At 41.2% G+C, this 65,141-nt stretch overlaps 1 protein-coding gene across 1 annotated transcript; it reads left to right on the forward strand.

Moving 5' to 3' along the window:
- The first annotated feature begins 33,848 nt into the window (after positions 1–33,848).
- On the forward strand, positions 33,849–38,702 carry LOC107761050 (rhodanese-like domain-containing protein 7). Its single transcript, XM_016579220.2, has 5 exons — positions 33,849–34,345; positions 35,307–35,558; positions 35,689–35,787; positions 37,073–37,357; positions 38,162–38,702. The coding sequence occupies exons 1-5, from the start codon at positions 33,953–33,955 to the stop codon at positions 38,537–38,539; spliced, it is 1,407 nt and encodes a 468-aa protein (XP_016434706.2). The 5' UTR covers positions 33,849–33,952; the 3' UTR covers positions 38,540–38,702.
- Positions 38,703–65,141: the final 26,439 nt, after the last annotated feature.

Here is a 65,141-nt window from a genome sequence, read left to right on the forward strand (position 1 = left end):
CCTTGATCTATTACAGACTCTTTATGTACCTTTAGTTTCTAGGAATTTGATTTCTCTTCAAGACTTGATGTTTCTGGATTTGATTTAAAGTTTGGAAATGGATGTTTCAATTTATATAAGAATGCTATTTTCTATGGTTCTGGCTTTCTCAGTGATGGTTTATATAAATTGAAACTCGATATTGGTTTTTCTGAATCCCTTCTTACTGTTCAACATAATGTTGGAATTAAACGCAGTTCACTAGATGAAAGTTCTGCTTACTTGTGGCATAGACGTTTGGGTCATATATCCAAAGAAAGGTTAGAAAGATTAGTAAAAAATGAGATTCTTCCGAATCTGAATTTTACTGATCTTACTATGTGTTTGGATTGCATTAAGGGAAAGCAAACCAAGCATAGTAAGAAAGGTGCCACAAGAAGCACCCAGCTTCTTGAAATTATACACACCGATATTTGTGGACCCTTTGATGTTCCCTCTTTTGGTGGAGAGAAATATTTTATCACTTTTATCGATTATTTTTCACGTTATGGGTACATCTATTTGCTGAAAGAAAAATCTCAAGCAGCAGATGCTCTCAAGGTGTTTGTCAATGAGGTTGAAAGACAATTAGATAAAAAGGTGAAAATCATTAGGTCAGATAGAGGTGGTAAATATTATGGAAAATATAATGAGTCAGGACAATGTCCAAGTCCATTTGCAAAGTTCCTCGAGGAACATGGCATATGTGCACAGTATACTATGCCAGAAACACCTCAACAAAATGGTGTTGCAGAAAGGCGCAATCGAACACTTATGGATATGGTTAGGAGCATGATAAGTAATTCCTCATTACCCAAGTTATTGTGGATGTATGCTCTTAAAATCGATGTATATTTATTAAACAGGGTTCCTAGTAAGTTAGTTCCAAAGACCCCTTTTGAACTGTGGACGGGAAGGAAACCTAGTTTAAGGCACCTGCATGTTTGGGGTTGCGTAGTGGAAGCTAGAGTTTATAATCCACAAGAAAAGAAATTAGATTCTCGAACAGTAAGTGGTTACTTTATTGGTTACCCAGAGAAATCTAAAGGGTATGTGTTTTACTGTCCAAACCATAGTTCAAGAATTGTTGAAATCGGTAATGCAAGATTCATTGAGAATGGTGAAGTTAGTGGGAGTGTTGAAAAACAAAGTGTGGAAATTAAAGAGGTGAGGGTCAATATTCTATTACCCAAAAATGTGCCTACTTCGACACAAATACCAAATATTGTTCCAGTTATTGAAGAACACTTTGACAACACCGAGCAACATTTGGATGAAACACCTCATGAAGAAACTAACTCACAAATATCTGACACAAATGAACCACAAGAAATGCCATTAAGAAAATCTCAAAGAGTTAGAAAATCGGCTATTTCAGATGATTACGTGGTTTATTTGCAGGAGTCAGATTTTGACATTGGTCTTAATAAGGATCCGGTTTCATTTTCACAAGCCATAGAAAGTAATGAGTCTGAAAAATGGATTGATGCCATGAAAGAAGAGTTAAAATCCATAGAATACAATAAAGTCTGGGATCTTGTTGAATTGCCAGAAAGTTCTAAGAGAATCGGGTGTAGATGGGTCTTTAAGACCAAACGCGATTCAAATGGCAATATTGAGAGATACAAAGCCAGACTTGTTGCCAAGGGTTATACTCAGAAAGGAGGCATTGATTATAAAGAGACCTTTTCGCCGGTCTCAAAGAAAGACTCATTAAGAGTTATTATGGCTTTGGTGGCTCATTATGATTTAGAGTTACACCAAATGGATGTGAAAACTGCCTTTCTTAATGGAGACCTCGAAGAAGAAGTTTATATGGACCAACCAGAGGGTTTCGAAACTAAAGAAAAAGGTCAAATGGTGTGTAAACTGAAGAAGTCAATATATGGACTTAAACAAGCCTCACGACAATGGTATATAAAGTTTAATGATACCATAACATCTTTTGGATTTGTGGAAAATACCGTTGATCGGTGTATATACCAAAAGATCAGTGGGAGCAAGTTTATATTTTTAGTCCTATATGTTGATGATATTCTACTTGCTGCTAATGATTTAGGCATATTGTTTGAGACTAAAGATTTTCTCTCTAAGAATTTTGAAATGAAAGATATGGGTGAGGCATCCTATGTGATAGGAATAGAAATATTCCGTGATAGATCACAAGGATTATTGGGATTGTCTCAGAAAGGCTATATCGAAAGAATTCTAGAGAGATTCAACATGAATAATTGTTCAGTAGGAATTGTTCCAATTTAAAAAGGGGACAAATTTAGTCTCATGCAATGCCCTAAGAATGATGTAGAACGAAAGGAAATGGAATCAATTCCTTACTCTTCAATTGTTGGTAGTCTGATGTATGCTTAGACTTGCACAAGACCGGATATTAGTTTTGCGGTCGGAATGCTAGGAAGATATCAGAGTAACCCAGGAATTGATCATTAAAGTTGCAAAGAAAGTTTTGAGGCACCTGAAAGGAACGAAGGATTACATGCTCATGTATAGGAGATCCAAGCATTTGGAAGTTGTTGGATACTCGGATTCAGATTTCGCTGGATGTATTGACACTAGAAAATCCACGTTTGGTTATTTGTTCCAATTAGCTGAAGGAGCAATATCGTGGAAGAGTGCCAAACAGTCAGTCATTGCTACATCCACGATGAAAGCAGAATTTGTGGCATGTTTTGAAGCCACAATTTATGCATTATGGCTGCAAAACTTTATTTCAGGACTTGGGGTTGTCGACACTATTACCAAGCCGCTGAAAATTTACTGTGATAATTCTGCAGCAATATTCTTCTCCAAGAACGATAAGTACTCCAAAAGTGCCAAACATAAGGAATTAAAGTACTTTACCGTCAAGGAGGAAGTTCAGAAACAAAGAGTGTCACTTGAGCATATTAAAACTGATCTAATGATTGCAGATCCATTAACGAAAGGTTTACAGCCAAAGATATTTAAAGAACATGTGCATAGAATGGGTCTTGGCTGTATTTATGACTGATGTATTTATGATGTTTTGACACTCATGTTTCTGATATACATTAATGATTTTCTGTTTCTCATAATGGTGTACACATTATTGTTTTGAGATATTACAGGATAAGTCTCAATGAGATATTATTGTAGACCATAATATTTTATAGCTTATGGACCTGATACGATGAGTTGCTAATGTTGTAGTATATGGAAGGGAGTATGTAGATAAATTATATATAACCGCCATAACACACATTTAGTAGTTTATCGTATTATGGTATTTATGATGGACATTATAGAAGAGATTTGTTTATACGCAACTAATGTTCCTATATTAAATATTAATATTATGTGATTATTGGGCCAAGTGGGAGAATGTAAGTTATTTTCCTATGTATGTGTGGCCCAATAGGTCTAAGGCCCATAATTAATATTTAATTAATTATCAAATCTCATCCGTCCGATTGGTTACTTGATGGACGTACCAGATTAAGTGAGAACCTCTATAAATTGGTTCTCTCCACACCCATTAGGGTTACCGTATTTTCTTTATTCTCTCTTCCATCTCTAAAGGCAGCGGTAACATAAAGTTAGGGCAAGGGGCGAGAAACCAGTTTTTAAATTAACGCTTCCGCTTCAGGTATGTTTTTCTATAACGATTACATGTAAGATTATCATGTTCAAGATCCAGACAGAATTATAATTTATGCTTACACAAGTATTTTGATATGTCAGTTTTTGTCTAGAATAAAGGAAAGATATATAAAACTTACAAGAAAAACCATACGATTCTTCGGAAAAGTAGTCTATTTCAACCAAACATAATGACAGCACGGAAAAAGTTACAATCCTTCAGAGGAATAACACAAAAACATGCAACTTGATCTCATCAGATACGATTAGATGCTTTAAATTGAAAGTTATATAACTTCTTACCTACAAGTTCAAGAGTACTTATGTACATAGTTTGCTAACAGAAGTAGAAATTGCATAGAAGACCTGCCACACCAAATTCTCCATTGAATGTAGAAAAATGGGCATATTAGATATGCATCACAAACAGAGTCCTACTTTTTTGCTTGTCATTTCTTGATTCTTCTTTGTCCTCTTATCTTTTTCTGTTTCTTATAAGCTCTAAGACTTGTGTTTTAACTCAAACACATAACATAATTTTGGGTTGAGGGTGACAAGAAGAAAGAATTCAAGTTTGCAAGCAGGATTCACATTACTTTGTGGAAAATGCGTTTAAATCAAAATGTTCAATGAACTGAGATCACCGTCCATAATGCACCGACCATCATAGAAGATGTAAGATTTCTTGATTGAAAGGTTAAACTTTTTACGAATTTGAACTGTATCCAGAAGAATTCCTTGTTTTTGTCCATTATCAATATCATGATATTTAAACCAAACAGATTGAGACTAATCAAAATGGATTTAAGTTTAACTTTACAGATATTCTGAGTAAAAATTCAATGCACCTATGTAATATGTATAGTATAACAGTTCTACAGAAGAATTATCTAATTGACCTCAACTATTTCGAGATTGAGACGTAATTAATTGACAAAATAAAAAGAATTCAGAAACTACAGTAAATGTGGCTTACCATAATGCTGATGACGTTTGAACAACTGGCATTTTCGATCTTCGTACCGCAGCAGAAGTGACAAAGACTAATCAGAAAAAGTAGTTCTAAGAAAAATAAAAAAATTGATTTTGGGCTATGAAAATTTTCGCATATGGAATAGAACTAAATAGATTTCAAAGGTCATAAAGTTTTGAAAGGAAATTCATGTAAATTGTGGCGGAGTCGGAATTTTCATCAAGGGATGTCAAAATATTATAAGCATTTAAATTTTATTGAATTTAAATCCATAAAATAATTTGGACTATATTAAATTCAAGATATTAGTCCAAATAAATATAGGACTAGTAAATTGGCTAATTATTTAAACCCAATATATATGTGTTGGGCTAGTCCATTTAATTGGACTATAAATTAAATGATAAGCCCACTTCCTTAGCCCAAAGTCCAAATGGCTAGTAGCCCGTTTTAAAGCTCAGGCTCATGCCTTATGTCAAGTGACTGGCAATCCAAGACAAATAAATGAGCCAATGAAATCATGACATGTGTCAAGTGATGTGGCAATCCAAGACAAATAAATGAGCCAATGAAATCATGTCATATGTCAAGTAATGTGGTAATCCAAGCCAAATAAATGAGTCAGTTAAATCATGCCAAGTGTCTGGATGGTCAGTTCAAACGGACCAATCAAATCGCAGAGCCACATCACTCCCTACAACTATAAATAAAGGTCTTCATAAAGCTAGAAGACACCAGAAGTGATAACAAGAAGCAAGTAGAGAGCTTGTGGATCAAACACCGCAGATTTCTCTACAAGCTACAAGTTCAAGCACTCAAGCTACAAGTTCAGATTCAAGTTCAAGTTCAAGATCAAGAATGAAGCCAAATCAAATACCAAGGCGTTCAAGATCAAATTACTTGTTCGTGATCAAACCCAAATTCAAGTTCAAGGAGGAGATTCAAGATCAAGCTTTACAAGCCCTTGAATCAAATCAAAGTCAAGCTCATTAAGATACTTTACATTCTTGAAGAACCAGAGGAATACCATAGAGATTGTAACACTTTCATTTATTGAAATCAAATACTACATTTGTTACGCAATTTTTCAGTCTTGATTATTTATTTTTCTCGATGAAAAAATTTGTTGTTACAAATTTCTGGCACGTCCAGTGGGACACTTCTGCCCTTCATCTCTTCCTCCTGCAAATCGTAACCTACAAGTTTCAAAATTATCTGTTGCGATGGTCGGGTAATTCAAGTCTCCTCTTCAAGTTTCGGCAAACCTACACCCCCGACAAACCTTGAAGTTGGGGGCATTTGTAGATACCGAAATTTTAACGGATCAAGCAAAATCCTAAATTCAATACACAAGACGACTATTGAAATCCTAGGAGTCTATTAGGGTTTCTTGGAGGCTACTCTACCAAAACCCTAACTTGGAGGCTACTCTACCCTAACCCTAGGTCACTTCTATAAAAAGGGTTACGTATTCTCTCAAAGAGGTATCTCAAAAATGGAAATATATCCCATAAATTTACGGGATACTCACAAAGATATCAAAATATGGCCGGATGCTTCTTAACAATCAAATAGTTCAAGAAGCTGGAGATCAAATACAGATCAAATACATCCCAGGAGGTCTGCATCATCCTACATTCGAGAAATACACGGCTTCAACCCTCGAATTATGGAGATAATCAGGAGAGAAGAATCAAGGAAGAAACAGAATTGTACTCACAATTGATTAGTAAAAATATTTTTCTCTTATTTTGTGATTGCAGTTTATTTTTCATATATTGAAAATTAGTTATAAACAACTTGGAACGCCCGGTGGGACCAGTTCTTCCCTTCATCTCTTCCTCCTATAAATCGAAAACTCCAAGTTTCAAAATCATTTGTTGCGATGGTCGAGTACTTCAAGTCTCGTCTTAAAGTTTCGGCAGGCCTATACCTCGATAAATCTTGAAGTAGGGGGCATTTGTAGACATCAAAATTTTAAGGGATCAAGCCAAATCTGTCACGACCCTAAAATCAACCCGGTCGTGATGGCGCCTATCGCGAAACTAAGCCAGCCGGCACAACTCCCGAAATAACCATTAATCAATAAGAATCATTTTTAAGCCTTTTAATTAATCAAATATCCCATAATGTTAGTCTAAATGTACAATGCGGAAATAATATACAAGCCCGACATTAGGGTGTCAACAAGTCACGAGCATCTACTAAGGTCTGAATACAACGAAAAAAAGTCTGAAAGTGCACTGAATACAGTCTAAGGAAAATAAGAGGGAGAAAAGCAGTGTTGCAAACGTCGGGTAGCTACCTTGCTAAACTCCGATGACTCTGCCTCCGAGCAATCAACACCTGCTACCGAATTCCAAAATACCTGAATCTGCACATAAGGTGTAGGGAGTAATATGAGTACTCCAACTTAGTGAGTAATAAAGGTAAATGAAAGCTGAGCAGTAAAAAAACACGTAAACCACGCAAAACGCTACAACAAATACAAGATATTTCCAACACAGTACAGAAATCAATTACTTCATAAATCATGCTCAGTTTAGGTAAAAACCTTTTAAAACAATTTTCAATAGTTTCAAACGAGATATAAAATAGTGAGTAAACATGATAGAAACTTAAACAGCCCTTTGGCAAAATATGTACCATAAACCGCCCCTCGAGTATAATATCAACAGAACCAGCCCCCCGAGCTACCTCACAATCACTCATAATCAGCCCCCCGGGCATAACATAAATCAAGAATTGCCCATCGGGCAATAACAAAGCACACCAATACTATCTAAAGCCACAACACAAGCAACCCGCACACCGATAAGTAACAATCCGAATGTACTTAAATCATGGAAATGACTCGAATGAAAGAGTCGTACCGCAAGCTCACCAATACCACCACAACACAATGCTGAGAACCCATCACACATCGTAGAACCAGAACACACGAGTCTAACCCGCAGGATCGTACCTCCACATAGCTTCGCTCCAATGCGTGACCTCATCCAAACACTGGTCCAACATGAAACACCTCAAGTCACTATGCTCAAATCGGCAACCACGCGCAATTAGATGTCTAGAACCAAAGCAATTATCATAACCATTGCGAAGCAATTGACGTAACATTACACAACCTGAAAGGACACAACCAATACACCATCCGCCGAGCAATACCCAATACTTCTCCCGCTCGAATTCCACTGAGAGACCCTAATAAAACCGCACCATATGTGCTTATAACCAACAATTTCCAATGCCTCGGGAAAGATAACTCATATATCTCCCCAGATCACTAATAAGCTCAATAACAATTGAATCAACATAGCCCTCAACAATACAACTCAGAGTCAACCAAGCCGACTCGATGTAGAACACGCATCCATATTGGCCTACCAATGAATCCCTTATCAAGGAGTTCCTGAAGCTGCTCCTTCAATTCTTTTAACTCCGCCGGTTCCATGCGACGATGCCCGACACCAAATCAATACCGGGATTAACAACTCTGTCTGGCGACATGCCCGGCAGCAGGAAACACATCCAAAAAATCCCTGATCATCGGAACTGAATCAATAGAAGGAGTCTCTACACTGACATCCATCACGAAGGCCACATAAGAAAGACAACCCTTCTTAACCATCCGTTGGGTTTTCAAAATGAAATCACCTTGCTGTGAACATAATTCGTCGAACCTCACCACTCAATCTGTGGCATCCCTAGCATAGCCAATGTCGCCGTCTTAGCGCAACAGCCCAGAATAACACAACACTGAGACAACTAGTCTATACCCAATATAACATCCAAAATCTAACATACCAAGCAACAAAGACCCACTCGAGTCTCCAAACCCCCAATAGTTACCACACCAAACCAATGTACGCAGTCCACAACCACGACCTAACCTGTCTATGAGAACTCCCAGTCTTTAAATCCATATAGCACGTGAATCACCATATCTGATCCCAACTCCACCGTCCGAATACACAACACACCTCTAACACCCAATCATCCCATGATTCTTCTGTGCCCCCAAGCAAACTCGAATATTAGCAGTCGATCCAACAAGAGAGTGCCACAATACTAATGAAGTATCATCAACTCAATCACATTGCCCTTTTTCTGAAATGTATACCTTCATCAAGCTACACCAATTAGTAATATCATTTTCCTAATTATCTGAAGTTGCCCGAGCTGCCTAAGAATTTGTGACCTTCCTTTCAAATTCGAACTGTGACCCTACACATGCAAATCTCACTCCTACACAACATACCGCATATACCATACCATCCTAGGGTAAACATGAGAACTTCATATCCATTCCGAGCCACAAGCAACTACGTACTCAACTAGCTAAGAACTCTCCCATTTGATCCCATCTAGGAGAAAATCATTATACATCCCAATCTCCTCATGCCAGTACAAAATATAAACCTCTAAACCGTGTTAGAAATCATCAAGAACTCTTCGAGTCCCCTTTGCACAAAACCAAACCTGTCAGGACTGAATCCTTCTAACTCAACCAAGCTACGCAAGCCACTAAAACCCAAGAGCATTGCAGTGAAAAACTTGCATTAACTCATTACCTTATAAGCATCCAAAGAAATAATCATATCATTACCATGCCTATCCGGCCTACTACCAAGCCATCCCATCTATCCGAGTTTCCTTCTGATTTACCTTCAACTTGATACTTCGTCTTGCTATAACACCACAATTTCTCAACCCAGACTCAACACACGAGACCCAAGCATAAAACCACACCGTCTAAGGCTCATAAGCCACTGAATACTCTCTTAAATATTCCTAAAAGTACCACATTCAAAATACTTTCTCTGAAAAGACTCCCTGTGAATCTAAAGCCATTACCTTCACCTTCGTGATACTGATGTGTAGAATCCATAATGATATAGAAATACCACGAGTCTTGACACCCTCCAATGCATACCTCAGTTTCTAGCCAAATATACAACTTGAAAATCTCCAATTGTTACATATAACATCTTGAACCCATTAGAACCATTCTTGAGAGTCATCCACTCTGCTCAAACCGTAATTAGACCGATCAAACAGACCGATGACCTGTGCTCCATTAGCACTCCGACACCGCAGAATGTAATCTCACCTTAATACAACCAAGCAACTTCTTGTTCTATGCACCACACATCCTTTACCAATAACAACTCGAGTCATTCTGTGATTCTCATACACCCATAAAACATAACATAACCTGTATTGAAATTTCCTTTACTCTAGCTCTCCTTGGTCTCAACCTCTGTAAGCCATAACTAATTCACCAGTACGCCTCAAACTGGAACCAACATAGCACATAATCGTGTCATCAACTAATCAATAGCAGACTCCCCCACTTGGCTTAAAGTCATAGATCAAAACACACAATAACTCATAATGCATATACTATATTACTGTCATAATACTATAGTGAGATTAAACTCCATACTTCATAAGCTCGTGAAACACAGACCATCTAGTACTTTAAACCTTCTGCAAATTTCATATTCACCCTTATAACAGTCAAGCCCACTCTCTTATGCGACCCAAATTCAAATTGCAACACATATCTTCCACTGGTAACAGAGATCTTCCAATAAATGACATAAAGGATCACGCAAACTTTAGAACAATCCGTAGGAGATAACCCACCTGTTTCGCCTCAAACTAACATCTCTTCATACCTTTCCACTGGCATAAACATACGGATAGTCCTTACTACCCCCAAGCAGACCCCCTTGTCTCGTTCAAATCATATGTACACATCTTATAGTCACATCATACTAATCACGTAGCTATCCAGTCATCACTCCCCCTAATAGGGACACTATCGTACGCACAAATTCAAAAGTACGTGCTTACACAATCAATGCCTTAGTGCTCAAGCTGTAAGCAAAATTTGGCCTCATGTCCTCTAGACTAGCCCAACATCAACACACAGAGATCGCATCTCGCCCCTCGATTAGGGAATCACAAGCCATCGATGCATATCTAATACTGAGCGCTCATGCGCGTATACAAATGCGTGAAAGGAATTCAAGGAGTTACATTTCAAGCTGAATCAAGGACACACGATAAGAATCCAAGAATGTGAAGTTTTTTCCTAAAGGTTCTGCAGTCTTCCGAGGATAAGTACAGACATCTCCGTACCGATCCGCGAGACTCTACTAAACCTGCTCATGACTCGTGAGACCTATGTAACCTAGGCTATGATACCAACTTGTCATGACCCTAAAACCAACCCAATCGTGATGGCTCCTATTACGAAACTAGGCCAGGCAACACAACTCCCGAATTAACCATTAATCAATAAGAATCATTTTAAGACTTTTAATTAATCAAATATCTCATAATGTAAGTCTAAATGAACAGTGCAAAAATAATATACAAGCCCAATATCAGGGTGTCACAAGTCACGAGCATCTACTAAGGTCTGAATACAACGAAAAAAAGTCTGAAAGTGTACTGAATACAGTCTAAGGAAAATTAGAGGGAGAAAAGCAGTGCTGCGAATGTCGGACAGCTACCTTGCTACACTTCGATGACTCTGCCTCCGAGCAATCAACACCCGCTACCAGGATCAGAAATACCTGAATCTGCACACAAGGTGCAGTCAGTAATGTAAGTACTCCAACTCAGTGAGTAATAAAGGTAAATGAAAGCTGAGCAATAAGAAAACACATAAACCACGTCAAAATGCTACAACAAATACAGGATATTTTCAACACCGTACATAAATCATTTACTTCATAAATCATGCTCAGTTTCGATAAAAACCTTTTAAAACAATTTTCAATAGTTTCAAATGAGTGATAAAACAGTGAGTAAACATGATAGAAACGTAAACAGCCCTTCGGCAAAACATGTACCATAAACCGCCCCCCGGGCATAATATCAACAGAACCAGCCCCTCGGGCTACCTCACAATCACTTGTAATCATTCCCTCGGGCATAACATAAATCAAGAACCGCCCCTCGGGCTATATCACATAATACACTGGGTACCCGCGCTCACTAGGGATGTAAAGACTCCGAGAGGGGCCCTTACGGCCCAAACGCTTAAGCCATCTCATGGCATAATCAATAGGCTCTCGACCTCATATCAACCACCTCGTGGCATAACAACTCAGGCCCTCGGCCTTATAATCATAAATCAGTGCAACAATGTTGCGGCATGCAGTTCGATCCCATAATAACCTCACAACACAGGCCATAGGCCCTACTCAATCTTTAAAGGTCACTCGGGCACAATAAAATATAATGCTCAGCCTAAAAATATCATTTAAGATGTCAGAACAGAGTAAACATGGCTGAGTTATGAAATAGTAGAATATAGCATGACTGAGTACAGATATAAAATCAAAACAGTGATGAAAGAGCAGTAAAAATCCCCTAAAGATCCAAAACAGTTGGCACGAAACCCAAATATGGAATTCAACCCAAAACATGATGATAACAAACAGTTTTCAATCAAATACGCAGTAAAAGAGTCATTTGGGATGGACTATGTCTCAATACCCAACAGTACATGACCCCACGCTCGTCATCTAGAGTGTGTGTCACCTCAATATAGCACAACGATGTAAAATTTGGGGGTTCATACCCTCAGGACAACATTTACAATCATTACACACCTCAATCCGGTCCAAACTCTAGCCTGTGATACCTTTGCCTTTCGACTTGCCTCCGAATGCTCCAAATCTAGCCAAAATTAGATTCATACCATCAAAATATGCTAAGGGAACAAAGCCCATTCGAAAATATCCAATTTATACCAAAAATCCCGAAATTGGCCAAACCTGGCCCCCGGGCCCACATCTTGGAATCCGATAAAAATTATATCAATAAAATCCTTACCCTCTCACGAGTCCATACATACCAAGAACATCAAAATCGAACATCATATGCCCATTCAAATTCCCAAAAGAATTCTCAAACTTTTCTTCCATTTTTCCCCAATTTCCACTCTAATTTCTCAAATTAAATGATGCAATTCAAGACTAAATCATGGAATTAAACCAAATATGAGTGAAGAATACTTAACCCAATAGCTCCACTGAAAATCTCCTCAAATTTCACCTTCTCTCGGGCTCTCCAATGGTTTTTGTGATATTGGACTTAAACCCTCGATTTTGAACTTAAACATTCTGCCCAGATTTTTACTTCATCGCGAATGCGGCCTCACTCTCGCGCTCGCGTAGCACAAATTACACTGCCTCTCCACAATACCCTTCACGAACGCGAACGCGATGCTTCGCCAGTCCAGCCCTTTCGCGAACGTGACACTAACCTCGCGAACGCATAGCACCAGGGCCTAGGGTCCAAGTCTGCTTCACCCTTCTATGCGAACGCGAACCATTCCACGCGTTCACGATGCAAAAATAAACTCAACCTTTACGAACGTGGGACCAACATCACAAACGCGAAGGGTAACTGGACTGCCACACTCAACATCTTTTCGTTCGCGCGAGGGTCCTCTCGCGAACACAAAGAGCAAAACTCTGCAACAGTGATCTGAAGAAAACTGTAACTTTCAAAACAAGAATTTAATTCGATTAACCACCCAAAACTCACCTGAAGCCCTCGGGACCTCAACCAAACATACCAACAAATCCCATAACATCATTCAAACCTGTTCCAACCTTCGAAACTGTGACAATCTGGCCAATCATCTCATGAGTTACCGCTCCGTTTCCCCCATTTATACTTCTAATTGCTTTGTATGATGGTTCTATATGTGATCGGGTTGATTGGTTAGTGTTCGGAAAGGATTTGGTAAGGTTTGAGACACTTAGTCTCTTTTAAGAAAGGTTAAGTGGAAAAAGTCAACCGGATGTTGACTTATGTGTTGGAGTGCTCGAATGTGAGTTCTGATGGTTTGGTTAGCTTCGAGAGGTGATTTCGGACTTAGGAGTATGATCGAAATGGGTTTTGGAGGTTTGGAGTAGGTTTAGGCTTGAATCGGCGAAGTTGAGAATTTGGCAATTTCCGGTTGGTAGGCGAGATTTTGATATAGGGGTCGGAATGGAATTTTGAGAGTTGTCGTAGTTCCGTTGGGTCATTTGGGATGTGTGTGCAAATTTTCAAGTCATTCAGATGTGGTTTGGTTGGGTTTTTTATCAAAAGCGGAATTTGGAAAATTTTAGGAAGTTTGACTTGAATCCGATGTGTTTTGGGTGATTTGATGTTGTTTGAAGTGATTTGATGATCGGAACAAGTTTGGATAAGGTATTAGGATATGTTTGTGCTTTTGGTTGAGGTCCCGGGGGCCTCGGGATGATTTCGAATGGTTAACGGAGAAGTTGGATTTTTGTTGCAGCTGCTGAATTTGCTGCTTCTGATATTTTCGCGCCTGCAGATTGGGGACCGCAGGTGCGGGAGACGAGCTGCAGAAGAGGATTTTTGAGGATTTTCCAGGAACCGCAAAGGCTTAGTGCAGAAACGGCAGTGGGATTTTAAGTGAAAGATCGCAGAAGCGGCGGTTTGGTCGCATATGCGGTACTGTAGAAGCGGTTAAAAGATCGCAGATGCGAAAACCCCTGGCCAGAAGGTATATATTGTCTTCTTCGCGAAATTTTGCTAAGTTCATCATTTTTTAAGACTGGAAAGAGGCTAAGGCATAGGGTTTCAAGGAGAATCAAAGGATATCAGTTGGGTAAGTTCCCTAAGCTTATTTATTTGGGTTTAAGGTCATTTTTCCATTGTTTAATCATGGTTTTAGTGGAGATTACGGAAGAAAAATTGGGGATTAGGGCTTGAGTTTAAAAGGCCTTTAAATGAAGATTTGAGGGGTCATTTGGACTCCGATTTCAGTGTTCTTGATATGTATAGACTCGTGGAAGGATAAGGATTCCGTTGATGTAAAAATTATCGAGTTCCGAGACGTGGGCCCAGGGGTCGAGTTTTGATAATTTCGGGATTTGTGCCATTTATTGATTGTTTTCGCTTGGGCTTTGTTCCTTTGGCATATTTTGACGTCCTTGTTCTGAATTTTGGTTAGATTCAATGCGAATGGAGGCCGATTCGAGGGGCAAAGGCGTCGCGGAGTAGTATTTTCACCGGTGTGAGGTAAGTAACCATTGTAAATCTAGAACTGAGGGTACAAACCTCGGTATTTGACTTGTTTTGATAAATGCAGTGACGCACATGCTAGGTGACGAGCGTGTGGGCATGCACCGATCGGGATTGTGACTTGGTCCGTCCCGTAGCGACTATTAAGCCACGTAATTGATTTGGAGCCTTATGATATTTCGTACTTTAGCTATTTATACTATATTATGGATAGTATGCCGTGTTTGGGGCCTTGTGCCTACCTGTTGAGACCTTTAGGGGCATTTTTACTATTTTCCTCACTTTACTTGCTGAAAGGATATCCTCAGTCATGTTTTACCTATTTAAATGTTTAAAACTGGTTTTATCACCCCACTTCTAATTGTGAGGCTTGTTTGGGCTGAGTTCCCTAATTTCTATTGTTGTGCCCGAGTGGCTGTGAGGTTAATGACTGAGTGAGGTTGATAACCTAATAGTGACGATATTATATGTATATATTATGGATCGAGCTGCACGTCGCAATGATACTTATATGGATCGGGCTACACGCCGCAGTGATATATAGATTGGATCGGGCTGCACGCCGCAGCGATATATATATTGGATCGAACTGCGCACCGCAGTGATTTGACGCTTGGGTTGTAGGAGCCCCTCCGGAGTCTGCACACCCCCAGTTAGCGTAGTTGACTATAAATTATGGATCGGGCTGCACGCCGCAGTGGTTACTATGATTTCTATTATTATGAGATATTAAGGAGCCGAGTGCTGAGAGTGAGTACTGAGTGACGAGAGTTGAGGCACAAGTGACTGAAAGGCTGCCCGAGGGGCCATATTCTGAGTGATTCCTTGCCCGATGGTCCTTATTATGATGTTTTCACTGATTTCACTCTCCTTTTAAGTATGCCTCAGTTGGATATATTGCTAAGTATCTGATTTCAAATGTTTTAAACTGGAAATGTTGATTTTATGACAAAACTGATTTTAAACTGTAAAGTTGATCCGTTATTTTGTTAATTATTCAGTTATATGTTTTTGAACTGCTCGTCACTACTTTCAGACCTTATTTACCTTAGTTGCTTACTGAGTTGGCGTACTCACGTTACTCTCTGCACCTTGTGTGCAGATCCAGGTGCCCGAGCAGCCGAGTGAGGGCCTTCAGCTGATTCATCGTTTGCCGGAGATTTTCAAGTAACTGCAGGGCATCCGCAACCCTGTTTTCTCCTCCCTATCTTGTTATTTTTCCGACCTTTTTTAGGCTTGTGATGTAGTAGATGCTCAGACATGTATTAGAGGCTCTAAACTCATGACACCAGATGTTTAGCTGTGTTGTCTTATGTTTTTATTGGATTCCGCATTATTTTAGCCATTTTAAACACTCCTTATGAAAACCGGTATTTAATCCTATGTTGGAAAAATGGTTTTATAAAAAAAATTCGATGTGATTGATGGTTTGGGTTGGCTTGCCTAGTAATGTGATAGGCGCCATCACGACCGGGTATTTGGGGTCGTGACAAGTTGGTATCAGATCCTAGGTTCCATAGGTCTCGCGAGTCATGAGCCGGTTTAGTAGAGTCTCACGGATCGGTACGAAGATGTCTGTATTTATCCTCGAGAGGCTGCAGAACCTTTAGGAAAATCTTCAAATTCTTGAAATTCTTGTCGTGCGAACTTGTTGATCCGAATACTAAACTTCTGTTATTTCATTCTCTCACAGATGGTGAGGACACGTGCTACTGGGCGGGGTGGACGACCACCAGTTCCACAAGTTGGGGCCACCAGAGGCCGAGAACGCGGTCGAGGCCGTGGTAGGGGCAGAGCAGCTAGGGCAGCACCTGCGAATCCACCAGCTTCCCCAGTTCAGGATTAGGTCCTAGCTGTGGACACTACAACAACACCAGCTCAGGCACTAGTTATGCCTATTGTGATTCCAGGCCTTCAGGAGGCTTTAGCTCAGATCTTATCAGTGTGTACCGGTTTGGATCAGGCGGTCTCTGTTACTACGCCTGCAACTACTTCTCAGGCTAGGGAAGGCACCCAGACTTCCGTTGCTCACACACCTGAGCAGGTTGTGCAAGGACTCTAGACACCGGGGGCACCTCCAGCCCAGCGGGTTGCACCAGCTTAGGAGTTTGTGGTACCAGTTATGTCGGACGACGAGCAGCGTCGACTTGAGAGGTTTGGTAGACTCCAGCCTCCAACATTCAGCAGTGTAGAGGGAGAGAATGCCCAAGGTTTCTTGGATAAGTGCCAGAGGAGGCTTCGTATAGCAGGGATTCTAGAGACCAGTGGTGTGGCATTTACCACCTTTCAGTTTTCTAGGGTTGCCTTCACTTGGTGGGAGGCGTATGAGAGGCGTAAGCCTATTGGTGCAGCGCCCCTTATTTGGCAGCAGTTCTCTATTCTCTTCCTGGAGAAGTATGTGCCACAGTCGCGCTGAGAAGAGCTGCACAGGCAGTTTGAGCAGTTGCGTTAGGGGAAGATAACTGTGACGCAGTATGAGATGCGATTCTCCGAGTTAGCCCGACATGCAGCTTGGTTGGTTCTCACAGATTGAGAGAGGATCAGGAGGTTTGTTGATGGCCTCACATACCAGCTTCAGATTCTCATGACTAGAGAGAGGGTGACAGGAGCTACCTTCGAGGAAGTTATTGATATCGCCCGTGATATTGAGTCGGTTCACCTGCAGGAGCGAGAGGAGAGGGGCCAAGAGGCCTCAGGGATCTGGTAGCTTTAGCAGTGCTTCTTCGAGGGGTCAGTTCCAGCAGGGTAGAGGCCATTCATTCAGGCAGGCACATTCAGCTCGCCCAGGTTACCATGGAGCATCATCAGGTGATGGCTTTCACAGTTCTCATCAGGGCCACTCATCACTTAGTGCCCTTCCAGCTCAGAGCTCGTCTCGTGCTCTATCAGTCCAGGGTTCTTCCATGCCAGGTCCTTCTACTGGTCATTCTGGTGCCAGGGGTTCCCTTCAGTCCCCATCTCCAGCACCGGGGAGTTGTTATGAGTGTGGAGAGTTTGGACATATGAGGAGGTAGTGTCCTCGTCTTCATGATGGTCAGTCTCAGTAGAGGGGTCAACCCTCGACTTCTGCTCCAGTTACTTCATCACCTGCCCAGCTAGCTAGGGGTAGAGGTTAGGCAACCAGGGGTCGCCCTAGAGGGGGAGGTCGATCAGGTGGTAGTCATGCTCGTTTCTATGCCCTCTCAGGTAGACTAGATGTTATTATTTCAGATGTCGTGATTCCAGGTATTGTTTCTGTCTACCATAGAGATGCATCTGTATTATTTGATCTTGGTTCCACCTTTTCTTATGTGTCATCCTACTTTGCTCGTTATCTGGATACTCCCCGTGAGTCTCTTGTTTCACCTGTTCATGTATCTACTCCAGTGGGCGATACTGTTGTTGTAGACCATATGTACCGGTTGTGTGTGGTGACTATTGGGGGTCTGGAGACCTGAGTGAATCTTCTGCTATTGTGTATGGTGGATTTTGATATCATTTTGGGCATGGATTGGCTATCTCCGTGTCGTGTTATTCTGAACTGTCATGCTATGACAGTCATATTGGCTATACCGGGTGTGCCACGGATTGAGTGGCGGGGTTTGACTGATTATGTTCCCAGTAGAGTGAACTCATTCTTGAAGGCCCAGCGTATGGTTGGGAAGGGATGTCTTTCGTATCTAGCCTTCGTGAGGGATGTCAGTGTTGAGACTCCCAGTATTGATTCTGTTCTAGTTGTGAGGGATTATCCCGATGTGTTTCCTGCAGACCTGTCGGGCATGCCACCGGACAGGGATATTGATTTTGGTATTGACCTGGTGCCGGTCACTCATCCCATTTCTATTCCACCGTATTGTATGGCACCAGCAGAGTTGAAAGAATTAAAAGAACAACTTCAGGAGCTCCTTGATAAAGGGTTCATTTAGCCTAGTATGTCACCTTGGGGTGCGCTGGTTCTGTTTGTAAAGAAGAAGGATAGCACAATGAGAATGTGCATTTATTATAGGTAATTGAACAAGGTAACAATTAAGAACAAGTATCATTTGCCTCGCATTGATGATTTATTTAAACAGCTTCAGGGAGCGAGAGTGTTCTCCAAGATTGATCTCCATTCAGGTTATCACCAGTTGAAGATCAGGGACTCGGATATTCTTAAGATAGCTTTCAGGACCCGATATGGTCATTATGAGTTCTTGGTGATGTCTTTCGGGCTAACCAATTTCCCAGCAGCGTTCATGCATTTGATGAACAATGTGTTCTGGCCTTATCTTGATATGTTGTCATAGTCTTCATTGATGATATTCTAGTGTATTTGCGTAGTTAGGAGGAGAAAGCGGAGCATTTGAGAGTTGTGTTGCAGAGATTGAGGGAGGAGAAACTTTATGCAAAATTCTCCAAGTGTGAGTTTTGGCTCAGTTCAGTAGTTTTCTTGGGGCACGTGGTGTCCAGCAAGGGTATTTAGGTTGATCCGAAGAAGATAGAGGCGGTCTAGAGTTAGCCCAGACTGTCCTCAGCTACAGAGATTCACAGCTTTCTTGGTTTGGCAGGCTATTATCACCGGTTTGTTCAGGGATTCTCATCTATCGCATCGCCCTTGACCAAGTTGACTCAGAAGGGTGCTTTATTTGTGTGGTCGGACGAGTGTGAGGAGAGCTTTCAAAAGCTCAAGACAGCTTTGATCACAACTCCAGTGCTAGTTTTTCCATCAGCTTTAGGTTCATATACCGTGTATTGTGATGCTTCGAGAGTTGGGATTCGTTGTGTGTTGATGCAGGAGGGTAGAGTTATTGCTTATGCTTCTTGTCAGTTGAAGCCCCATGAGAAGAACTACCACGTTCATGATTTGGAGTTAGCTGTCATAGTTGACGCATTGAAGATTTGGAGGCATTACTTGTATGGCATATCTTGTGAGGTGTTCACTGATTATCGCAGTCTTCAGCATTTGTTCAAGCAAAAGGATATTAATTTGAGGCCGCGAAGATGGTTGGAGTTGCTTAAGGATTATGATATCACTATATTGTACCATCCGGGAAAGGCCAATGTGGTGGCCAATGCTTTGAGCCAAAAGGCAGTGAGTATGGGGAGTTTGGCATATATTCCAGTTGGGAAGAGACCTCTAGTAGTTGATGTTCAGGCCTTGGCCAATCGGTTCGTGAGGTTGGATATTTTGGAGCCCAGTCGGGTATTGGCTTGTGTGGTTTCTCGATCTTTCTTATATGATCGCATCAGAGAGCCCCCGTATGACAATCTGCATTTGCTTGTCCTTAAGGACAGAGTTCACCATGATGATGCTAGAGATGCGACCATTGGTGATGATGGGGTGTTGAGGATGCAGGGCCGGATTTGTGTGCCCAATGTGGATGGGCTTCGGGAGTTGATTCTAGAGGAGGCCCATCACTTGTTGTATTCCATTCATCCGGGTGCCGCAAAGATGTATTAGGATTTGAGGAAGCACTATTGGTGGAGAAGAATGAAGAAAGATATTGTGGGATTTGTAGCTCGGTGTCTCAATTATCAGCAGGTGAAATATGAGCGTCAGAGACTGGGTGGCTTGCTTCAGCAGATGGTTATTCCTGAGTGGAAGTGGGAGAGGATCACTATGGACTTTGTAGTTGGACTTCCACGGATTTTGAAGAAGTTCGATGCTATTTGGGTGATTGTGGATCGGATGACCAAGTTCGCGCACTTCATTCCAGTGGGTACTATCTATTCTTCAGAGCGGTTAGCAGGGATCTATATCTGAGAGATTGTTCGTTTGCATAGTGTCCCAGTTTCTGTCATTTCAGATAGGGGCACTTAGTTTACCTCGTAGTTTTGGAGGTTTATGCAGCGAGAGTTGGGTACTCAGGTTGAGTTGATCACAGCTTTCCATCCTCAAACGGACGGGCAATCCGAGCGCACTATTCAGATATTGGAGGACATATTGCGTGCTTGTGTCATTGATTTCGGAGGGTCATGGGATCAGCTTCTACCGCTGGCGGAGTTTGCTTATAATAACACCTACCAGTTGAGTATTCAGATGGCTCCATATGAGGCTTTATACGGGAGGCATTGTAGATCTCCAGTTGGTTGGTTCGAGCCCGGTGAGGCTAGGCTATTGGGGACAGATTTGGTGCAGGATGCTTTGGATAAGGTGAATGTGATTCAGGAGAGGCTCCGTACAGCACAGTCGAGACAAAAGAGTTATGCTGACAGGAAGGTTCGAGATGTGTCCTACATGCTTGGCGAGAAGGTTCTATTGAAGGTTTCGCCCATGAAGGGTGTTATGAGATTTGGGAAGAAAGAGAAATTGAGTTCGCGGTTCTTTGGCCTTTTGGGGTGTTTCGGAGGATTAGGGAGATGGCTTATGAGCTTGCGTTGCCACCCAGCTTGTCGAGTGTGCATCCGGTATTTCATGTTTCTATGCTCTGGAAGTATATTGGGGATTCGTCTCATGTTTTGGATTTCAGCATGGTTTAGTTGGTTGATGATCCGACTTATGATGTGGAGCTAGTAGCTATTTTGGGTTGTCAGGTTCGAATGAGGTCAAAAGATATAACTTTAGTGAAAGTGCAGTGGAGAGGTCGGCCCATGGAGGAGGCTACCTGGGAGACCGAGCAGGAGATGCGGAGCAGATATCCTCACCTGTTTGAGGCTTCAGGTATGTTTCTTGACTCGTTCGAGGAAGAACGTTTGTTTAAGTTGGGGAGGATGTGACGACCCAGCCAGTCGTCTCAAGAGTTACCGCTCAGTTTCCCCCATTTCTGCTTCTAATTGCTTTGTATGATGGTTCTATATGTGATCGGGTTGATTGGTTAGGGTTCGGAAAGGATTTGGTAAGGTTTGAGACACTTAGTCTCTTTTAAGAAATGTTAAGTTGGAAAAGTCAACCGGATGTTGACTTATGAGTTGGAGGGCTCGGATGTGAGTTTCGATGGTTCAGTTAGCTTTGGGAGGTGATTTGGGACTTAGGAGTGTGATCGGAATGGGTTTTGGAGGTTCGGAGTAGGTTTAGTCTTGAATCGGCGAAGTTGAGATTTTAGCGATTTCCGGTTGGTATGCGAGATTTTGATATAGGGGTCGGAATGGAATTCCGAGAATTGCAGTAGTTCCGTTGGGTCATTTGGGATGTGTGTGCAAATTTTCAAGTCATTCAAACGTGGTTTGGTTGGGGTTTTGATCAAAAGCGAAATTTGTAAAATTTTAGAAAGTTTGGCTTGAATCTGATGTGTTTTGGGTGATTTGATGTTGTTTGAAGTGATTTGATGATCGGAACAAGTTTGGATAAGGTATTAGGATATGTTTGTTCTTTTAGTTGAGGTCCCGAGGGCCTCGGGTTGATTTCGGATGGTTAACGGAGAAGTTGGATTTTTGTTGCAGCTGCTGAATTTGTTGCGTCTGATATTTACGCACCTGCGGATTGGGGACCGCAGGTGCGGCACCGCACGTGCGGCACCGCACGTGCGGGAGAGGAGCCGTAGAAGTGGATTTTTGAGGATTTGCCAGGAACCACAGTTGCAGTGTGGGACCGCACCTGCGGAGTTGCAGGTGCGGAAGGCTTAGCGCAGAAGCGGCAGTGGGCTTTTAAGTGAAGGACCGCAGAAGCGGCGGTTTGGTCGCATATGTGGTACCGCAAAAGCAGTTAAAGGATCGCAGATGCAAAAATCCCTAGCTCGAAGGTATATATTGTCTTCTTCGCGAAATTTTGCTAAGTTCATCATTTTTTAAGACGGGAAAGAGGCTAAGGTATAGGATTTCAAGGGGAATCAAAGGATATCAGTTGGGTAAGTTCCCTAAGCTTATTTATTTGGGTTTAAGGTCATTTTTCCATTGTTTAATCATGGTTTTAGTGGATATTAAGGAAGAAAAATTAGAGATTAGGGCTTGAGTTTAAGAGGCCTTTAAATAGGGATTTGAGGGGTCATTTGGACTTCGATTTCAGTATTCTTGACATGTATAGACTCGTGGGAGGATAAGGATTCCGTTGATGTAAAAATTATCGAATTTCGAGACGCGGGCCTGGCGATCGGGTTTTGGTAATTTTGGGATTTGTGCCATTTATTGATTGTTTTTGTTTGGGCTTCATTCCCTTGGCATATTTTGACGTCCTCGTTCTGATTTTTGGTTAGATTCGACGCGAGTAGAGGCCGATTCGAGGGGCAAACGTATCGCAGAGTAGTATTTTCACCGGTGTGAGGTAAGTAACCATTGTAAATCTGGAACTGATAGTACAAACCCCGGTATTTGACTTGTTCTGGTAAATGTGGTGACGCACATGCTAGGTGACGAGCATGTGGGCGTGCACCGATAGGGATTATGACTTGGTCCGTCCCGTAGCGACTATTAAACCGCGTAATTAATTTGGAACCTTATGATATTCCATAGTTCAGCTATTTATACTACATTATGGACTGCATGCCGTGTTTTGGGCCTTGTGCCGACCTGTTGAGACCCTTAGGGGCATTTTTACTGTTTTCTGCACTTTACTTGCTGAAAGCGTATCCTCAGTCATGTTTTACCTATTTAAATATTTAAAACTGGTTTTATCACCCTACTTCTAATTGTAAGGACTGTTTGGGCTGAGTTCCCTAATTTCTATTGTTGTGCCCGAGAGGCTGTGAGGTTAATGACTGAGCGAGGTTGAGAACCTAATAGTGAGGATATTATATGTATATATTATGGATCGGGATGCACGCCGTAGCGATATATATACTGGATCGGGTTGCACGCCGCAACGATATATATATTAGATCGGACTGCATGCCGCAGCGATACGACGCTTGGGCTGTAGGAGCCCCTCCGGAGTCTACACAACCCCAGTGAGCGTAGTCGACTATAAATTATGGATCGGGCTGCACGCCGCAGCGGTTACTATGATTTCTATTATTATGAGATATTAAGGAGTCGAGTGCTGAGAGTGAGTACTGAGTGACGAGAGTTGAGTCACGAGTGACTGAGAGGCAGCCCGAGGGGCCATATTCTGGGTGATTCCTTGCCCAAGGGGCCCTGTTATGATGTTTTCACTTATTTCACTCTCCTTTTAAGTAAGCCTCAGTTAGATATATTGCTAAGTATCTACTCAAATGTTTTAAGCTGGAAATGTTGATTTTATGACGAAACTAATTTTAAACTGTAAAGTTGATCTGTTATTTTGTTGATTATTCAGTTATATGTTTTTGAACTGCTCGTCACTACTTTCAGACCTTATTTACCTTAGTTACTTACTGAGTTGGCGTACTCATGTTACTCCCTACACTTTGTGTGCAGATCTAGGTGCCCGAGCGGCCGAGTGAGGGCCTTCAGCTGATTCAGCGTTTGCCGGAGATTTCCAAGTAGCTGCATGGCGTCCGCAGCCCTGTTTTCTCTTCCCTATCTTGTTATTTTTCCACCTTTTTTAGGCTTGTGATGTAGTAGATGCTCAGACATGTATTAGAGGCTCTAGACTCGTGACACCAGATGTTTGGGCTGTGTTGTCTTATGTTTTTATTAGATTACGCATTATTTTAATCGTTTTAAACACTCATTGTGAAAACTGGTATTTAATCCTATGTTGGAAAAATTATTTTATAAAAGAAATTCGATGTGATTGATGATTTGGGTTGGCTTGCCTAGTAATGTAATAGGCGCCATCACGACCGGGTATTTGGGGTTGTGACAGGAATGCTCAAAACAACATTAAAATACCAAATTTGCATCGGATTTAAGCCTAAGAATTTCAAAAACTACCAAATTTCGTTTTCGATCAAAAAGTCTATCAAACTTTATCCAAATGACCTGAAATTTTGCACACACGTCACAAATGACACAATGGACCTACTCTAACTTCCGAATTTCCATTCCGACCCCTATATTAAAATCTCACCTATCAACCGGAAAACGCCAAAATTCAAATTTCGCCAATTCAAGCTTAAACCTTCCACATGCTTCCAAAATACATTCCGATCACGCTCCTAAGTCCCAAATCACCTAACGGAGCTAACTAAATCATAAAAAATTCCAATCCGAGATCATATACTAACAAGTCAAAACTTGGTTAACCCTTTCAAATTTTTAAACTTCAAACTGAGAATTGTTCTTCCAAATTCATTTCGATTACCCTAAAAACCAAAACTGACTATTTACGTAAGTCATAATATACCACACGGGGCTAGTCATGCCTGACAACTGGCGAGCGAAGTGCAAAAGCTCAAAACGACCGGTCGGGTCATTACAAAATCCTAAATTAAAGATACTACAAGACTCTTGAATTCCTAGGAGTCTATTAGGATTTCTTGGAGGTTACTCTACCCTAAGCCCTAACTCACACCTATATAAAGGGATACATATTCCCTTGAAGAGGCATCTCAAAATCCTACAAACTCTTGGGATATTCATAAAGATATTAAAATATGGTCGGATGCTTCTTAACAATCAAATAGTTCAAGAAGTCGGAGATCAAATACAGATCAAATACATCCCAGGACGTCTGCATCATCCTACATTCGAGAAATACACGGCTTCAACCCTCGAATTACGGAGATAATCAGGAGAGAAGAATCAAGGGAGAAACAGAATTGTACTCACAATTGATTAGTAAAAATATTTTTCTCTTATTTTGTGATTGCAGTTTATTTTTCATATGTTTAAAATTAGTTATAAACAAATATAAAAAAATAAATACACTGAAAAGTTTAGGGGAGTCAACGTATAGTAAATATACATAAGAAAAAAAAAATCTACCAATACAATGTAATTTTCTGGCGAAGGATTGTCGACCCCTGGGTCGAATGTGGCTCCGCCACTGCATATACAAATATTGGACTTTTTGAGATTTTTCCATCTCCTAGCTACCAATTGGTACAACTTTTCCTTTCTAGTTAAAATACTTCATGGACAATTACAAAACATTCCGACATTTTTTTACATCTCCGGCAATAGATCGGTACAAATTTTTCTTTTCCTCTACTCCTTTTCCATCTTTGATTTTGGTAGAACAATGGAGGAGTGGAAGGGTCTGAAACTTTAGTCTGTTAGACTGAAACACCAGAATATCATCAATGAAGACTATGATGAATGAATCGAGATACGGCCGGAACACGCTGTTCATCAAATGCATGAATGCTGCTGGGGCATTGGTCAGCCCAAAAGACATCACCAAGAACTCATAATGACCATATCGGGTCCTGAAAGCCGTCTTAAGAATATCCGAATCCCTGATCTTCAACTGGTGATAACCTGAACGAAGATCAATCTTGGAGAACACCCTCGCTCCTTGAAGCTGGTCAAATAAATCATCAATGCGAGGCAAAAGATACTTGTTCTTAATTGTTACCTTGTTCAATTGCCTATAATCAATGCACATTCTCATTGTGTCATCCTTCTTCTTCACAAACAGAACCGGCACCCCAAGGTGACACACTAGGCCGAATGAACCCCTTATCTAGGAGCTCCTAAAGTTGCTCCTTCAATTACTTCAACTCCGTTGGTGCCATACGATACGGCAGAATAGAAATGGGCTGAGTGCCCGGCACCAGGTCAATACCAAAATTAATATCCCTGTCCAGTGGCATGCCCGGCAGGTCTGCAGGAAACACATCAGGAAAATCCCTCACAACTGGAACAGAATCAATACTGGGAGTCTCAGCTCCAACATCCCCCACAAACGCTAGGTATGAAAGACAACCCTTCCCAATCATACGATGGGATCTCAAGAAAGAGATCACTCTACTAGGAACGTAATTAGTCACACCTCACCACTCGATCCGTGGCACACCCGGCATAGCCAATGTGACCGTCTTAGCATGACAGTCCAGAATAGCATGATACGGAGATAACCAATCCATGCCCAAAATGACATCAAAATCTACCATGCTCAATAATAATAGATCCACTTGGGTCTCCAAACCCCCAATAGTCACCACACATGAACGGTACACATGGTCTACAACAACAGTATCGCCCACCAGGGTAGATACATGAACAAGTAAAGCAAGAAACTCACGGGGCGTACCCAAATAACGAGCAAAATATGATGACACATAAGAAAAGGTGGAACCGGGATCAAATAATAAAGAGGTTTCTCTGTGGCAGACTAAAACAATAGCTGTGATAACAGCATTTGAAGCAATAGCATCGGGTCTGCCTGGGAGTGCATAGAAACGGGTCTGACCGCCCCCTGATCGAGCTCCCCCTCTAGGGCGACCCCTGGCTGACTGACCTCCACCCCTAGCTGGCTGAGCGGGTGGTGGTGAAGAAACTGGCACTAAAGCAGAAGACTGACCCCTCTGCTGGGACGAACTAGTAATATGACGAGGACACTACCTCCACATGTGGCCTATCTCGCCACACTCATAACAACTCCCAGGTGCTGGAGAAGGGGGCTGAAGGGAACCCATCGCACCGGAGTGACTAGCAGATGCGCTCGGCATAGAAGAACCCTGAGCTGATGGGGCACGAGATGAACTCTGAGCTGGGACGGCGCTGAGTGATGACTGGCCCTACTGAGATCCATGATGACCATGACCTGAAGATACCCCATGATAACCTGGGCGGGCGGACTGAACATGCCTGAAAGAACGGCCTCTACCATGCTGAAACTGGCTCTCGAAGGAGCACCACTATAGCTGCCCGATCCTCGAGGCCTCTTGGCCTCCCTCTCCTCTTGCTCCTAACGGCGAACAAACTCAATCTCTCGGGTGATATCAACAACCTCCTCGAAGGTAGCACCCATCACTCTCTTTGGTCATAAGAATACGGAGCTGATAAGTAAGACCATCAACAAACCTCCTGATCCTTTCTCGATCTGTCGGAACCATCCAGATGGCATGACGAGCCAACTCAGAAAACCTCGACTCATATTGTGACACAGTCATATCCCCCTATCGCAACCACTCAAACTGTTTATGCAGCTCCTCTCTGCGGGACTGCGGTATATACTTCTCCAGGAAGAGAATGGAGAACTGCTGCCAAGTAAGGGGCGCTGCACCAACAGGCCTACGCCTTTCATACACCTCCCACCAAGTGAAGGCAGCCCCAGAAAACTGAAAGGTAGTAAATGTTACACCACTAGTCTCAAGAATCCCTGCTATAAGAAGCATTCGCTGGCACTTATCCAAGAAACCCTGGGCATCCTCACCCTCTGCACCGCTGAATGTCGGAGGCTAGAATCTACCAAACCTCTCAAGTCAACACTACTCATCATCCGGTATAACTGGTACTACAAACTCCTGAGCTGATGCAACTGGCTGGGCTGGAGGTGCCCCCAGCGTTTGAAGTACCTGCACTACCTGCTCAGGTGTGCGAGCAGCTGGAGTTTGATTGCCTCCGCCGGCCTGAGAAGTAGCTGTGGTTGTAGTGGCTGAAACTGCCTAAGCCAAGCCAGTTCAAACTGATAAGATCTGTGCCAAGGCCTCCTGAAGACCCAGAATCACGATGGGCACAGCTGGTGCCTGAACCGGTGCTACTGAAGCATCCATAGCTGGAGCCTGATTCTGAGTTGGGGCAGCTGGTGGATCTACACTTGCTGCCCTCGCTGCTCTGCCACTACCACGACCACGGCCGCGTCCTCGGCCTCTAGTGACCACAACTAGTGGCACTGGGGATTGTCCACCCCGTCCGGTAGCGCGTGTCCTCACCATCTGTGAGAGAATAGAATAATAGAAGTTCAATACTCGGATCAACAAGTTCGCACGATAAGAATTTCGAGAATATGAAGTTTTTCCTAAGGGTTCTGCAGCCTCTCGAGGATAAATACAGATGTCTCCGTACCGATCCACGAGACTCTACTAAACCTGCTCACGACTCGTGAGACCTATGTAACCTAGGTTATTTTTTTAATTGTCACAATCCTAACCCCGAACCCGGTCGTGATGGAGCCTCTCGTGAAGATAAGGCCAGCCAGTTCAACCCAACTCAACTTTTAAAGCAGTTAATCAACATAAAAATAGTCTAAACAAGATTTAAACAATACTAAATAGCGGAAATATCGATAACAATGCGGAAAGTCCAACCCGACACAGCCCTAACTGGGGTGTCACAAGTCATGAGCATCTCTAAACCATAATACTAGTCTGCTAAAATCATAAACTACTACAAGTGTTTGAAAGGAAACAGAAATGATAGAGAAGTAGAGACACGGGGCTGCGGACGTCAACAACTACCTCGTAGTCTCTGAAAATTGCCTGGAACTGGAGGAATCAACACTCAGGAGCAGTACCAACTATGCCTGAATCTGCACACAGGGTACAGGGAGTAAAATGAGTACTCCAACTCAGTGAGTAATAAAGATAAATAATGACTGAAGTAAGAAAACACGTATACACAGGGTATTCTATAATGAAGCAATTAAATAGGTAATTTGTAAGCAGTAAACCAATGAAAAGCAAAATAAAGTACTTCTACAACAAATAAACAGGTAATTGACAGACAATTATGATAAAGTAAACACATAGAAGTTCGCCCCTCGGGCTCAATCTCACATCACAATGGGTACCCGCGCTCACTGGGGGTGTGCAGACTCCGGGAGGGGCCCCTTACGGCCCAAGCGCAATATCAAGTCATCTCGTGGCATCAAATCTAGGCCCTCGGCCTTATATCAATCAAGCCACCTCGTGGCGTGTATATGTATCTCAGGCCCTCAGCCTCATAGTAGTATCAGTGTATCCTCACAACTAGGCCCTCGGCCTTACTCAGTCCGAAAAATCATCACAAGCCCCTCGGACAATAGTAAAATAGTATTTCTTAGCCCAAAACATCATTTAAAAATATCATTTAAGTCTCAAAACTGAGTAAAGATGGCTGAGTAGTAAAACAGTGGAAAATAACATGACTAAGCTCAAGTAATAAGTCAAAACTGTGAGGAAATAGTAATAAAAATCCCCGAAGGGTTCAAATAGTTGGCACAAAACCCAAATATGGCAATCAGCCCAAATCATGATGATAGCAAATAAGTTTCAGTCAAATACGCGGTGAAATCATCAATCGGGACGGACCAAGTCACAATCCCCAATAGTACACGACCCCACGCTCGTCATTGAGCGTATAACACTACCATGTGCAAATACGGGGTTTCAAACCCTGAGGACATCATTTACAATCATTACTCACCTCGAACCGGCTAAATCTCTAACTCGCGATGCCTTTGCCCCTCGAATCGGCCTCCACGCACGTTGAATCTATCCAAAATCAGAACGAATACGTCATAATATGCTAAGGGAACAAATCCCAAGCGAAAACAATCGAATTACCACAAAATTCCAGAAATTGGTCAAACCCGACCCCCGGGCCCACATCTCAGAATTTGACAAAATTCACAAAACTAGAATCTTTATACTCTCACGAGTCTAATCATACGAAAATTATCCAATTCCGATACCATTTGGTCCTGCAAATCATCATTTTACATTTTTGAAAGATTTCACAATTTTCTTCCCAAATTCCATCCCAAATTACAAATTAAATGATGAATTCAATGATAATTCATGTACTCTAGCCAAATCTGAGTTAGAATCACTTACCCCGATGAATTTCTTGAAAAACCTTCGAAAAATCACCAAAACCCGAGCTCTCTAGGTCAAAATATCAAATAAAACTCAAAACTTCATATTAATAAAGTACCTCACAGATTTCCATCTTTGCTGACCGCACAAAATTGATCGCGGTCCGCACAAAACCAGTGCGGTCCGTACAAAAACGACCGGGGCCGCACAGGCTTTCCTCTACAGTGACAAGCTTTAGTATTTTGGCCCTAACTTTCACTAGAGATGTCCAAATTGCAATATATTTACCTTTTGAGAAACTAGACACAAAGGGCTACAACTTTCATTTTTGAATCATCTCAAAATTCCTTGTAGATCAAAAGATATGAGCTTCCGAATTAGGACCAGTGAAATGTTCCTCACCGCGGCCGCACTGCATTTTGTGCGGTCCGCACAACACCTACCGCGGCCGCACTTCTTTTTGTGCGGTCCGCACAGCACATACCGCGACTGCACTTTTATTTGTGTCGACCGTGCGGGTGTGTTCCGAGGCCTGCAACCCTTCTGGACCTGCTACAGCTATGATTTTTAGCCTAAAACATCCCTGAACTCCCGGAACTTTAAACCAATTGTACCAACACATCCCATGACATCGTTCAAACTTGTTCGAAACTTCGGAATGCTCACAACAACATCAATCACCAATTTAACATAGGATTTAAGCTTAAGAACTCCAAAAACTCTTAAATTATGCTTTCGATCAAAAAGTCTATCAAATCTCGTCCGAATGACCTAAAATTTTGCACACACATCCCAAATGACACAACGAAGCTATTGTCACTCTCGGATTTCCATTCCGACCCCTATATAAAAATCTTCCCTATCAACTAGAACCGCCAAAATATCAACTTCGCCAATTTAAGCCTAAATCTTCTCTACAACTCTAAAACTCATTCTGATCGCGCTCCTAAGTCACAAATCACCTCCCAAAGCTAACCGAACCATCAGAACTCACTTCCGAGCCTTCTAACACATAAGTCAACATCCGGTTGACTTTTCCAACTTAAGCCTTCTTAAAAGAGACTAAGTATCTCAAACTTCACCAAACTCATTTCGGACTCGATCCGCCCAACCCGATACCACAAAAATACGGATAACGAAATATAAAGAAGCTGAAATGGGGAAAACATAGTGGTAACTCATGAGACGACTGGCCGAATCGTCACAGAAGACCAATTCTCTTTTAACAATTTAAGAAAATGAAGTTTAAATCTTTTTAGAAATTCATTTACTAATTCAATGTAATTTAAGCAATTCAAACTGTCAATAAGATTACAAATAATCCAAGTATAGCATGCTTTTGGGTCCTAGACTACCCGGACTTAAACATAATAGTAGCTACGCACGGACTCTCGTCACCTCATGCGTATGTAGTCCCCACAAATAGGAGCACCTAACCAATTATTTCACCTATGAGGACAATTCCCTCTTACAAGGTTAGAAAGGAGACTTACCTCGCTCCGAAGATCCATAACCGGCATTCCACGCTCTTCCGAAGACTCGAATCGATGCACAATGCTCCAAAACTAGCCAATAATTATGCAAATCCATTAATATATGTTCAATTACTCATTACAATCCAATTTATAATAATTCCTAACCCCGATTGAAAAGTTGACAAAATTGCCCTCGGGCCTACGTGCCCGGATTCCGAAATTTTTCGAAGATAAAGTTTACCCATAGTCTCACGAACTCAAATATATAATTTACTCTCAATTTCATACCCAAAATCGTGGTCAAAAATCCAAAATATCCATTTTCTAGGTTTTTCCTCAAACCCCAAGTTTCTACCAATTTTCATGGTCAAATCCGGAACAAAACTATGTATTTAACGTCTAATGAGTGGGAACAACTTACCTTGACATAGATGAAGAAAATCTCTCTTCCAAAAACTCCAAAATCGTTCAACCCGAAGAGGAAAATGAGAGAAATGGCCAAATCCCGATTTTTAAAACACTCACTGCCTCCAGCCCTTTCCGCACCTGCGGTCACTTGACCGCTTCTGCGGTTCCGCAGGTGCGGTTCCAATATCGCTTATGCGGTCCTCCTCTAGCTTCCCCAGCCCGCTTCTGCACCGCATCGACCGCATCTGCGATCACGCAGGTGCGGGAATTCCTTCGCACCTGCAGCCTCTGACTCCTTCACTTCTAACCGCTTCTGCGGTTCCCTTCCTCGCTTCTGCGGGGCCGCTTCTGCGGTGAACCCTTCGTAGAAGCGGTTACACCAGCAACCAGACCCCTTCAGCTCTTCCTTCAAGTTTTAATTCGATCCGTTAACCACCCGGAATCTACCCGAGGCCCCCGGGACCCCAACCAATCATACCATTCAGTCCCAAAACACATTACGGACTTGCTCGAGGCCTCAAATCATATCAAATAACACAAAAATCATGAATCGACCTCCAATCCAAGCTTTTTGAACTTTAGAATCTCAAACTTCTACTTTCGATGTTTAAACCTATCAAATCACGTCCGATTGACTTCAAATTTTGTACACAAGTCATATTCGACGTTATGGACCTACTCCCACTTTCGGAATCGGATTCCGACCCCGATATCAAAAAGTCCACTTCCGGTCAAACTTCTCAAAAACCTTCAAATTTCTATCTTTAGCCAAATGACTCCAAAATGACCCACGGACCTCCGAATTCACTTCTGATCGCGCTCCCAACACCAGAATCACCATACAGAGCTACTCACAGACTCAGAATCCCAAATGTACATCGATAACACTGAAATGCACTTCAACCCAAACTTATGAAATTTCTTCCAAAATGCTAACTTCCACAATAGGCGCCAAAACGTCCCAGGGTCTTCCAAAACTCGGTCCGGACATATGCCCAAGTCCGAAATCATCATACGAACCTGTTGGAACCTTCTAATCCAATTTCGAGGTCGTTTACTCAAAATTACGATCCTAGTTAATTCTTTCAATTTAAAGCTTCCGAAATGAGAATTCTCTTTCCAAATCAACTCCGAACTTCCCGAAATTTAATTCTGACCACGCGTACAAGTCGTAATACCTGACATGAAGCTACTCATGGCCTCAAACTGTTGAACGACGCGCTAGAGCTCAAAACGACCGGTCGGGTCGTTACATTAAATTGTCTAACAAAGTTATATATTTTGTTTGTAACATTAAAGTTAAAAGTATGTTTTTATCACTCAGAAGGTCACTCAATCAAATTTCTCTAACTTTTCGATAGCTAAATACCTATTTACCCTCTAAACTATCAATCTTTGTCGATTTTTATTTTCTTAATATCATGATATCTTTTTCGTTAATCTATATTATGAACTTACCAATAAAATATTTATAAAGTAAAAAAGTAAAAATATTTTCAAGCATATATAATAAAAATAATTGAACATGAAATCTTATAAAATTTTAAAAATATTAATTTAAGGACCCGTTTGGCCATAAAAAAATTATTTTTATTTTTTTTCAAAATTAGAAGTTGAATTTTAAAATTTTTCTGAATTTTGAAAAATTCCAAAAAGTTATTTTTAGATATTTTCACTTCAAATCACTCACAAAAATTGAAAAACAACTCAATATCATATTCATGTCTAAATGCAACTCTAATTTTCAAATATCATTTTCATTCGAAAAAAATTATTTTTTTCCGAAATTTTATAATTTTTATGTCCAAACGACCACTTTATTAAAATTATACAGTTTGGTATCATACTTGAAATCCCATAATTTTTTCTGGAAAAAAGGAAGAAGTGTAAAAAAGAGAGAACATTTTTTTGTATTACATGGGGGGCATAGGGAAATTGGAGCAGCGAGTGTACATGTCTCAATGCAACCCAATCCATTTTTAGCCTACACAAGAAGTGCGGCACTCAGAATGCTATCATCAACTTCCTTTTCACCAAACCCTAATCGCACCATGAAAGCCACCTCCGAAGTACCAAACAAAGCCCCTGCCTTTCCTTTCTTCTCTAATCCCAAAATTGATATTTCGAATTTCCCACAAAATAATCCTGCACCCTCTAATAAGTGCTTCTCTGCAACAGCAGCCGCCACAAACCCTGTTCCGTTACTGAAAGTTAATGCTTCGAGGAATGAGGAGGTTGAAGACAGTGACCTGAGCATTGACCCGCTACTTGTGGTGGTTTCTTTTTATAAATTTGCTGATTTCCCTGACCATGCTGATTTGAGGAAACCTTTGAAGGAGCTCTGTGAGCAACTGGTAATTCTTGCCTTTTTTACTTTACTTAGAGTTTGATATCTTTTATTGCATTGTAGAAAGATTTACGCTTTTCTTAGATTTAAGTTATAAATGTGTTCCTTTATTATAGCTTCAAATGTTTAATACTATTGTTTAGTTGGCGATATTGTTTAGTGCATATGGAATTTGTTTTTGCTGAGCTTGTGAGTGCCCTTTTGAATTATTGATTATTCATTTGTGTTTAGGGTTGGTGTGATTGCTTAAAGTATCTGCATTTGTTAAATGTACATTGAGGAATATATTCGTTCATTGTCAGCGAGCTTGCCAAATTGATCCATGATATCTTTCTTGAAACTGCTTAAAATATTTCAAGTGTCTAAGTTGGAGGTTCTGCTGTTGGGCAGTATTTGTAGATAAGCACTACCCTGATTGAGGTAGGCCAGAAAGCTGGTTGCTTTGCTTTGTATGTGGAGAGTCTGCATTTTCTCTATTATGTCTTGTTAGACTGGATGAAAAGTTAAATTTCCGTTTTGTTTAATTCATAATAATTGGTAAAGTTAGTGGAAGCATCATGCTTCTCTTCTCCCTTAATTCTTGATCAATAAATGCATGCCTCTCTCTTCACCTCTGTTCATCCATACCCCCTTGCAAATTTCTCCTTCACCAGATCTGTAGTTTCTTTTTGTTTGTTTGTTTGGTTGGTTGGTTAACCAGGTCTTTAGTTTTGATCACATTAAAGTAATTAAGATGTTTTTTTCAAGGAACTATAAGAAGTTTTATCTTGTTTTTCCTCTCGTCATTTTTGCTTGTTATTGCTGTCATTGATAAAATAGTAGCTGCCCATATAATGACATGTTTGATGTATGTTCTCTGAATGGCTGATCAATCCTTTTCCCTTTATTTAGTCCTCTTCCAAGTATAGTTTTGTTTGATAATACATTTTTCAACGTGGCTCGTTCCTCACTAAGCTGATCAAATTCAGCGTGTTTCAGGTGGTATTATTCTTGCTCCTGAAGGAATCAATGGGAGCATATGTGGTACGCGGGATTCAGTGGAAAGTGTTCTTGCATTCATTCAAAGTGATGAGCGTCTGAAGGGGCTTAGACTGATTGAGTCACCAGTGAGCCCTGAGGAAGAGGCTCTTCATCATGGACATACGCGCAGCTCTCCTCTTGCAGCGGGTGAGGATGCTCCCTTTAGGTGGGATCATGTGAGGGTGAAGCTCAAAAAAGAGGTAGGTTCACTGGCCAAGTGCGATAGAGTTGCCTCGCATTAATGAGAATGCCCATCTCCCTCAGATCTTGGAAATTGCTTTAATATATATCCTTTTAGTGTGAAGCATTCATCATATGTTTCTTGAACAGATAGTTACACTTGGAATGCCTTCTGTTTCACCCATTGAAAAAGTTGGCAAGTACATTAAACCGAAGGATTGGAATGCATTGATTAGTGATCCAGATATTGTAAGTTCTATAGTTTCAGTAACATCCTTGTTGTTTAATTATTGATTCATCTGTTCTTGAAGAATCTTACTGCATCGACATAAAAATTCTGACATATAGCTTACTCATTACTTCAGCTTGATCCTAAAATTCATCTAATTCACTTCATGTCCTTTTGTTGAGTGGGAATGAAGTCATGCATATCCTAAATGATATCCTTTATTTTGATTTTACCTTCCACTTATTTGAACCATCATTTGTGTACTGTAGCTCATACCTGTAAAAATTGCTCGAACTTGTTTTTTCTACCAACAGATAGCATCCTTACGTTTTCCACATTATTAAATCTTAAAGAGGTATCACGAGAGTTTTCAATGCATTAAGTGGACTTAATACTGTGTTAGATCCGCCTTTTTGCTTGTCAGTTAGACTTATAACCATGGCCCATGCTGGATTGGGAGGTTGAATCTGTTTAGTCTAGAAAGGTTACATGCCTAGTTAATGTTGAATTTTAGAGCATTCAACCCCTTGTTTGAACCCTGAAACTTGAGTCAGGTGGGATAATTGGTATCATCTTTCCTTTACAGTGTTGTCACAACATTCTACTTTTGTCTATAATCTTCATTCATTAGGTCCCAAGAGAACATGATAAGATATGCAAACTTGTTTAGTGTAGAAAAAGCAAGCTTTCCTGTCTAGGTTATGTAGCAATTCAGAATATTGAAATTTGTTTTTATGGGTGGCTGAGTAAATTAGTGGATGCATGTTCATTTTTCCTACTTCTACGTACTCCATGTTTCCTACTTTAGCCAATAAATCTTTCTCCACTAGCCCCAAAACATAGCAATAAAAGTTGTAATGGCACAGAATTAAGGAAACATAAACAGAAGAAACATGGAGATAAGTAAAAGAAATAGGAAAGTCCAGACTAAGAAGAAACCACTCTGGAAAGACCTGTAACTATGCTGCGGCACGTTGTCTCTGCCCCTGACCAATAAACTGTCGAAGATCTGTGGTTTATAATGTCTTGGTTATCTTGTTATTGGGGCTCTATGGGAGAAGAGCTTCCAATTTGAAAAGTCTCTTCAAATGTGCTCTATAGGAATTCATTATGCATTCCTGATGCACTTTAGGATTTTCTGTTTGAAATGAAATACTTGTAAATCTACTTCTTAAAGAAACATTCCTGACGCCAAAACATGCTATCCCTCCCAAGGACTAACTATAGAAACAAATACATCACTCAAGGAAACAATCATGGCCTTCAGTTGTGATCCTTCACTAAATTTCAGTATTACTCAATTAGGTTGTGATTGATGTTCGCAATGACTATGAAATCAGAGTTGGGAAGTTCAAGGGGGCAGTTGATCCTTGTACCACAGCGTTCCGGGATTTTCCATCTTGGGTGGACGATCGACTTAAACTTGCTGATTCAGATGACAAGTTGGAGTCTTCTGGTTCTACTGGAGCATCAGATAAGCTGACAAAGGAAAAAGGAGACAAAAAAGTTCCCCGTGTTGCAATGTACTGTACAGGTGGAATTCGATGTGAGAAAGCTTCAAGTTTTCTCCTCAGCAAAGGCTTTGAAGAGGTAACAAATTAAATCAAAATGGTTTATTCCTAGGGGTCTTAAGGAAACAAATTAAATCAAAATGGTTTATTCCTAGGGGTCTTAAGGAAACCACAAAGTTTCTCATGCCATATGGTTGGTAAATCATACATGTGCATTTTAAACTGTGTTTTAGTTGACCGCACTTTGAATTGTCTTTTTACATTCTTTGAAAAGATACCTCTTCTACTCTTGTTTCTTCTTCTTCTCATCCTCAGTCTCTGAAAACCCGCCCCCTCCCCCGGAGAAGAAAGAAGAAAAAAACACACACAAAATCGGGAAAGATACATTGAAAAACCCAAGAAAGGAGAGCTTTTGCTTGGGCCTAAGGCTCATGCATTTCTCTCTTGTCATTGCATTGTATGTGATATGTATATCATGATCGAGCAATCTATCTGCGTGTTTTTTTAGAACCACCAGCACCTCCAGCCCCCCCCCCCCCTCGCGCTGGCGAGTCAAAGTAACTAAAGAGGTAAAAAAAAAGAGAACCCTCTGATCCATGTAGGTTACATCTATTTGCAGTCCAGTAACATGAACATCTCAGCCTATCAAAGATGAAAGAACCAAGGATATACACAAATATCTTCCAACAATTAGACTTTATAATCCCAGTTTTGTGAGTTGCTCCTCACGAGCAAATTCTTCAAACACCTTAGTTTGCAAACCAATGATGTCAAGAATTCTTTTGTTTGGTTATAACATGCTACTAATGCATCATCACAGGATGCAGTTTTTTAATTGCTTAGAGGATCTTGTTTCATGATGTTTTCGGCTGATTATTACCAGGTTTATCATCTAGAAGGTGGGATTTTAAGGTACCTGGAGGAAGTTCCCAAGACGGAGAGCCTTTGGGAAGGGGAATGCTTCGTGTTTGACAAGCGGGTTTCTGTTGAGCATGGTTTGGTGCAGGGATCATTCAAACTTTGCTACGGATGCAAGAAACCAGTGAGCGATGCTGACATGGAATCCCCAGAATGGGAGTATGCCGTCTCCTGTCCATACTGCTTTGCCTCAAAATCCGAAGAAGAAAAGGAAAGGGCAAGAGCTCGACAAAAGCAGTTTGAGAGATGGGGTATCATCGGTGGTCCAGATAAGGGACGCAGACCAGAAAAGGCAGTGAATATGAATGAGCATTCTGCTACTCAGATGTCAAAATCATTATAACCGTCTAAATTTCCATAGAATTGGACGTCTTCTGTACCAATTTTCTTTTGGAGAGTAAAATTTTCTACTATCTTTTAGGAACTAAAGTTACTTATGAATGGCAGCATTTCTGAGAACTATTATGTTATGCTTTACAATACAGGCTAAGAGGGTGTTTGGCTAAGGTTATAAGCTGGTCAAACTGGCTTATAAGGGGTACTTCCCTTCATTTTTTCCCTCTTAACTTGATCTCCCACAAAACATATACAAATCCTGTAACCAAAGCAAAGACGTTAAAGTAGTAACTTTTGGTGGTAATTGGCATTTCTATGTTCACCTTGATTTACTCTATTTTTTGTAAACAAATCAAGAAAAGAGAAGATGGAATTCCTTGATGAAATTTTACTATAGTAGTATATCAGGATCTGACATAAACTTACAGGTTATGGTTTTTATCAACTGTAGTATCATAGATTTTCAATTAACTTTTTTATGGAGTCAATTCAAAATGTAAAAAGTTCTAATAATACTTACTACGTTTGCTTCCAATTTGTAGCTTGCGAACAAACACCGAGCCTCAAATTTAAAATTTAGACACTACATAGAGATATAATACTGGGTATGTTGTTGTACACTACATAGAGGTATAATTAGTGTGGAATAGTGTATATCATCAGACGCAGGTGAGTTTTTACCCCTTCAGAGGTACTCTATTCTGTGCTTTAAAGAAAATAGTTGGAAAAGCAATTGAAATAAGCTATTCTTTTCCTTCCCAAAAGATGGTAGTCCCATGTCTAAACACACAAATATTTTGTAAAATTAGTATCTACGAACATGCGTTGCACGTTAATAATGGCTCGTGATGGTTTGATCATTAAAATCATTTGAAAGCCGAAAAATATTATCACATTAGCATAATACGTGAATTCAAAATAAAAGGATATCATTAGAACTTATACAAATGATCAATTTAGTCATGTTAGTTAGATGATTACGTATTATAATTTAAAAGTATTTAATTTGATGGTATCTTATCAATTTTTTTTGGTTTACGTTTCCTTCTAAGGCTTTGGTTGCTCTACCATAACCATAACTCTTGTTATCGATATTGATATTCCTCTTGAAAGTGCAACATATAGTTGTTCGTGTTAGAAAACATATTGCGATAAATATAGTCCAACATTTAGGATGTTTGTTCTTGCGCTTTATTTATTATAATTGCAAAACATAAACATACCAAAAATTATTTTCACACAAATTCAAAAGGATATTCTTTAGTTTCGGAAGACCAAATAAAAATATACTTAGAAGCACATTGACCAGTATCATAATTTTTACATGTATGATGTTATTGTCAAAACTTCTATAGACCATCTATGTGCTATTACATAAGCTATTCAGCTGATCTAAGTTTTTTAGTAGCATGACGGGCATAGTTTTCTTCAAAATCAATCTATATGAAATGGAAGATCAACTTTAACTTAGTCTATTACATATATGGTGACACTAACATACATAAGAAAAAATAAACTTGACAACAAACATGTGCGGTAGAAGGCCATTTGGTATTAGAGTATTTAAATATTTTTCTGTGTAGTAATTGTTGGTATCATATTCTGCTGAGTCAAAAACTAAAAATATCTGATCAATATATTCAATTCTGCTAGCTAAGATGGCTTTTTTATTTCTATCATGCAATTTGCACAAATTGCATTTTAATCGATTGATAGAAATATTTTCCTTATTAAGTGCACTACTATTACAATTGGGATTGATAATCAAGTGTTCCGGAAGAGTCAAATCTCTTTTATTGGACACTCTTCTTCGTTTCTGGCACGAAGCAAGAAGTTACTGAATAATGGATATGTTCTTACTTTATATTTCTTGTCAGTTGAATCTTTTCATTTGAGGCCATAAGTATAATTTGGAAAGCTAGTTTTTACAGTCTTTGCTTTCATCGATTTTGTAACTATTGATAGTACTTGACAGAAATCACCTTCCAAACTATTAATATTTCGCCAATCAGTTCATTTATATTAAAAATATCTCTAGAATATGGGGCGATTGTTTAGATCACTTGACACTTTGCCATACACTACAAGAAAAAGCCTTATTAGGGACCAACATTTAGTGACAAGTTGTAATTATGGTCCCTAAAAGTGTATGAGAATTTTTTTGGTCTTTAATATGCAATTTTATCTCTTAAATACACTACCAGACATGTTCTGGTCTACACAAAAATTAATATCTGGTCTCTAATATTGGATTTTAGCAGGATAGGGGCGGGAACTAATGAAAACTAAAAGTAAAAAAGAAAGAAAGAAAAGGAAATTAAGCTCCAAAATTTCACGGTATCCCTCCAAATTGTCTTTCACCCTAAAATTTCTCAAACTTTCAGCCTAAAATCCCTAAGAGACTGCCGATCGAACTCGTTCAAGATTCAGAATCTCAGCAGCTAAACTCCTTCAAAATTCAGAAGGTCAAAAACTCTAAGAAAGGTTGCAAAGAGTGAGCGAGGCGACTGCTAAACTTCGGCATTCAGAACTCTGTTCAATTTCTTCTTTGGAGGCCGCTAAATTTTGGAGGCCGCTAATTGATACGAATTAGAAATAGAGTAGTTGCAGGAAGTAGTACTCTAGGTTGTTGGAAGTGTACATGGGAGTTGAGCTTGTTATTTACCTATAAGTTATTACATTTTATATTTTAGTCCTATAAGTAGTTATTGTATTTCACTGTGACCCCTAGGTTTTACTTCCGAGTTTGCCATTTTCAGGGGCAATGAATGAAAGCTGCTATTTCCTTTTTCTTAGCTTAACTTAGTTTTTAGCTTTAGTTTCTTCTTAAATTCTCATATTGTATCAATGGTATTAGAGCATCCATTCTCTGACCTCTATTGCAATGGAGGTGGATAGATTTCTCCCACCATTCAACTATTATAATGACCCAAGAGCTAGGCATCCATGGTTGAACGCTGTATTGAATATTCCAGCTACTACACCAGATCCTAGACCTGAAGTTCTGCCGCAAAATTTCAGTTATGCACAAGGTACTGATTTTTATGGTCATTGTAATACGGGATATGGGGCTCAAAACATGGGGTATCAACACCATTTCAATCAAACGCCTCCTCTATACACTTCTAATTTCAGTCCACAACATCCTTGGCAAGTCTCAAGTCCCCAACATGTCCCTTATATCTACCAACCCTCTGAGTTTGCCCCTGTTGTTCCTAATTTTTGGACTGCAGGCGTGGTTCAGGAAGGAGCTGCGTCTATGGGTTCCGTCGTGGACACAAGAATGATTGGAACCAACTGGAGATTTGAACATCCCAATCCTTCTGTGTCGTTTCAATATCAACAGTGTCACAACTCCTTTTTGCGCGCCCGCCCCGAAAGGTAAATGCGCGAGGGGAGTTTTTCCAATTTAAGTGACAATATTCGAAATGGGATTATTTATTTAATTTAGAGTCGCCACTTGGGAAAGATTTGGTTTTTGGTGTCCCAAGTCACCGGTTTATCTTGAATCCAAATCGAAGAAATTTTCGACTTTTCCAAATGAAGTCTGCGAACCAGAAATTCTAAGTAAGGAATTCTGTTGACCCGAGGGAAGGTGTTAGGCACCCTCGAATCCCGTGGTTCTAACACGGTCGCTTAAATTGTTATAATGGCTAAATATCTGATTTAAATACATGTTCTGACTTATGTGCTTTTGTTAAGTTTAAACCGCTTTTATTATTATCATTTGTTTTTATAGAATTGCAACGTCGTGAAAATGCGTCTCGAACCACGTCACAATCAATACACCCGTAGTTGTTAATACATTTCGACTTCGTTGAGATTTGAATTTGGGTCACATCAATGCGCACCCGAATTTAAGAATGTAATTTAATTAATTCGCGCCTAAAGAGTCTAACGCGTTATTATCTTTGGGGAAGACAGTGAAATTCACTAAGACGGTCCCTCCCGAATTCTAAGTATTTATTATGATCAATCATTGAGGGTCTCGCAATTTGCATTTTTTGTTCTGCGAGACTCATCTCATTATTTTAGAAGGGATATCCTAAAGCGACTACATTTCTAATGTGTTTGTTTCTAAAAAAAAATAGAAGAAAAAGATACATGCTAATTCAATTGTATGCTTTGGCCAAATCCGGATTCTTGTTAATCATCTGATTAATTGTTTACCAAAGAATGAAGAATGCTATACTTCATAGAACATGTTCTTAATTTGATAAAAAAAAGAAAATTAACATACAAGATTGATGGAATGTTATACTTACTCCAGACAACCTTAAGTTAAATTTAGATTAGCCCCTTCTAACAAGATTAATAGAATTACTTATTAGAGGATGCTACCAATGGTATTCGGAAACTCGTCCTATAAACTGCCTAATGAAGCTGAAATTCAAGAATTTAAAATTATATCGTATTTGGCAAAATTTAAAAGCCATCCACCCTACATATTCAAAGCATGACTGGAGAAAGAGTCTGAATTAACAATTATACTAAGCGATTACACATTCCATAAATTATATAACTATGTCATGTATACTACTAAGCGAACCATTTTGCAATTTCTAGACCCAAGTAGTTTCCATTAAGTACAAACTTACTAAGATGTTCTCTATTAGGCTACAAATTAAGGAATTACACAATTTGGCAATATTTACAAAGCTGTAAGTAAAGCAACGACTGATTAATTCCTTTGTATCTTCATTTCATGCTTTCGACTTCTACATCAATGTGAGGTTTAAATGTGTACCTGAATGTTGAATATCAACAGAAGAAAAAGAAGACAGGGAGAATCAGCAGCAGCAGCAACAGATAGCAGCAACGACAAAGCAACACAACAACAATGGCAAACCCAGGCAAAATAAACCAAAACAGTAACTCGACGATACAGTACTCAATGTTGATTCTTTCAAATACTCAAAGGAAAATCCTAAATCTTGACAGAACCAATAACAAACTTGATGCTGAATTTCAAACAAAAAGAATGGAAAAGAGCAGTGTTTTCAGTTCTAGACAAACAAGAATTTCTTTTCTAATCTCCCTCCCTGATTTCTGAAACCTCCCTTTCTTATTCAAAGCCTGTTTCTCTAGTTTCAGCTTCTCTTTTGTATGTGTGTGTGTATCTGTGTCTGTGTGTGTATGCGTGTATCTCTCTATCTGTATCTCCTCCCTATCTCTGTCTCTCCAAAATCAGTCTCTATGTTCCCCCTCAATGTGTATCTGTATATGCCTGTTTTTTGTGGTATCTCTCTGTCTATGTGTCTGTCCTCTCTTTGTCCGTGTGGTCTCTCTATTTGTAGCCTAGCATTAGGCCATTTACAGCCTCTTAAACACATCAGAACCCCCCTCTTTTCTACTGTTTTTCCACTCATCTTTTATAAGTAGAACCCTTCCCATGAGATTCCCTGACAGCCCTTTATCATCTTATTTAAATTAAAACCAAGGTATGGGCAGCCTGAAGGTGGCCTGACAGCCCATGCTGTCCCATTTGCTCTAATTATTAAAGCACTATAGTGCACATGCTATCAATTCAGAACTCAAGCTGAACTGAAACCCACAAACTAAACTATAAATGTTTCTGATTCAAATCCACAAACAGCTATACTTAGTTCCCAGTTGGATTCACACAGAACCTCACACAAAAATCATAATATGAATCAGATTATTATCATTTAAAGTTAAACTAATTGGCGACGTATATCGACTCGACTGTACTAGTTGTAACACATATAATCGAAGCCAATGATCAGAAATCTGACAGTATCAACGTGTGATTCAAATTGTACTAACTGAACAAGGTTGTACTGGGGCTAATTAATCAACCAAATTTAAATTCAATTGATTGTACAGCTTACACACATACACACGATCAATAAATGAAGAGAAACTTGACTAAATACAGAGGTCCGGGCAAGGTGGACAACACAGTCGACAAAAATTCAAAACATAAATTAAACAAAACATTTGGACATATGAACAGACATTCAATTGCAACAGACAAGATGAACTGATAAAGAAAAAAAGAAAACAAAAATTACCTTAAAGCCTTGAAAAATCAGAAAGCCTTAGCTCGGATTTGAATCGACCTTTCTTGGGGTTGAACGGACTTTAATCGAAGTGTTCTCTACTGAGAACACTTCGATTAAGGTCCATTAGACCCTAATCATTTAGTTCAAACGGACACAGATTGGCTCAGGGTTCCTAGGGTTCCTAAGGGGCAGATTTGTTATTTGTGTTTCCCTGGTTAGATTCGGACCAAACCAAGCATGGTTTGGTCACGAGGGAGGTCAGGGGAGTGTCTGGTATGAATCTAGGGTAGATCGAGTTTTGCTCGAATCTTCAAATGAAGATTCGAGAACCTAGGGTTTGATTCGAGGCAAAAGGACAACAGATCTATGTTCAGGGTGATGAGGCGGTCCTATGGTGTTAAGGTGGTGGTCACCGGCGTCCTTGCCGCCAGATTTTTGGTGAGGGGAAAGGGGGGAGGCTCTAGGGTTCCGTGGTGGCTTGGGTTAGGTGAGGGGGATAAGGACGAAGGAGGGGTGTTTGGATAGGGGGCGGGGTACGAGAGGAAAGCTTATATATGGGGTGGATGGCTTGATCTCGGCCGTTAGATCAATCGAGATCAACGGCCTGGATCTAAAGGTTTAAACGAACGGTGTCGTTTGGCTTAGTATTAGGGTCAGGGTTGGTTCGGGTAGAACGGGTCGGGTTTGTATCTGGGTACGGGGGATATGATGAGGACCGTTAGATCAGTGTGGTTTGAACGGCTGGGATGGGTTGCCCCCTGAAACGACGTAGTTTTGGTGTCAAACTACGTCGTTTGGAGGCCTGGAGATGGGTCTGCTGGACCGGTTGCTTGGGCTGCTTTTTTGGGCCGCAGATTTTAAAATAGGGAACCAGCCCAAATCTATTTTAAACCAAATTGCACCCTTTTCTTTCATTTCTGATTTTTTTGAAAACACAAAACCTAATTAAACAAAATTAAACCTCATTAATTAACACTTAAAACAATTATTACACACATATTAAAATATTAAAAATAGGTAAAATCACACCAAGGCAACAAATAGGGCAAAAGATGCATATTTTGTGATTTTTCTTTTAATAACCGGATTATGGTTCAACTACATACGACACACATTTTTGTGTTTGATAAAAAAATAAAAATGGACAAGATCACAAATAATTAACAAAAATGCCACGTAAAAATCCAAAAATTGTACAGCAATACCATTTGCTATTATTTTTTATTTCTTTCGGAGTGATTGTCGCGCAAAACAAAAATCACGTGCTCACAGCTGCCCCTCTTTGTTCGGAAACACGAAGAGTTTTCGTGCAAAGATAAAGTGAACGGATATGAGCGATTTTTGTCTATTGGAATAATCCCTGTGAAGCACATTTTGAAAGATTTGACCGAATCTTTGCTTCAAAGATTTCCTACATATCCTGGGCTAAACAAGAATCAGGTCAATGTAGTTCGAGAAACTTTGGTAGCTGGGACTACCATGGGATTTCAATGCTTGTCGTTACTGCTGTTGCCGTTGCCGCTGCTGCTTACCGACTCCCTTATTACAATCAAAGGAAAATTGAAACTGAGCTAACTACGTATGCCCGTCAACTGCTAGTTACAAGGTTACTATCTATGATTCTTTTGCAACTTGATCTTGGGTCTTAGCTGATTCTGCTTGTAGACTTCGATCCGAATCTTGCTGCTTGCAAGTTGTAGGTGCATGTTTATTTCTGCGATACTGAGTGAGACGGGATTGGTAGAACTCGGGACCTTGATCAAATCTTTGAGCGATCCGCCCTTCGTCTCTCCAAATATCTCGGAACATCTTCTTTTTTTATTTTTCTTTCTTTTCTCTATTCTGGGTTGAGACTCATCTCGTGGGTCGCCCTGATCCATGCGTCTCGAGGTCAGACCTGCGGGAAAAAACAAACGGACGAAATTTTCTGCCCAGTTCTACTAGGAAATTTCGTGAGTCAGTTGCCAGGAAGTTTATAGAATTGATGAAGGGGTTGGAAAATTCTGGTCTACAAAATGCAAATCCGGGATTGGATCCCTAATATTGCCATAAGGTAAAAATGCTCACTTCAGGGTTGGAGCCCTAATGCTGGCTGACAGACAAATGCTCAGTTCAGGGTTGGAGCCCTAATGTTGGCCAAATGGAAAAGTTCAGTTTAGGGTTGGAACCCTAATGCTGACTAAAGGGAAAAGTTCAATTTAGGGTTGGAGCCCTAATGCTGACTAACTGGGGATAAGTTCAGTTTAGGGTTGGAGCCCTAATGCTGACCAAATGGAAAAAAGTTTAGTTTAGGGTTGGAGCCCTAATGCTGACTAATAGGAAAAAGTTCAGTTCAGGGTTCGAGCCCTAATGCTGACTAAAGGGAAAGTTCAGTTTAGGGTTGGAGCCCTAATGCTGACTAACTGGGGAAAAGTTCAGTTTAGGGTTGGGCCCTAATGCTGACTAAAGAGAAAGTTAAGTTTAGGGTTGGAGCCCTAATGCTAACTAAAGGGAAAGTTCAGTTTAGGGTTGGAGCCCTAATGCTGACTAAAGGGAAAAAGTTCAGTTTAGGGTTGGAGCCCTAATGCTGACTAAAGGGAAAAAGTTCAGTTTAGGGTTGGAGCCCTAATGCTGACTAAAGGGAAAAAGTTCAGTTTAGGGTTGGAGTCCTAATGCTGACTAAAGGGAAAAGTTCAGTTTAGGGTTGGAGCCCTAATGCTGACTAAAGGGAAAGTTCAGTTTAGGTTTGGAGCCCTAATGCTGACTAAAGGGAAAAGTTCAGTTTAGGGTTGGAGCCCTAATGCTGACTAAAGAGAAAAGTTCAGTTTAGGGTTGGAGCCCTAATGCTGACTAAATGGAAAAAGTTCAGTTCAGGGTTGGAGCCCTAATGCTGACTAAATGGAAAGTTCAGTTCAGGGTTGAAGCCCTAATGCTGACTAAATGGAAAGTTCAGTTCAGGGTTGGAGCCCTAATGCTAACTAAAGGGGAAAAGTTTCAGTTTAAGGTTGGAGCCCTAATGCTGACTAAATGGAAAAAGTTCAGTTCAGGGTTGGAGCCCTAATGCTGACTAAATGGAAACAGTTCAGTTTAGGGTTGGAGCCCTAATGCTGACTAAATGGTAAAAGTTCAGTTTAGGGTTGGATCCCTAATGCTGACTAACAGGAAAAAGTTCAGTTCAGGGTTGGAGCCCTAATGCTGACTAAATGGAAACAGTTCAGTTTAGGGTTGGAGCCCTAATGCTGACTAAATGGAAAAAGTTCAGTTTAGGGTTGGATCCCTAATGTTGACTAACAGGAAAAAGTTCAGTTCAGGGTTGGAGCCCTAATGCTGACTAAAGGGAAAAAGTTCAGTTTAGGGTTGGAGTCTTAATGCTGACTAAAGGGAAAAGTTCAGTTTAGGGTTGGAGCCCTAATGCTGACTAAAGGGAAAAAGTTCAGTTTAGGGTTGGAGCCCTAATGCTGACTAAAGGGAAAAAGTTCAGTTTAGGGTTGGAGTCCTAATGCTGACTAAAGGGAAAAGTTCAGTTTAGGGTTGGAGCCCTAATGCTGACTAAATGGAAAAGTTCAGTTCAGGGTTGAAGCCCTAATGCTGACTAAAGGGAAGAGTTCAGTTTAGGGTTGGAGCCCTAATACTGACTAAAGGGAAAAAGTTCAGTTTAGGGTTGGAGCCCTAATGCTGACTAAAGGGAAAAGTTCAGTTTAGGGTTGGAGCCCTAATGCTGACTAAATGGAAAAGTTCATTTTAGGGTTGGAGCCCTAATGCTGACTAAAAGGAAGAGTTCAGTTTAGAGTTGGAGCCCTAATGCTGACTAAATGGAAAAAGTTCAGTTCAGGGTTGGAGCCCTAATGCTGACTAAATGGAAACAATTCAGTTTAGGGTTGGAGCCCTAATGCTGACTAAATGGTAAAAGTTCAGTTTAGGGTTGGATCCCTAATGCTGACTAACAGGAAAAAGTTCAGTTCAGGGTTGGAGCCCTAATGCTGACTAAATGGAAACAGTTCAGTTTAGGGTTGGAGCCCTAATGCTGACTAAATGGAAAAAGTTCAGTTTAGGGTTGGATCCCTAATGCTGACTAACAGGAAAAAGTTCAGTTCAGGGTTGGAGCCCTAATGCTGACTAAAGGGAAAAAGTTCAGTTCAGGGTTGGAGCCCTAATGCTGACTAAATGGAAACAGTTCAGTTTAGGGTTGGAGCCCTAATGCTGACTAAATGGAAAAAGTTCAGTTTAGGGTTGGATCCCTAATGCTGACTAACAGGAAAAAGTTCAGTTCAGGGTTGGAGCCCTAATGCTGACTAAAGGGAAAGTTCAGTTTAGGTTTGGAGCCCTAATACTGACTAAAGGGAAAAAGTTCCGGAGATACTAACTGACCCCCTCTTTTTTTTGAGTTTTTTCTTGTTTTTAATAAAAATGTAAAAGAGAATTTCGTGGAAACTTCCCTTTCGAGTGGATCCCTTATTGCCAAACTGTTTCTTGCACTCATGTACTTTCTTCTTTTGGTGACACCTTCTTCTTGCACGGTTGTCTTGGATCATACCTGTTTCAACTTTTCAAACAAAGAACAATTATTAGCTCGGAAATGGCGGTTGGTTCAGTGACCTTGATTGTTCCAGTTGCTTTGTTGCGCCCTTATTTCTTTTGAGAAAGTCTGCCATTGATTGGATTTAAATGGCGAAAACCTTTTAGACTGCTCAGGCTTGTATTTCCCGATTCTGTGGTGATTTGCCTTGTAAGGCTCTTTTTTTTGTCCCGTTTTGCTTGGGGATTTTCAATGGGGAGACTCTGTGGGGATTTGTACAAGGGGAAGCTCTGTGGGGATTTGTCTGAAAACGGCTCTGTGGGGATTCTTTACTAAGCGGACTTGCTGGGGATTTGTTGGGGTAGGCTCGCTGGGGAATTTTACAAAGGGGATTTGTTGGGGATTTGTACAAAGTGAAAAAAAACCCTGTGGGGATTGTGCTGGTGTAAACTCTTTGGGGGATTTTTTTTTACAAAGGGAGGCCTTGTGGGGATTTTTTACAAAGGGAAACCCTGTGGGGATCTGTACAAAGGGAAAATCTGTGGGGATTTTTTTTTCGTGACTTTACTTAGAATGCAGTCAACATCATGAACCAATCATCAGGTTCGGACAAACGTTCCTACGAAACGGGGCATTTCCCTTGCGAAACGGAATTCCGTGAAACCAATCCTGCCACCTGTCCTTTCCGGTATATCTGGAACTTAGGGTTAAAAATGAAGGGGTTTGAAGAAAAAAAAAACAAAGAATGGGAAAAGCAAAATTCAGAAAAGAAGTGTCCCTTTCGGGACAAGAAAGACTTATCTGAGGAAAACAATGCTGACTTTAAACGGACATGACATGCTCTTTGGACTGGACGCCTGACCTTCAATGAACTTGCATTTCTTCCCGAACCAAAAAGGATATGTGTTTCCAAACCGGTGGAACTTTGCCGAGACTTCCTGGGGTAGAGTTATCCTTTCGGCCAACAGCGCCCTTTGCGGGTTTTCGCTAGCTGACCTCTCTCACTTCCCTCCTCGCTGTCGCTCGATAGCACTCTTTGTGAGTTTTTACTACATAAGCTCTCTCATTTTGGTTTCTCTAACTTCCGTCGCCTCGCGGTGCCCGAAGGTTTTCACCGACAAGACTCTCTCATTTTATTTCTCTCAATTTAGAGTGTATTGGCCTCCAATCGTGATACTTCTTGGCTTCCCCCTACATTTGGTAATTGATCCGAAGGGCTTGTGCTTGGTAAAGAAAAGTAGATGATACTATGACTTCTAAGCCGTTTGACGTGCCCCGGTTTCAATTTCAGGGTAAATGGGATTTTATTGTTGGTGTGACTGAACCTCAGAGAGAGGCTGCCTACGTATCCTTTCGGAATCAAGTCAGACGTAGTTCAGGCCTCGATCAATGTTTTGTTTGTTTTGTTTTGTTTGTTTTTTTTCTTTCTCCTTTTTTTTGTCTGGTAACCAAAGAGATGTAAACTGCTCGAAGGCTTGTAGAGAGAGTTGATAGTGTTTGGGGTAGTGGGAATAAAACCTCCATCATTTCAAATGTGTCAGGACCGCTGGGGTGTCACTCAGACATAGTATCTTTTGACTGCGTCCGCATTCACTGCTGTTTCGGGGTCATTTCCTTCAATATCACCTAGGTACAATTCTCCTCTCGGCAATATCTTCCTAATGATGTATGGGCCTTTCCAGTTTGGGGCGAATTTCCCTTTCGCTTCCTGGTGATGTGGCAGAATGCGCCTCAGTACCAGTTGACCTACTTCGAAATTCCTGGGTCGGACTTTCTTGTTGTAAGCACGGGCCATTCTTCGTTGGTACAGCTGCCCGTGACAAACCGCAGCCATTCGTTTCTCGTCAATCAAAGTCAGCTGCTCCAATCGAGTCTTAACCCACTCGTTGTCTTCGATTTCTGCTTCGACAATGGTTCGAAGCGAGGGAATTTCTACCTCTGCTGGTATCACAGCCTCGGTCCCATAAACCAAAAGATAAGAGGTTGCCCCTACTGACGTGCGTACCGTAGTGCGATATCCCAACAATGCAAACGGTAATTGCTCATGCCACTGCCGGGAACTCTGGATCGTCTTCCTCAAAATCTTCTTGATGTTCTTGTTTGCTGCTTCTACAGCGCCATTGGCCTTGGGCCGATAAGGAGTAGAATTCCTATGCGTTATTTTGAATTGCTCGCATACATCTCCCATCAAGTGACTATTCAGGTTTGCCGCGTTATTTGTGATGATAGTTGCAGGAATACCGAAACGACAGATAAGATTTGAATGTACAAAATCCACTACCGCTTTTTTAGTGACCGACTTGAGAGTGATAGCTTCTACCCATTTTGTGAAGTAGTCGATGGTAACCAGTATAAATCTATGTCCATTTGAGGCCTTCGGCTCGATCGGACCAATGACGTCCATGCCCCAGGCAACAAACGGCCAAGGTGCAGACATGGGATGCAACTCTGTGGGAGGTGCATGAATCAAATCACCGTGCACCTGACACTGATGACACTTCCGAACGAAACCAAAGCAGTCCTTTTCCATGTTCATCCAGTAATAACCTGCTCGAAGGATTTTCTTTGCTAAAACATACCCGTTCATGTGAGGTCCGCACACTCCTGCGTGTACTTCGTGCATGATCCTTCTTGCTTCCTCGGTGTCAACACATCTTAGTAGATTGAGGTCCGGAGTCCTCTTATACAACAACTCACCGCTCAAAAAGTAACCACTTGCATGCCGCCTGATGGTTCTCTTTTGATCTCCGGTAGCATGCTCGGGGTATTCTTGCGTTTTCAAAAACCTCTTGATATCATGGTACCACGGCTGTGTACACGATCCTGCCTCGATTACGTTACAGTAACCGTGTCTTTCCCTGATTTGGATTTCCAAGGGATCGACATGGGCGTTGCCTGGGTAGGGTAGCATCGAGGCCAAGGTAGCCAGTGCATCTGCTAGTTCATTGTGACATCGCGGGATATACCTGAACTCTATTGATTTAAAACGCTCGCCGAGATCCTCCACGTGCTGTCGGTAAGGGATAAGCTTGACATCCCGAGTTTCCCATTCACCTTGGACTTGCCGGATAATCAGGTCAGAATCTCCCATGATCAGTAAGTCTTCGACATCCTGATCGATCGCCATATGCATGCCCATGATGCAGGCTTCATACTCAGCTGTATTGTTCGTGCAAAAGAAACGCAGTCTAGCTGTGGCGGGATAATGCTGACCGGAAGGCGAAATCAAAATTGCCCCGATTCCTACACCTTTGGCATTTACGGCTCCATCAAAGAACATCTTCCAAACATGAGCGTTCTCCGAGACCACCTCTACGGTGTTTATTTCTTCATCTGGAAAATAGGTACTCAATGGCTGGTATTCCTCATCAACTGGATTTTCGGCCAAATGATCTGCTAGCGCCTGGGCTTTCATTGCCGTGCGGGTGACATAGACTATGTCAAATTCAGTAAGCAAGATTTGCCACTTGGCCAGTCTTCCAGTAGGCATTGGTTTCTGAAATATATACTTCAAAGGATCCAGCCTGCTTATGAGGAAAGTAGTGTGAGCTTGGAGATAATGTCTCAGCTTTTGAGCAACCCACATCAAAGCACAACACGTTCTTTCCAGCAGAGTATACTTGGCCTCGTAGCCGGTGAATTTCTTGCTCAAGTAGTAGATCGCTTGTTCTTTCTTTCCGGTTATGTCATGTTGCCCGAGGACACAACCGAAAGAATTTTCCAAGACTGTCAGATACAAGAACAGTGGTCTCTCTGGCTCTAGTGGGAACAAAACTGGGGGATTTGAAAGATATTCTTTAATTTTGTCAAAAGCTTCTTGACATTCAGCCGTCCATTTGATCGCCGCGTCTTTCCTCAATAGCTTGAATATGGGCTCACACGTGCTCGTCAGCTGGGCAATGAATCGACTGATGTAGTTTAACCTGCCCAAAAAACTCATCACGTCTTTCTTTGTTCTTGGGGGAGGTAGATCTCTGATAGATTTTATCTTTGTTGGATCTAATTCGATACCTCTCCTGCTTACTATGAAGCCCAAAAGCTTGCCCGATGGGACTCTGAAAGCACATTTGGCTGGGTTCAGCTTCAAATCGTACTTCCTTAGTCTCTCGAAGAACTTCCTCAAGTCTTGGATGTGATTATCCTGCGTTCTGGACTTGACTATCACGTCGTCCACGTACACCTCTATTTCTTGATGCATCATGTCATGAAAAATGGCAGTCATGACCCTCATGTAGGTAGCCCCAGCATTCTTCAGACCAAATGGCATTACCCGATAATAGTAAGTGCCCCAAGGCGTGGTGAAGGCAGTCTTCTCGGCGTCTCCTTCATCCATCAATACCTGATGATACCCAGCGTAACAATCTACGAAAGACTGGATCTCATGTTTGGCGCAATTATCAACAAGGATGTGGATGTTGGGCAATGGGAAATTATCTTTGGGACTCGCTCTATTCAGGTCTCGATAGTCCACACATACCTGGGCACTGGAACCACATTTGCCAACCATGTTGTATACTGGACTACCCGAATCACTCCCATTTTCAGCTGCTTGGTGATCTCCTCTTTAATCTTATCACTGACCTCAGTTTTGAACTTTCATTGCTTTTGTTGAACTGGAGGATAATCAGGGTGAATTGGTAATTTATGAACCACTAGATCAACACCTAGTCCCGGCATGTCATCGTATGACCAAGCAAACACATCTTTAAATTCAAAAAGAAGTTGAATTATCGCGTCTCGCGTTTTCTTGTCCGTGTGAATGCTTATTTTTGTCTCCCAGATTTCTTCAGGAGTTCCTAAATTAACCGGTTCGGTGTCATTCAGATTTGGCTTAGGTTTATTCTCAAAATGTTCCAACTCTCGGTTTATTTCCCTAAAAGCCTCTTCTTCATCATATTCTGGTTCTGAGTTCATTATTTCACAATTAAATAGCTCGTTGTGATCTGGGCGTGAAGTCCGCAAGCATGCCATATTTAAAGCCGCATTATTATAACTGAAAGAAAAGATAAAGGAAAAAAAAATAACAAAATCAGAACAAAAGGGAAAAGATGGGTTCATTATTTCACAATGACGATTTTTTTATTTTTCTTAGAATTTTGGAAGACAACAATGTTTACAACTCAGGAATTCAAAACAACAATTGAAGGGAAGAAAACATCCAAGTTATATCCTGGAGATAACTCATGATGCAGGAAAGGTGGCAGGACAGGTCTACCCGGACTTCTGCCTAGTCGGGAATGACGTGGCCTCCCAGTTTCGAAGTTTGGCGTTTGGCCCCATATATAGCATTTCGGCGGTGCTGGTGCCTTCTCCTGGTTGAACCATGTGAGCTTCGTAGAGCATTTCTCTCATTGCCCCACATATCTCCTCTATTTCCTCAGCCGTGAAAACCTCATCGTCTTCTTCTTCTTCAGTGTATCTTGGTTTGACAAAAGTTTCATATAAATTCAGCAGTGGCCGAGGCAGTTGTCACCCCCCATTCTTCCTCTTCTTTGCCCATTCTTCATCTTCTGGAGTGGGTTGAAAACCAATCCCGAAAAGTTTCTTGTTGGAAGGCAAAGTGATGGGTTCCGTTATTCCTTGCAATGTTCGTCCGAGTCCTTTCCCTGGCCTGAATCCATGCCGGATCATCTCTTTAGCCACCATGATCGAGGCGTTAGACAAGAAAGGTTGGGGGCAAGGTCTTCCCTCTTTGTACTGCTCTGCTAACACAATTTCGAAAGCCTGATAGACCGTGTGTTCGCTCCCTTCCCTTGGTTCAAGATATGGGATGGATGGGTCCCGATAAATAGCCTGATCGTCTTCTCCATGGACCACAATCTCTCGGTCTTCGTACTCAAACTTCACCATCTGATGAAGAGTGGAAGGCACAACTCCTGCCGCATGAATCCAAGGTCTGCCGAGGAGAAAATTGTAGGACGTATCCATGTCAAGCACTTGGAAAGTTACTTCAAACTCCACTGGCCCTATGGTCAACACCAAATCTATTTCCCCAAGGGTGTCTCTCTTGATGCCGTCAAAAGCCCTTACGCAGACATTATTGGGGCGGATTCTTCCGGTCCCAATTTCCATTCTTTGTAGCGTGGAGAGCGGACAAATGTCAACACCTGAACCCCCATCCAACATTACCCGCTTGACGTAGTAGTCTTCGCATTTAACCGTTAGATGCAAGGCTTTGTTGTGTGCTGCTCCCTCTGGGGGTAAATCGTTCTTGCTGAAAGAGACCTGGTTAACGGCGAAGAACCTCTCCGTCATCCGTTCCAGTTGTTCAACTGAGGTTTCAACTGGTACGTATGCTTCGTTCAGGGTCTTGAGCAAGATCTTTTGGTGCTCGGCCGACCTCATCAGCAGCGATAGCATGGACACTTGCTCGGGGCATTTGCGTAGTTGGTCTACCACTTCGTAGTCCGGCATTTTCATTTGTTGGAAGAAAACTTCCGCTTCTTCAACGCTTACAGGCTTCTTTGGTGGGAAGCGTCTCCATGTGGCGTTGTTTAGCTCTTGGGTTTCAAATACCTTCCAATGAAAGTATTTTCCGGAAGTTCTCCCGTGACTTCTTTACCTTTGTACGTTACCAACGTCCTCTGATAGTTCCACGGTACTGTGGACGGGTTTGTCATCGGCTTTTGTGGCATGCGTCCGATAACTACTGGCTCATTCAGCCGAGGTGGTTGAATCGTCCCCCGGACCACATAGGCCCCTTTTGGTACGTACATAGGTTTTGCCCTTTTGACCTCGAAGCTCTGCGGCTTCTCTGCTCGACCTCGTGGGATGTAAAGAACTCCATTCTTCACAGGCACCGTCTTCTTCTCCAACTTCTTTTCAGGCTTGCACTTTATAGTACTGGCCTTTTCCCCCTTTTCTGGTTTCTGGGTTGTTTCAGGCTTTTTCCCTGCGTCGACGATGGCGATTATAGCTTTCAAAGCAGGATCAAATTCTTTGTCTTCGCAAATCATTCCGATCAACGGCCCGTTGTTGTGAGCAGGTAATGGATTGTTAGTCACATTTGGGACCTCCTCGTCCCTTAGCACTATTTTCCCTTGCTCTATTAAATTCTCGACTACCCTTCTCAAAGCCCAGCAGTCATTTGTATCGTGCCCTTCCGCTCCTGAATGATAGGTGCATCTAACACCGGCTTTGTAAGAAGGTGATGTCAGATTGTGCCTTGTCTGATGGACCGGCTGCAGGAAACCCAACTAGACTAGCTTCGGGAACAAAGTAGAGTATGGCTCACCGATGGGCGTGAAAGTCCACCTTCTAGGTGGTTCCTGAGGGAGGAAATTATTTTGAGGAGGCTGTGGGTTATAGTGGTTGCGGTATGGAGGCTGATTTCTGGGAGGTGGAGCTTGGCCTCGATTGGCTTGCTGTGGAGGGTGGACATAAGGCTGGGTGTTCATGACCATGTAAGGTTGAGGAGCATATGCCACATTTTGGTGGGGGTAGTAGTGTTGTGGGGTCCTTTCTGGAAAACGGGGCCTGGGATTACGATATTCCCTTGCTTCTGATGCTGCCATGGCCGTTTCCTCCTTTTTCTTTCCTCTTGCCATTCCTCCGGACTCGCTTTGGACGGCTTGGGAAGTTGCCCTTATGGCTGCCTGACTCAAAATTCTACCCGTTTTCAAACAGTTCTCCACCATCTCTCCAATCTTAATCGCTTCTGCGAAAGGCTTTCCCATGGCTGACATCATGTTTTGGAAATAGTCGGACTCTTGAGCCTGGAGAAAAGTAGTGACCATTTCTATTTCGTCCATGGGAGGCTTCACCCTCGATGCCTGCTTGCGCCACTTAATAGCATATTCTCTGAAGCTTTCTGAAGGTTTCTTCTTCAAGTTTGACAGAGAATTTCGGTCTGGTGCAATGTCGATGTTATACTGGAATTGTCTCACAAAATCTCTGGCGAGATCATCCCATATATGCCATCGGGTTATGTCCTGGTCCATGTACCATTCTGAGGCTATTCCCACCAGACTTTCCCCGAAATATGCCATTAGCAACTCCCCTTTTCCGCCGGCTCCCCGCAATTGGTTGCAATATTTCTTGAGATGAGCAATGGGGTCACCGTGCCCGTCGTACTTCTCAAACTTTGGGGTCTTGAAACCCACTGGTAAGTGCACGTGAGGGAACATGCATAGATCGGTGTAGGAGACGCTCTTCTGTCCGCTCAAACCTTGCATGTTCTTCAAACTCTGCTCAAGGCTTCTCATTCTTTTGGCCATCTCTTCTTGTTCAGCCATTTTGGGGTTCTGATCCTGCATAGGTGCAAACTCACACTGAGGCTGTGGAGGATGAGTGCTAGTGACGAACCGAGTTGGTTCCATTGAGAAAGACGGTGCTTGGAATGTAAACGAGGATGAGTCAAAATTTGGCTTGTACGTAGCAGGTTGTGCCGCGATCGGGCAGGGTGGTGCAGTAAAGATGTTTGTGTTTGCATCTGTTGTTGATATCCGGGGATGAGAATCAGAGGGCGATCCAGCAGAGAAGGCCGAAATGGCTGGGTATCCGAATGGGGTAGCGGGATAGCTTATGGGGATATTAGAAGTCCCGCTTGTTCTGGAGAATAACTCAGGGAATCCAGGGACGACACTTGGCGGCTCTTTTCCATTATTCCATTCATCCAGCATTTCCAACATGCGGATCCACAGGATTCTATTTTCCTCCGCAGTTGCGGACTCGGGCGTGAGGAAGGCCGAGATCGAACTCTCCTCGGAAACAGGAACTGTTGGTAAAGGAATTTCTGCAGACATTTCTATGCTTCCTTTTGACCTTGTGAAATAAGTGTGAGCACCGCCTTCTGACTTAATAACAGGTAATTGAACACTCCCTTTCGACCTCGTGAAGTATGAGTGCGAGGCCAGACTTTCACCAAACCAACCGCCTTTTCCAAAAACCTGGAAGAACTCAACGACAAACGAACGGGTAATTTGAAACAAATAACAGATAGGTAATCTCACGTTGGGGCATGATGCACCTATACAGTTAAGTGGATTCCTACATGTTTGCGACGAAAGCATGCGTCATTCCAGCTTCCTTTTAGGATTCCTCTTTTTCTTTTTTTCTTTTTATTATTTTTATTATGTTTTTCTTTCTCCTTTTGTTACTGTTTTCAATTTTTGTGGTTAAAATGTGACCGGATCCGATGAGTATTGCCTATGTATCACAATGCCACGCGAATCAGATCATTACGTAGTTCAAAAACAGATGAATGTAAAAGAAACACATATTTTATTACTGAAATGATCTATTACAAGCAATATTTCGAAAACGGAAAAACAAAACTTGAAAATAAACATAGACTCAAACAGACTAATGCACCCTGATGTGAAAAAGGCAGACAGAAGATGTTAAGATACAAACTCGACCTATGAATACATTATGGTTTCGAAAATTGGTGCCCGCGGGGCATCGTTCGGCCTCGCCGCGGTCTTGGGTGTGAGATCCCTTTCGAGTTGTTCCAACTCATGCATGGTCTGCTTAACGTAACCCATCACTGCCGAGAGGACGGTAACGCTAGTCATGTTCTCACACCGTAGACATCGTCTGATGATGGCATGGGCAATGGTCCTAATCCTATCTCTGGTTTGTTTCTTCTCTATGAGCAGACGTTTTATCTGATTACTGCACGTTTCTAAAACGTGAGAATCTTGTATATGCTTATTCTTTAGTTGCCGCACTTCTGTCTTTATTTGGGCCAACAAGTCGTAACAGTATCTGCTCTCAAATTGGAAATCCTCGGCCCGTTTAGCTGCTTTAACCTCAAGTGTAGCCATCTCTCTCTTCATTTTAGCAACAGTTTTCTCGTGGTAACGTTTCAGTTGGTTCAAGTATCGACGATGCTTATCTGTTCTTGTACCCTACTGTGCTTTGAGCTCTGCCATGACATTTTCAGACTCTTCTAAACCATCTCGCCATTTCCTGACTTCTCTTTTCAAATCTTTTATCAACTGCTTGTCTGATCGACTTCTGGGCTGTTCACAAGAGCCAATCTCAATTCCTGGATTTGGGCCTTAAGTTCTTCATTCTCTTGGATCAATCTATTCTTTTTGCTTCAATCCGCAGCGATTTGTATGTTGTTATTGAATTTCAGACTGTCAATTTGTAGCTTCAAATCACCGATCTCTGCCCGATACCCCTTTTCTTTTGCTAACCAGTTCCATTGCCCTTGGGACGACTCAACGAAATCTTTGAGATGAGGTCTCTTAGCTGGTCTCTCGCAGGACAGATCACCTCTGAACCATGCGTGATACCCTAGGGCAACTTCCCCTTTTGTTGTATCCATCACACAAGTGTTTGCTGTCAGATGTTGGCACTCACTCCAGATTTGGCGAACTTCCTCTTCGGGGAAATGACCGTCCGGGCTGATTTCAATCACTTGAGTACTCAGATCTTCATCTTTTGGTACTACTTGATACCTCCCAAGTTGCCTCAAAACCCGATATGGTGCATAGGGTTGGATGCTTTTAAGTCCCATTAACAGAAAGTGGGGCCTGGTTGCCGGCATGTATAAGATTTCCTCAACGGGCAACCATCCGAGCGTCCACTGGATTTGGTTGGCAGTGAGGGTTCAGAGAAATGAGGTTCATGCTGTGACTCCCTCGGGTAGACTGAACCCTTTGATTCTTGTGTGGAATTCTCCAATACAAGTTTTTTCGGGCGAACCGTAACCCAAAAGCGGGGAGCGGTGGCATAAATGATCGGTCATCCACATTTGCAACAGTAGGTTACATCCTTCGAAAAAGTCGGCCCTGGCTCGGCAAGCAGTGAGAGCCCGGAAAATGGCAGCCATAATCATAGGCGCCAGAGTACTTTTATCTTGGGTGAGCAAAGTACTGACGACCCCAGTTACTTTTAGATCGATGTTTCCGTCTTTCCTTGGGAACACTATAAGACCCAAAAAGGCTGTCATAAAAGCTAACAGCCTGTGTTCGTCCCACTTTTGTCGGTTGCCTCTACTACATAGTTTGAAATCCGGCTTATTGAACCCGCTCTCGTGGCCGTATCTAGCATACAGGAGGTGGAGACTGCAGAAACCTTTGGCAAGATCTGGATGGTGAAATGTTCGGGGTATTTTTAGGAAATCCAGAAACTAGTGTACCGTGACGGCCCATGGTGCAATCAAGTATTTGAACATTAACGGAGCTTCAACCTCCAATGTATCCCGCTATTTCTTCCAACGTCGGGGTGAGCTCAAAGTCTGAGAAATGAAATACATTGTGCGCTGAATCCCAGTAAGTGACCAATGATTTAATAATATCACCCCGAGGCTGAATGTCTAGTAAATCCGGGAGATCTTTCAGATATTTCCTTACTTTGTCTTGCCCCTCCTTGCCTAAGTCGTTCCACCATAATCGCAACTCAAAAGAGATCTTGGTCATTATTGAAAAGGGTTCATTTTGTATCGTGCTCATCCTGCACATTTATTAGGGTGATTATGCTAATGAAAAGACTTTTATTAGACTTAAAATAAAACTATCTAGATTTTTTCAAGATTTTTTTTTTTATTTTTATTTTTATTTTTTTGTTATTATTTTTTTTTTCAAAACGACGAACTCGATTTCCAAATGCGGCCTTTTAGCACTTCGAGAATAAAGACTTTAAGGCTGCGAGGACCAACCGATCAAAAATGATGACCGAAGATGGCCGTTTATGCAATGTCAGCCTTCCGGCGTCCCGCTTGGGAACATTCGGCTGTTTTTACAAAAAAAAAAATGGCCTCACCCGACTCTTTATAAAAGTGGCGACATTTTGTCATTTTTTTATTGGTTTCGGCTATCTTAGCAAAAGGTGGGGTTGAACCCGATGGGGGTTGCCTACGTATCTCACATCCGGTGAGAATCAAACCGGCGTAGTTCGGTCGGATCAGAAATAGGGGAAACAAATAAAATCTTTTAAAGAAAAGAGGAATAACTATTTTTCTGGAATTTTATATATATTTTTATTTTATTTTATATTTTTTTTTGAAAAGAGACTAAAGAAATATCTATACATTTTAAACTTCTTCTTTTTTGATTTTTTTTTTGAAATTTCGAAAATCTTTTAAAGAGATACTACAAATGAAACAATAAATTTTTTTGAATTTTTCCCTTTTTTATTTATTTATATATATTTTGGATTTTGAAAGTGATTAAAAGGAATAAATCAAACTAAAAGACAAACTTTGTTTTCATTTTTCTTTTTTTCTCTTTTTTTTTTAAAGAAAATTCCGGCGAGGTTTTGACATTACTTGGACATTGGTTTTATTTTTCCAAAAAAATAACTAATTATCTCCCTACCCTGTTATTCTTTTTTCTTTTTTTGAAATTTTTTTGGAAACCGGTCAGCATGCAGATCCGAAGCAAATAGATGCGCCAAAAAAAAGGGGATGCAACAGGACGGTCTTTTCATTTTAGGTTGCCTGTCCTAGACGGACCCAACCCCTGTGTTGAGTCCCCTATGTCAAATGCAACATGATGCAGATAAGCGTTCCTACTAGGGATCCGGCATGAGGTTTCGTTATACTAGGTTTATAACCTGGGTATATGTTCTAGACTGTGTACCCGAGCGGACGACTCGAGTCGAGGAGGGGGCAACTTACCGGGAACCAAAAGGCCATTCGGCTTCATAACTTATCCGTCCTCTTTCTTATTTCAGGTATTGACACTAACAGAATAGGGAGCCTCGACCAGCGAGCTTCTCCCCGGAGGTAAGAAGAGAAGGGTTTCGGGACAGTTTATATACAATTCAGATAATATCAAAGTGGTAAAAGACAACATTTAGCATGTTATGCCAAAACATGTAATAAAGATCAGATAATAAAGCCAAATATAACAATTATTCTAAGCTCGAATTCTTGAACCCTGAACCAGTGGTTCTGGGTTACAAATTCCCCAGCGGAGTCGCCAGAGCTGTCACACCTCCTTTTTGCGCGCCCGCCCCGAAGGGTAAATGCGCGAGGGGAGCTTTTCCAATTTAAGTGACAATATTCGAAATGGGATTATTTATTTAATTCAGAGTCGCCACTTGGGAAAGGTTTGGTTTTTGGTGTCCCAAGTCACCGGTTTATCTTGAATCCCAAATCGAGGAAATTTTCGACTTTTCCAAATGAAGTCTGCGCACCAGAAATTCTAAGTAAGGAATTCTGTTGACCCGAGGGAAGGTGTTAGGCACCCTCGAATCCCGTGGTTCTAGCACGGTCGCTTAAATTGTTATAACGGCTAAATATCTGATTTAAATACATGTTCTGACTTATGTGCTTTTGTTAAGTTTAAACCGCTTTTATTATTATCATTTGTTTTTATAGAATTGCAACGTCGTGAAAATGCGTCTCGAACCACGTCACAATCAATACACCCGTAGTTGTTAATACATTTCGACTTCGTTAAGATTTGAATTTGGGTCACATCAATGCGCACCCGAATTTAAGAATGTAATTTAATTAATTCGCGCCTAAAGAGTCTAACGCGTTATTATCTTTGGGGAAGACAATGAAATTCACTAAGACGGTCCCTCCCGAATTCTAAGTATTTATTATGATCAATCATTGAGGGTCCCGCAATTTGCATTTTTTGTTCGGCGAGGCTCATCTCATTATTTTAGAAGGGATATCCTAAAGCGACTACATTTCTAATGTGTTTGTTTCTAAAAAAAATAGAAGAAAAAGATACATGCTAATTCAATTGTATGCTTTGGCCAAATTCGGATTCTTGTTAATCATATGATCAATTGTTTACCAAAGAATGAAGAATGCTATACTTCATAGAACATGTTCTTAATTTGATAAAAAAATAAAATTAACATACAAGATTGATGGAATGCCATACTTACTCCAGACAACCTTAAGTTAAATTTAGATTAGCCCCTTTTAACAAGATTAATAGAATTACTTATTAGAGGATGCTACCAATGGTATTCGGAAACTCGTCCTATAAACTGCCTAATGAAGCTGAAATTCAAGAATTTAAAATTGTATCGTATTTGGCAAAATTTAAAAGCCATCCACCCTACATATTCAAAGCATGACTGGAGAAAGAGTTTGAATTAACAATTATACTAAGCGATTACACATTCCATAAATTATATAACTATGTCATGTATACTACTAAGCGAACCATTTTGCAATTTCTAGACCCAAGTAGTTTCCATTAAGTACAAACTTACTAAGATGTTCTCTATTAGGCTACAAATTAAGGAATTACACAATTTGGCAATATTTACAAAGCTGTAAGTAAAACAACGACTGATTAAATTCCTTTGTATCTTCATTTCATGCTTTCGACTTCTACATCAATGTGAGGTTTAAATGTGTACCTGAATGTTGAATATCAACAGAAGAAAAAGAAGATAGGGAGAATCAGCAGCATCAGCAACAGATAGCAGTAACGACAAAGCAACACAGCAACAATGGCAAACCCAGGCAAAATAAACCAAAACAGTAACCCGACGATACAATACTCAATGTTGATTCTTTCAAATACTCAAAGGAAAATCCTAAATCTTGACAGAACCAGTAACAAACTTGATGCTGAATTTCAAACAAAGAGAATGGAAAAGAGCAGTGTTTTCAGTTCCAGACAAACAAGAATTTCTTTTCTAATCTCCCTCCCTGATTTCTGAAACCTCTCTTTCTTATTCAAAGCCTGTTTCTCTAGTTTCAGCTTCTCTTTTGTATGTGTGTGTGTATCTGTGTCTGTGTGTGTATGTGTGTATCTCTCTATCTATATCTCCTCCCTATCTTTGTCTCTCCAAAATCAGTCTCTATGTTCCCCCTCAATGTGTATCTGTATATGCCTGTTTTTTGTGGTATCTCTCTGTCTATGTGTCTGTCCTCTCTTTGTCCGTGTGGTCTCTCTATTTATAGCCTAGCATTAGGCCATTTACAGCCTGTTAAACACATCAGAACCCCCTCTTTTCTGCTATTTTTCCACTCATCTTTTAAAAGTAGAACCCTTCCCATGAGATTCCCTGACAGCCCTTTATCATCTTATTTAAATTAAAACCAAGGTATGGGCAGCCTGAAGGTGGCCTGACAGCCCATGCTGTCCCATTTGCTCTAATTATTAAAGCACTATAGTGCACATGCTATCAATTCAGAACTCAAGCTGAACTGAAACCCACAAACTAAACTATAAATGTTTCTGATTCAAATCCACAAACAGCTATACTTAGTTCCCAGTTGGATTCACACAGAACCTCACACAAAAATCATAATATGAATCAGATTATTATCATTCAAAGCTAAACTAATTGGCGACGTATATCGACTCGACTGTACTAGTTGTAACACATACAATCGAAGCCAATGATCAAAAATATAACAGTATCAACATGTGATTCAAATTGTACTGACTGAACAAGGTTGTACTGGGGCTAATTAATCAACCAAATTTAAATTCAATTGATTGTACAGCTTACACACATACACACGATCAATAAATGAAGAGAAACTTGACTAAATACAGAGGTCCAGGCAAGGTGGACAATACAGTCGACAAAAATTCAAAAGATAAATTAAACAAAACATTTGGACATATGAACAGACATTCAATTGCAACAAACAAGATGAACTGATAAAGAAAAAAAGAAAACAAAAATTACCTTAAAGCTTTGAAAAATCAGAAAGCCTTAGCTTGGATTTGAATCGACCTTTCTTGGGGTTGAACGAACTTTAATCGAAGTGTTCTCTACTGAGAACACTTCGATTAAGGTCCATTAGACCCTAATCATTTAGTTCAAACGGACACAGATTGGGCTCAGGGTTTCTAGGGTTCCTAAGGGGTAGATTTGGGATTTGTGTTTCCCTGGTTAGATTTGGACCAAACCAAGCCTGGTTTGGTCACGAGGGAGGTCAAGGGAGTGTCTGGTATGAATCTAGGGTAGATCGAGTTTTGCTCGAATCTTCAAATGAAGATTCGAGAACCTAGGGTTTGATTCGAGGCAAAAGGACAACAGATCTATGTTCAGGGTGATGAGGCGGTCCTATGGTGTTAAGGTAGTGGTCACCGGCGTCCTTGCCGCCGGGTTTTTGGTGAGGGGAAAGGGGGGCGGCTCTAGGGTTCTGTGGTGGCTTGGGTTAGGTGAGGGGGATAAGGACGAAGGAGGGGTGTTTGGATAGG

The sequence above is a fragment of the Nicotiana tabacum genome, chromosome 6, assembly GCF_000715075.1.
Source record: "Nicotiana tabacum cultivar K326 chromosome 6, ASM71507v2, whole genome shotgun sequence".
Lineage (NCBI taxonomy): Eukaryota > Viridiplantae > Streptophyta > Magnoliopsida > Solanales > Solanaceae > Nicotiana > Nicotiana tabacum.

Coding starts and splice junctions, on each gene's coding strand:
- LOC107761050 (XM_016579220.2), top strand. CDS start 33,953: ATGCAACCCAATCCATTTTTAGCCTACACAAGAAGTGCGGCACTCAGA. Junction 34,346..35,306: donor AGGAGCTCTGTGAGCAACTG/GTAATTCTTGCC, acceptor GATCAAATTCAG/CGTGTTTCAGGTGGTATTAT. Junction 35,559..35,688: donor GGGTGAAGCTCAAAAAAGAG/GTAGGTTCACTG, acceptor TTTCTTGAACAG/ATAGTTACACTTGGAATGCC.